The following is a 72,089-nucleotide window of genomic DNA, read 5'->3' on the forward strand; positions in this document are numbered from 1 at the left end:
ATAAAAGGAAAATTCCCCATGGATTTGGGACTTTGCTGCCTGTGTGTAACAACCTTTGAATAGACAGCATTTTCTTAGGAACACTATAAGCTCCCAGTATGCTCTAGAAACATAATATATTTTAACAATATTTATTATGATAGTTTTAATTTTCAGAGACCACATCCAGTTTTGCATGGTTGGAATTTATGGAGTAGAACTTTTCAAGGATTAATATTATTTAAAAAGAAATGTTTTCATTTTTCAGGCACAGAGGCCCTGTGAGGCTTCAGAATCCACACAGCTTTCAATTTAGGAGTATTCTTTCCTGTGTTTTCAGGAACATTTCACATTCCTGAATCTAGTTATAGGATTTCCCCCCCTAATTGAATCCAGGCTTAGATGCTGGAGTCATGCATTCTGTCAATTAGTGCAAATAAGTTCTCTGAACTCATTTAATGGGTGCAAATAGTATTTATTTAGCACTGTCTGGAGCACTGTGTCTCCAATGTATTTTGTCACATTTTTGTCTCCAGTGTGCTTTGTTACATTTGTATTTCCAGTTTATTTTATCACATTTGTGCAAAGGATGCTGGAATGTTCATATTTTTAAGCTTTCCAAAAGGGTCACAGGAGAAAAGCTATCCTTTGAGAAAGTGATTGGCACAGTACCAGTCACCAGTCATGCTCAGCTGGCGTTAAAGGTGCTTTTCTGATGGTGGTCGAGCAGCAGAATTAGCTACACAGCTTTTCTTTCTTGGGATCACATTATGGGGATCTCTCTAGTCAATGTAGTGCTGGTGGAGGCTGTGGTTGTATCAAGGCAGTCTCAGGTACTAGGTATAACATAACTTCGGGTCTGCTCGCAGACATCTGTGTCGCTTGGAAGGGCAGTGGAGCAGAGCAGTCATTTTCTTAGGGGGAGTTAAGTACAAGTGTATGGAGTCCTTTTCTCAAAAAATGGTGTGTTTCTTTCTTCTCTAAAAGTAGCAGAGCTACAAAGCTGGAGTCCTTGCTCATGTGCAGCCTGGGGAGCCCACAGTGTTCAGGCTGTTGGCATCACGAGCTTATGGAGGCTTCCTTGGCCAGGTTTCTGGGCCACCTTTGCATCCAGTGTTCTTTTTGTTTTTCTGTCCAGAAAACTGAACTTCAAACATACAGTCCCAAATGCAGGGATCTGGCTTGGTGAAAAGCTTGATCTCAGTGAGGGGAAAAAACAAGCAAATTTCTGCTATGTTGTGGAGGTTAGTACTGCACAACTGGGAAAAAAAAAAGTCCCCCAGGCTTCTTTTATTACTACCTTTACTGAAGGCTGCCTGCTAAGGATCTAGCAGTGGAAAAATGATGGTATAGGAAGACCACAAAGGGATGTCAGATTGGCCAGGCAGGCTTCCCACTCTGTGTGGAAAAGAGTTGACTGCAGCAACTCTGCAGCAGTTTTCTCCTGCTGCCTAGTTGTATTTCCTGTCATAACACCTTATGAAAACTGATGAAGTGCTTTTGCATTGAATTATTACCTCTAGCATGATGAAAGAATACAGAAGGTTAAAATCCACTGTGTTAAAATCCAAGTGTCTATTTCATGGGAGACAAAAGATCTCATAGCATTATAAGCAATCCATATTTAATGGCTTTCTGGATATACTGGTGAGTGTGGCTTTCAGTAATTTAATGTGAGGAATTGCTAACACAGTGGAAAAATCAATTATGTTTATTGTACTGAAGGTAACCTGGTCAGAATGCATCTGCAAGTGGCTTTCAAATTGGGTTGGTGTAGGAGTGCAGTTATAATGTCTCTGACGGGAGAGAGACCAGGTCAGCAGCTTATAGTGTGAAATGTTAATATTGCTTTAAATTTCAGACTTTTTTGTTCATTCCCTGCCAAAATTTGCCTCATGTTGTTACCTTTGTTTGGAAGTGTGTTTACATTGATCGGAAATACTGGGAACAGTGAATTGGCTCTGCTACATTTTTACCCATAAAGGTCACTGGGGATTCCTGTCTGAAGAAGAAACAGATTGAGATTCTGAATAGGAAATGTGAAGATCCAGAGTTGTTGCTTCTTTAACAACTTCATTTGTTTGCAGTTTTCACATGAGAAATTTGTAAATTTTTAGAGTGTAAGTTTGTCTTTTTATTTAATGCTTGTTTATCTTTTAAAGCAAGTTTGCAATATGGCAAGACGGGCTGTGCAGTAGACAAGGTGAAGAGTATTTGCTGAGAGCATGAGCTTATTGTGATAAGCCTCAGTTTACCCTGAAGGGTAATTAGTTTCTAAAAAGACATAAAATAACCTGGTTTTGAAGTGTTCAGATTACTGCAACCTCAGTGTGTGTGATTATGTCTAAAACTTGCCAAAAACCAACAAGGCAAAATCATGTGGATGAATGTTTGCTGGGCCACCTTAAAAATGCTGTATGAGGTTTAGCAGGAGACAATTACCTCCGTCTAGTGTAGGCACATCTGTAATTTTTTGACTTCTAAATATTTTAGAAAATACGACCTAAATCCTGATGGGCTATTGATTTCCTTTGCCTGTGGTGGATTTTCCATGAGATTAAGATTGAATAAATATTTCACCCTATTCTATCTCATTTCTTCAGTTTCTGCCACACTTTTTGTCTTGTTTACCTTAGACATTAGGACCTTTGACATACAGACCTGTGTTGCTGCCTGTTTGCCATGCATTGCATATCAAATGTCCACCCTCGACTGTGAATTTTTGCTTGATGCAGGTATACAATATTTTATGCAAATATAAATATGCATAAATATCAACACCTATTTATTAGGATAAATATATAATAATATAGTTGGCATTAAAATTCTTATGTGCCTTTCTGGCTCGAATGCTTACAGATGAAACTCCTTTATTCTGAACTTGAAGTCAAAAGTAGAAATAAAGAGTCCGTGTAGCAGACGTATAAGCAGTCAAGGGGGTGCTGAGATTTAAATAGAAAAGCTCTATTTAAGCTCATGGTTTCACTGAAAAAAAAAAAAAAAAGGCAGATCAAGCATGGAACCTGATTGCAGCTTCTGCTGATGTTTCCCGATATTTCTGTCCATAGTACAGAATTTGCATGCAAAACAGAGTGTATATAGACAAAAATACTTGAAGGTCTTGTTTCCCAGGGTAGGTTTGAACTGATCATTTACAGGTATTGGTAACTCCTCCCTGCCAGTTTCTTTTTTTGGTCCTAGTGCCTAGTTTATGTAAGAAACAAAGCTGAAAGAACAAAAGAGTAAAGATGTGATAAAAGTAGAGTGAAACCAAAATAAAATCCATACAGGTCCTGAATGCTCTGATATATTATCCATTTCCTCAGTGGACTTGAGGCAAAAGCAAAAGACAAACAAAATCTAAAAGCTGAAGGTCAGTTAGGCAGGTACCCTACCTCTTTGGGTGGGACACTTACTCCCTTTTAGCTCAAAAGATGTTCACAGTATCACAGTATCAGAGTATGTTAGAGATTGGAAGGGACCTCAAAAGATCATCTAGTTCAATCCCCCTGCCGGAGCAGGAACACCTAGATAAGGTTACACAGGAACGTGTCCAGGCGGGTTTTGAATGTCTCCAAAGAAGGAGATTCCACAACCTCCCTGGGCAGCCTGTTCCAGTGTTCCGTCACCCTCACTGAGAAGAAGTTTCTTCTCAGGTTTAAGTGGAACCTCTTGTGCTCCAATTTGTACCCATTACCCCTTGTCCTTTCATTGTTTGCCACTGAGAAGAGCCTGGCTCCATCCTCGTGACACTCCCCATTTATATATTTATATACACTAATAAGGTCACCCCTTAATCTCCTCTTCTCCAAACTATAGAGACCCAGCTCCCTCAGTCTTTCCTCATAAGGGAGATGCTCCACTCCCTTAATCATCTTAGTTGCCCTGCGCTGGACTCTCTCCAGCAGGTCCCTGTCCTTTTTAAACTGAGGGGCCCAGAACTGGACACAATATTCCAGATGAGGTCTCACCAGGGCAGAGTAGAGGGGAAGGAGGACCTCTCTCGACCTACTAACCACCCCCCTTCTAATACACCCCAGGATGCCATTGGCCTTCTTGGCCACAAGGGCACAGTGTCGGCTCATGGTCACCCTGTCGTCTACTAGGACCCCCAGGTCCCTCTCCCCTACACTGCTCTCTAACAGGTCGTTCCCCAGCCTATACTGGAACCTGAGGTTGTTCCTGCCCAGATGCAGGACTCTACACTTTCCCTTGTTATATTTCATCAAGTTATTCCCCGCCCAGCTCTCCAGCCTGTCCAGGTCTCTCTGGATGGCAGCACAGCCTTCTGGCGTGTCGGCCACTCCTCCCAGCTTAGTGTCATCAGCAAACTTGCTGATAGTACACTCAATTCCCTCATCTAAATCATTGATGAATATATTAAATAATACTGGTCCCAGAACCGACCCTTGAGGCACTCCACTAGATACAGGCCTCCAACTAGACTCCGCCCCATAGACTACAACTCTCTGGCTTCTCTCCTTCAGCCAGTTCACAGTCCACCTCACTACCCGATCATCCAGACCACACTTCCTCAATTTAGCCGCAAGGATGCTGTGGGAGACCGTGTCAAACGCTTTGCTGAAGTCAAGGTAGACCACATCCACTGCTCTACCATCATCCATCCACCGTGTTATTTCCTCATAAAAGGCTACGAGATTGGTCAAGCACGACTTCCCCTTGGTGAAGCCATGTTGACTGCCCCTCATAACCCTCTTATCCTTGATATGCCTTAAGATGGCACCAAGGATAAGGTGTTCCATCACTTTCCCAGGAATGGAGGTGAGGCTAACCGGTCTATAGTTACCCGGGTCCTCCTTCTTGCCCTTTTTGAAGACAGGAGTGACATTTGCTTTCCTCCAGTCCTCAGGCACCTTTCCCGTTTCCCAAGACTTGCTAAAGATGATGGAGAGCGGTCTAGCAATGACCTCAGCCAGTTCCCTCAGCACCCGTGGGTGCATCCCATCTGGACCCATGGATTTATGGATGTCCAGATTGCTCAACTGGTCTTTAACCCATTCCTCATCGACTAAGACAGACCGCTCCATTGACCTATCTTCATCCGGGGTCTCAGCGGTACAGGGCTCTTCAGGACTGCCTCCGGCAGAGTAGACAGAGACAAAGAAGTCATTCAGTAACTCTGCCATCTCTGTATCTTCTGTCACCAGGGCACCCGTCCCGTTCATCAGCGGGCCTACATTGCCTCTGGTGTTAGTTTTACCTGCCATGTATTTGAAAAAGCTCTTTCTGCTGTCCTTGACCCCTCTCGCCAGCTTTAATTCCAAGGAGGCCTTAGTCATCCTAGCAGCTTTCCTACATCCTCTAGCAGCAGCCTTATATTCTTCCCAAGTGGCCAGCCCTTCTTTCCATGACCTGTAAACTCTCCTCTTCCACTTGAGCATACCGAGCAATTCCCTATTTAGCCACGCAGGTCTCGTGACCCTCTTCCTTGGCTTCCTACGTGTCGGGATGCTCCGATCTTGAGTTCTTAGATTCAAAAATACTACATGAAAGTGAGAGGAACTGGAATTTACCTATTGTAGCATAGAATCAAGCCATAATCGTGCGTAATCAGTGATATAAATGACAGGATTGAGGACTGAGACAGTGCTACACAGTACTATGTAAGAAGGCATCTAAATACAAGAATGGATGAATAACTTTATTCACAAAGAAGAGAGTCCTACAAATGAGGATTTTAAAAGGGCATAAATAGAAGCTTCCTTGACCATGCAGGAAACAACAGAAAATGGATTTTACGGGTAGGTCCTCTTACTTCATTCTTTTAAGCTGTTGAACAAGAGAACTGTCAGTGGCCTTGAAAAGTACATGTTTCTTAATGGAAAAAAAGAAGCATGAAAATGCAAGAATGAAATGAGCCTTGCAAGACTTCAAATAATGAGAAATCATTCTCTCCTTTTAGAAGACTGGGTTCAACTGGGTTCAGTTAGAGCATTGACCACAGAAAGCAGACTGATTATCTTCCTTCTGCATGTAAGTCTTGCCCCTCAGTGAATTGCTTCAACTTGGTTTGCCTAATAGGGTAGTCAGCTGCCATCCCATGGCAGTGAGCTATGCTGTGGTGGGATTCCATGTAATTCAAATCAAAGGACTGGAAAAGGAGAGCAATGGAGAGAGACAGTAGCCAGAACTCTCTATTATAAGTGCAACCACAGAAGAAATGACGTCTCCATGGTTTAACTAACTGTATGATGTGACGCTGGATGGGAGACCTGTGGCTGAATTTCCTAATTCCTTGGCTAGTGATGATTAGAAACTTTGTGCAGCAGAGTTGTCTGGCTCCTAGCTGCAGAATGTGAAGCTGCTTTCTAGCTTCAGCCTTTTTGGCAGCAGTATTAGCGCTGCTGTAATAGGCAGAGGAAAGACAGACTAAAGCTATGAAGCAGTCCAAGGTTAAAGCAGTGGTTAAAGACACAAAAAACAAGCCCACTTGGATATTTAATATTGCCAGTTCCTAAAAGAGGAAGGGGAGACCACCTCCAAATAACTCTAGGGACAAATTGCCAGCCTCCAGCCTAATCTAAATTAAAACAATTATCCTCTTACAATTTTGAGTTTATTTTGGCAATGCTAGAAAATTCTTAACAGCGAAGTGAGTTAGTCATTCGGGAGTAGTTCTGAGAAGTCCCAGAGGAAAGCACTGGGCAGCAACAGCTGAAAGCTCAACGGTTTTCTGTTTGGTCACCCTCTGGCTCACTGTGCAGTTTGCAGCAGGGTTAGCAAGGGTAATGCAGACCTGTACTGACGCAAGGCCTTTCATTCTTACCTTCATTTTTCCGAGTGGCTTGTTGCTTGTAGAGTCTGAGCATGCACATGGTAAAGCTGGGTGAAGCTGAACTTTAGAAGTATACTGGGACTTTGGGAATTTGCAAGAGGAGGTGAAAGTGATCCAGATATTTTATCAGTGGGCAGTGTGGATACTGCCCTCCAGAGCCGGTTAGGCTAACCAGCCCAGTGATGTGAGTAGAAGCTGCTGTGACTTGTTGAATGGTCACTCAGTGTGTGGAGAAGTTGCTTATTGTCAAAGCAATAAAACTAATAAACTACTTATACTGTTATCTCCACTGGTGCTACCAAGGAACTACACCTGTGCAGATTGAATACTTGTACTTTTATCTTGCTGTATTGTCCTTTGATCAAAATGTGGTGTATTTTATGGAGAAGGGAAAACTGGTGTGATGTGCTAAGCAGGGTAAGGTTGATTAGTATTCAGGCAATTGGACTAGATGATTGTTGTAGATCACTTGAAACTGAAATACTCTAACAGTCATAGTAAATCCTTAATATTAAATAAGACAGTGTAATAAAACCAGGAATTACTTCTCTGTGTGTGTGTATGCGTGTACACATGCAGTCATATATTTAATACATAATGTTAAAAAGCTGTTGTATATACTTCTTAAAATTATATAAATTAATTTCATATCCTAAAGCAGCTCAAGGCTGGAAGAGGCCATTGGTTCGCTTAATCTAATTCCCACATGCTCCAGGCCAGATTATTTTTCTCAAATATGCTGTATTAACACCACAGATAGTACGTATGACTGAAAGATATCCTCCAAATAGGAATGGAGTCTTGATCTGAAGACATAAGAAACCCTAAAACAAACAAAACCACCAAAAGAAAAAAAACTGCCTCTTACTTATTTTGGTAGCATGGTACATAGGTTTATTGTTTTTACCACTAATAAAGGTGGTTTATTTTTTTTCAGATCCTGTTATTTTCTAGGCAATGATTCATGCTGTGTCTTTCTCTGTTAGATTAAAGAGTTCTGAGATAATAACAGGTTTCTTAATATTTGTCTTAATTAAGAGAAGACTAATCGGAGATCTTATTTAAAAACATTTTAAAATTAGAGGAACAGATGAATGTTTTTGAATTGTCTTGTTTGTATGGAGTATCACATACTTGGAAAATTTTATTTCTGTGGGTAAAGACTTGCTGTTGTAGTCAGGGTGGGGGAGGCCATGCACTCAGCTTCCTGGCTAGTTGTGTGTGAAATCATGGCTGTCTGTGTGCAAGTTTAAATCTTGCAACTGGACAATATACCTGAAGATGCCATTTTGTGACTGACAGGTTTGGTATGCAGAAACCTTGATGGGAGCTTTTGAGATACTTCCATTTCTGCCTGACAGTCTTGGAAATGTGGGTTCTGTTGTTTTGGAGGGTTTGTTCTGGTTTTATGGTTTTGTCCTTGCTACAGTTCCTTACATTGAAATACCTTAGTACTTATGAGCATTTTACATAACTGGTCTGGAACAAGTCTCTTTCCCCTTGCAGATGTAAATCTGTGCATTTGCAGTGATCCCATAGAGCCCAATTCCTCCTCATTTGTTGGCTTTATCTTTTCCAAAAGCAGCCTTTGCTGCTAAAAATGTGGATGTCTGAATTTGTAAATAGAAATTACTTGTCCCAAATGTGCCCAAAGGACCTACTTCCTCCTGATCTAAAGAGCAGCACAGTTACAGTCAATTGTTTGAATTTATGGGTAGCTGCTGCTTTGTAAATTCATGACAGAATAGCAGGAAGAAAATGTGTTTTTAACAAATACAGAGTGTTAGTGAGACACAAACTGTTAAGCATGATTCACAGTTCAGACTGCTGTGTCTATTAAGTATTTAAACTATGGCATTTCATTATAGCCTTGGCTGCCTTCTATGTATTGTGGCATAGAGGTTACTAAACCACTGCCCTTTACTCTGTTGGGTTGGAGCTGCCCTGCTGAGTGTATAGAGGCTGTCCTGCTCTGAACTGGTAGAAAATGTCCTTCCGCTCAAGGAGCAAGTGTATGAGGTCTATCCATGTTGCAACAAGCCCTTGTGCAACTCTACCCTGAACCCCAAAAGTCCCAAGTGAATCTGACTTAAATTTAATAAAACTGTAGAACAACTTAGGTAAAGACTTGATAGAGGTTTATGATGGGTTTTATATGGCTTTGAAATGAAGACTTACACTTTTGGCCTTTGTTTCTTCCTCTGTAGAGATGGTAGGTAAAAGTCTTGATTCACTTATGAAAATATCTTAGGAGAAGCATATTCCAAGCAGGAAAGGCAAGGGCAGTGGCCTTGCTGACCAGGTGCAGTTTCACTGTGCCCAAGAGAGGTGAAAAGAGCAGATGTGGGGAGAGTAATCTGCTTCAGCCGAGAGTCCAGGGGTCACCAGACAAGTCCACAGTGTTGAGGCAGGTTCAAAGTCAAACAGGGAAGCAAGTCAGTGGGACCAATTAGCATGGGACGTGGCCAGGTACAGGCAGAGCTGCAATGCTGCTCAGGGAAAGACCTTCCATCTTACGGTTAACTCATTGCAAACAGGAAAGAAGAGGTACGAAATAACTGAGAAAGTGTACAATTTCTTCAGTTTTGCCCATAGGAAAAAGAAAGGCATCCTTAACTGCAGAAGATGCATTGAAATAACTTCAAAGCTTCTCCTCAATTACCATGTTTAGCTGATATCCTGGAGATGGAGAGGGTTATTTCTATGTTCCAACAGTGAGATTTTAAGAGAGGGTATCAGCAAGTGGAATTAGAACCAAAGATCTTTTCAGGCTACATTTGTGTCTCCTGGCATTTCACAGGTCAAATGTGAAAGGCTACTGAGAAGGGTCAGTATTCTTCAGCTTGTCTGATATATGTGTGTAATAACCTGCAAGTGTTACAGTTCATGAGCATGAGCAGGTGTTTACAAATGGCCTATGATAAGTTTAAGGTTGCCAGTCTGAAACTGAACCCATGGAAGTGTGAGTTGGTTTAAGGATAGAAAATTTATTTCTGTTTTTCTGCCAGTGATGTAATCATTGGATTTACATGGGCAAGAACAAAACAAGAACCTGAGCAGAACTCCTTAAACCCACCAGATGTGCAGAGTTTTGTGGGATTACAGTCTTACTATGACAGAAAGTAAGCTGGTAGATTTGCCAGTGTTGCAAAACACATACATAAATTGTAGAAAAAAAGAAACTATTCCAGTCATTAGTAGAAATGTGATTTTGGGAGTTCAGAGCTGAAAAGGCCTATTGCAAATGTTCCTCCAGTATATCTGTTTTTGAAACCTCTTCCATATGAAATACAGATGCTAGACTGCATGGCTTGGGGCAGCATTGACTCAAGAACATAAAAAGTCTTCAGGGAATGGTTACTGAGGATGCTTAAAACAGAGCTTAAATTCTCTAGGGAGGAATTATTGCAAAACTCAAAAGGAACTCCTGACAGTCATTAAAGCTACAGAATATTTTCAACAGTAGCATAGGAAGATGTTTATGGTCAGGACAGACCATACGTCCTTGCAATGGCTCACTAGATCCTGCAATCCTGAGAAGGTTGCCAGTTTTATGTAGAAATTGCAGCAGTGACATTTTGCAATTACACCTACTTTGTTTTGTGCCTTGTTTTGTTGACACTGGTGCAGGACTAAGTGGAAAGGTGGTTAATGGTTTCTGTAGAGAATGAGCATGCTGAGAAGGAGATGAGCCACCTTTTCTTTTGGCATAGGTGAAAATAGGACTGTACATCTAGGTGAGAATTGTATGTAGTAATCAATAGCTTCCCAGAATGGCCACTGTGTCTGGATAGTGTGCAATGGAAAAATGGTTTGGCCATACAGCCACTTTAGAAGTGGTATCATTTCAGATACCATAGTAAAAACCACTGCTTAGAACAAGAAAGCACTTTATGTCAGCATGAAAAGAAACCAACTGATCACTGACTCAGGTATTAGTGGGTTACTAGCCAGTTCTATGAGTCATGGACTCATTGTAAGAGGTGTGTTAAGAAGGATCTGGTTTAACCATTTGGGTGATGTAGTGCAGTGTCTCACAAAGCATTTCATGTGCATGGAGCTGGATAAGATCCTTGGCCAAATGGTGTCTGATTACTTGGGCAGGGGTGAGGTTTTACATCTGTTTTTCTCAAGCTTACAATCTGCGTAGGATAAATATACCATGTCTATGTTGACGCTTCCTGGCTGAGTTGTGGTGAAGTAGCTGGCTGGTAAGGAGAAAGAGCATGGATAAGAAACAGGTGTGTAAATTGGTGTGAGAAGGCAGTGGGCTTTGTGGAGCATGGGACCATATCATCTGTTTAATGTAAATTGCTACAGTTACATCTTAGAATGGAGAAGACAAAGCAAAATAAATCCAGTAAGCAGTTATATACTGGAGTAATATTGTCTTTCCTTTGACAGGTATTTCACTGTAACGTGCTACTGAATTTCTAATTTGAAGTGCTACAAGGAAGCCTGGCCATTAGAAGTGTTGACAGTGTAATTTGACTTCATTTGTATCATTAGCACTTCATATGTGGGACATTCTTTTCTGGTTTATATTTTAATGAGAAACATTGCATTACATTGTGAAAAGAATATTTTCTGTTGCCCAGTGCATAAGCAGAAAACCTAACCAAACAATCCCCATTATAAAGAATAGAAACATAAAACAAGTTAAACAATAATACATGATTAGTACGTATAACACATTGACTTAAAAAATCTGAGTCATTCCATCCGTATAAACAAATTATATAGTAGTAACAAAGTGCATGAAGCAAATTGCTAAATTTAACTAAGATATTAAAATAAAAAGTACTTTAAAACAATACTTTTTACAGTTTCTTGCCATGATTCCATCATGCATCATCAACACAAATCAAATCCTAAGGCAACCTGTGCCTTTGACAGTCTTTCTGTATTATTATGTAAATAAATGGAAGTCATGATCAAACTCTCAAGAGGGTGAAAAACATCAAGACAAACCATCTATTTATAACAGAGTTGTATTAAAAAAAAATAATCAAAGTGCACTGCTGGTACATCTAATTTGAGCCTATATTGGGATATGTATAACACAGGGGCATGATCCAGTCTCCAATGGCTTCAGTGCTTTGTTTAAGCATCCAGGGAATAAAGAATGATTGATATTCTGTTACTAGCATTACTATGAATGAAAAATTGTACCAGAATATAGACGTAAACATCTTTTGTATACTGAGGAGGCAAATACTTCTGATGTGTACAGTACTGGTACTTAATGTTTAGGTGCCAGTACCAGACTGGTCCAGTATTTAGCATTCAGATCTATTTCTAATTACAGATAAGGCATATAACAAAAAAGTAAATAAAATGGTTATTAATAGCTCATACAGTTCAGCAACCCAACCAGTCAGAATTTATCTTGCCAATTTTAACAATCTTCAAACTCTTGTCTTCCATTTGTAGATAGTACTGATCTTTGAAAAAGTAGGTGTATCCTGTGAAGGTAAATGAAAAAGTATATTCAGATTATAGAGCACATAATTTTTGATCAAAGCCTTTTGTCTATTTGCCTTCATGAAGCTCAATGTACTGGAAAACTTATTTTCCAAAGTATTGGTACACAATAAAAAAGATTTATTTTAAAAACAAATAAAAGTTTCCACTCTGGAGAAGACAGGTCTTGTTCAATTGGAGCCTGAAGCCAGGTCACCATTTTGTGAGTCAGAATTTTATGGGAAGAAGTGTTTGCTGGCAAAATAAATGTTGAAAATGTAATTGAGTTGAGACTCGTGATATCAGTGGTGCTTCCAGACATTTATGCATATCTGTGCAGCATAGAAGGCCACTTAAAACCATGGGCCAGGATCTCAGCTGCAGTTGATAGGAGGGAAAAAAAAAAAAAAAGAGCAAAATACAACCCATTTATGATAATCAAGGAGATTATCATACTTGAGTTCTGGCTGTGCTAGAGCAGAAAGATCCTGAAATAGCGCTATGAGTGCATGCTGGTACTGAGCTGCCAGGAAATTTCCAAGCCATATGGACTGGTCTGATCATGCCTTCTGGTGTTAGGACATCCTGGGTGGCAGGAGTCACTTTACTCTCTGTTTCAAACTACATTAGAAAGAGAGTTCTCTACAGTGCTAATTGTCCCCATGCCCAGATTGGAAAGTCAGCACGAATCCAGGTCTGAGCCTTTGGAACATGTTGACATAAAAGTGACTGCATCAGGTTTTACTTTCCTGCATCATCAGCCTACATTTATGCAGCAGATTTCTAGATCGGTACAGCATAGCAAAGGAAAACAGTAAGATGCTTCAAAACATGTAAGACATACCTTTTTTTTTTTTTTTTAAGTCTAAGTGAGTAAATTATGAAGAGTAGTAGCAGATTGAAATCAAATGACCTTCCCTTAAATGAAAAAGGAAATTATCATATTTGCTTGATAAAAACATTCAAAAAAGGTCATACTCCCTTGTTGTGGTGCTAAACAGAACCAGCCAGCAGCTAAGTACCATGCAGCTGCTTGGTTACTGGTACTTACACACACACCCTCCCTAATGAAGTGGGGAGGAGAATTGGAAAAGGGTAAACACCCCCATGGGTTGAGAGAAGAACAGTTTGACAATTGAAATAAAGTATAATAATATCAATAGGTAAAAGGGGAGATGAATAAACCCTAAGACACCCAAGTGATGCACAGTACAACTGCACACCACCCACTGACCAATGCCCAGCCTGTCCCTGAGCAGCGATTGAATCCCTTCCAGCCAACACTCCCCACTTTCTATAGTAGGCATGGTGTGCTGTGGAATGGAATACCACTTTGGTCAGGCATCATGTCTCTGCTTTGTCACAGCTTTTCATGCCCTTCCTTACTGGCAGATCATGACAGACTAAGAGGTCCTTGATTAGGGTAGACACTACTGAGTAACATCTAAAACATCAGTGTCTTATCAGCATTATTCTCATACTAAATCCAAAGCACAGCACTGTACCAGCTACTATTACGAAAAAAACCCGAAACTCTATTCTAGCTGAACCAAAGACATCCCATAATGTTTCCCTTTTAAAAAGTCTAAACTGTGATTAGTAGGGTATTTATCAATTGGTGTTTAATAGGAAAATAGAGACAATAAAAGTTTATTTGAACCAATAGTTTGAAAAGCTGAATGGGAATTTGGCTCCATTTGGTTTCTGCTTAGTAAGAAATTGAATTCTCCAGTAAGTTTCACAGCAGATGAATAACAGCTTCTTAGTGACTTGAATCAGAATTACAGCTTACCACTGTCACCAAGACCCAGGACAGCATCAAGGTTATCTGGAATGCCATTCCAAGAGTCTGCAATGAATTTAGGGGATGCAAGCTCCATTTTCTTCTTTTCTTCATTGTACCTAAAGAAAATTATATCACTGCATTATGAGTCTGTAATTAATGTTAAATTTTAACATAATTTTTCAGGGAGTCCTCAGCAAATGTGACTATATATAACAATCAAATAGAAATATAATAACTAAGATTGTAACATTTTCTATTTCATTATAATTGCATTATAATTATTCCTAACTCCTTTGAAACACCATCAAATTTTAAGTTTTTCGTTTTGGAAATGCAATTCTTGCTGAATAGAAAACACATTTTCTAAGCAAAACCCTTTTCAGAAATGTGGCTTTAAAATTCCAGACATAATTCTAGGAAAGGTAACTTTTTTTCTGGCAGCTGCCAACATCTGAAGATAGCAGATTTTAATGTGAAATGGCTACCTTTTCAAAATTGTATTTGAAATATTCTTGTAGTCCATGTAATTGATGGAATGCTATTAAATTACTTATTGCTTTCCCTAACATCTCATTAAAAACCTGTATGATTTTCATACAGTCTCTGTCTCTGATGATGAACAGGTAAGTGCCAAGTTAAAAATAGTTGTTTTTCTGATTGAGGAGGAACCAAAAACCACAATGGCTTTCACACTCTATGCTTTCAAGAGGAAAACTCAGCTGACATAAATACACCTAACACGGAAGTTGGATCTAGTCTGCAGTGCCATTCAGGAGTGAGTCCTGATCTGCAGATCATGAGTTGTTTCATTTACTCATCTACTCCAGTGTGATTTCCACTGTAGAATGCAAACATAGATTTGTGCAAAAGCCAGTTTTGCACTCCCACATCCAAATAATCTTGGATCTCCCTTTCCATATATAGGAAATAAATGTCCCAGACATGCAACGTGCTTGAAAGGAAAGAAGGTGGAAGACTGTGGCCTGTTTTCCCCATTTATCTGATCCATAGATGGGAGTCAGTGCTGAACAGAAATGGAGATGTCCTGTGAAGCAGTGACATGGAATATAGTTTGAAACAGGCTTCCAATGCATATGAGGCCTCAGACACCCTAGCGGTACCTCTTCAGGAGCAATGGGCTTCAAAGAGGTCATCTTTCACTAGTACTGGAGGGAGGGTTTATGTTCTTTATTTCTATTTATCCATATCTGTATGTATCTTGGGTTACCTTTCCCTCATTTCTGTATAGACCTGGATTCTATCCAAAGTTACGTCAATACTAATGAGCAGTAGGTTGGCCAAAATAAATTCAAATGATTAATTTAAATTACTTGCTATTTTTCCTAGGATATTTAAAGAAAATCTAGTACCTTAGAATCATAGAATCACAGAATAGTTAGGGTTGGAAAGGACCTTAAGATCATCAAGTTTCAACCCCCCTGCCATGGGCAGGGACACCTCACACTAAACCATCTCACCTAAGGCTCTGTCCAATCTGACCTTGAACACCGCCAGGGATGGATCATTCACAGCCTCCCTGGACAACCCATTCCAGTGCCTCACCACCCTAACAGGAAAGAATTTCTTCCTTATATCCAGTGTAAACTTCCTCTGTTTAAGTTCTAACCTGTTACCCCTTGTCCTGTCACTACAGTCCCTAATGAAGAGTCCATCCCCAGCATCCCTATAGCCCCCCTTCAGATACTGGAAGGCTGCTATGAGGTCTCCACGCAGCCTTCTGTTCTCCAGGCTGAACAGCCCCAACTTTCTCAGCCTGTCTTCATACAGGAGGTGCTCCAGTCCCCTGATCATCCTCGTGGCCCTTCTCTGGACTTGTTCCAACAGTTCCATGACCTTTTTATGTTGAGGACACCAGAACTGTACCTTGCTGTGTAGCTTTAAAACTTCAGCTGTGGAATCTGAGCCAGCTTCTCTTCCTTTCTCTCACAAAACTTTGCTTAACTATCTAGTTATAATGACACTAAAATAGCTTGTGGCTGGAAGGAGAGAGAGAAGAAAGCTTCCAAAAAATCCATTTAAAACAAGTGTGATAATGGCACAGGAAGGACTATTGTATATAACTGTTTGCTCCCATGTGGCAGAGTCCTTGTATAAAACCTAACATACTTTAAGGTTACAGCATCTGTGTTAAACAGAGATGCACTTTTTTCTGAAATATTTGTCAACTGCTTTTTTTCTTTACACAGATAGGAATCATTTAAGCTTATTTTGGTTCCTTAAAAATATGTTTTCTGCAGTGACTGCAGTTGATAAGGTACTTTGATAGAATTACTGTCTGTGATTAGACTGATGAATTAGTTGGGGGCCCTGGAATACAGTTAATCAAAACAATAGTTGGTACAGAGGAGACCTGCAGCTTTGCTGACTCACAATCTGTAGGTTTTGATAGGAATATGAAGTATTACAAATGGCTGTGTTAGAACTACTTGCAAATGTGTAAAATGATCTCTCCATTATGACAGTAAAAAATGAATAATACTCTAGTTTTTTAAGTTTAGCCTTTTGGTTTTTTTCTCTTTAAATAATGGAGAAGTGTACTGTCCTCAAAGTAATTGAAAGTTATGAGGAAGTGGCAATTGTGAAAGGGATTTACTTACAGGAATCCACAGCCATTAGGATACAATAAAGACACTCATCCAGTTTGATCATAACGTGAAATTAATGTTCACATAAAATGGACTCAATTATACTGAGACCGCCTTTGATATTTTATATAGAGCATCTCTCAGGAGGAATCTTTATAGCTTGGCCAATCTTTTAGATTTCTGGTGGGTGTTTCTGATGCTATAATAATGAAATTCTGTTAAATACAATTAGTAGACTTTTCATCAGGTGTAGGGTAGGATATTTATTTCTTCCACAGTAATGGCATTAGACATTTTAAAGACATCTGTTGCTAATCTAAGAGCCCAAGATCTTTCCTGAATAGAGTATGGTAGCAGGTCACCTGAGTTTGGTTCCTTATGTTGTGTCATATTTTGTTTGTCATACAGTCTTTCAAACAGAAACCTTAATGCAAGTACAGTTACATGCATTTGTGGAATACCACATTTGTGATGTTCTTTGCAACAAAACTTCCCTGAGCATGTACTGTAAACACAAAAAATTGTAGAGACTCTCAAACTGAATAAAAGCTATGACTGGACTGAGCTAAGGGTGGATTTGGAGCAGCTTTGAGGAGAAAGATTTGGGGCTGTTTGTTTACTAGAAGCTCAGTGTGACCCAGCAGTCTATGCTTGCAGCCCAGAAACCCAACCATGTCCTGGGCTGCATCAAAAGGAGCATGACCAGCAAGTCAAGGGAGGTGATTCTCCTCCTTTACTCCACTATGAAGATGGTGAGACACTGGAACAGGTTGCCTGGAGAAGTTGTAGGTGCCCCATCCCTGTCAGTGTTCAAGGCCAGGTTGGATGAGGTTTGAAACAACCTGGTCTAGGGGAAGGCATGTAGCAGAGGGGGTTGGAACAAGATGGTCTTTAAGGTCTCTTCCAACCCAAACTATTATGTGATTTTCCCAGAGTGCTAACACTCGCTTCTTGTGGTTTGTTCAGATCTCCTCAGTGCCAACTCTGTTAGTACAGCAGATGTGTTAGTGACTGGTATATCAGGTGCTGAAGAGTTTTCAGTCATCCCCAGCATGCTCTGCTAGTCACACTGCTGTTTCTTTTACATCCAGTGCCTCCAAAGCTGATGGCTTACTGAAAGAATTTCTAAGGTAATCTGGTCAGTCTGGCTTGAAGTGATTTGGGGTCAGCCCATTTTTTAATTCCTGTCAGAATTTTCTCCCAGCAGCTGTAATCTGACAGTAGGCAAGCTTGCCCCTCTTAAGAGCCTGGCACTCACTAGGGGCAGTTTGCTGGTACATAGGGCTTGAGGCGTAGGTTGTTAGTGAGGAGCAGCCTGACAGGGTCTCCCAGATATCCTCTTCCATTGCAAGCTGTTTTCTCAAACACATGCTTCTTCTCTGCTGCTGTGTTAATGTTCTTTCCTAGCCATGCTCTGTGGTTAAGCATGCTCACTTGCCACTGCTCAGTTCTGCCCTGGCAGCCCTCATTTTGTATTCTTCAAGGATGCCCTCCCTTTGTTTGGTTCCTGTTTACTGAACCTTGGTGTGCACTTAGCCCTAGAGATGAGGCTTGGCTAACAGTGTACCACCACCATCACCACTTCAATGGGTCTTACTTCCAGTATCTGTCTCCAGCAAAAATGTATGTCCTCTTGTTTCTTCCCCAGTTGAAAGCTGCATCAACACGTTGCACATCTGGGGGCAGTCCCAGGTTGGTGAGTTTCTTTGGATAACCCCTATCCAAGTTACTGGCTGAATAAACCCAGTACTCGTTTCCTAAGCAGGAGAGAAAAGAAACCAAACACTGTTAAGTAGTTGGATACAGAGGAGCATTTCTTCTTTTATGCTTTGCTATGCAACTTTTTATTGCACTAACTGTACTACCAGCCTTTCTAGTATTTTACCACCTATGAAGCACTAGATTACAGGTGTACGGTGACTACAGTTTCTGCTTTTGCCTCTGAAATGTTGCATGCCTCTCAGAAAAAGACATCACCTCAGTGTGCTCTTGCTTTCTCCCTTCTTAGCTGCCTTATATTTGAGGCTGACACTGTCTTAATATGGCTGGGGTTATGTTAAAACAGATGGTTAATATTAGTATTTTTTGTATAATGAAGATGGTCTGAAACGAGGCATGGGCACCTGAAGGTTGAATGCAGATGTTCATTTTCACCCTCCATTTATTTGGTTGATTGTTTTTATTGAGCAAATTGTTTTTGCCCAGAATTCCTATTTCCGTTATCTCTTGTCATACAACATTTTCTCATGTCTGTCCAAATATGTATTAATGGAAGAAGTACTAGTATTCTGTTCTTTACATGGAATTACAGTTTACTTAGTATATACCCTTACTAGATTCACTGAAAACCACGGAGAGATTCATTAATGAAAGAACATTTCTTTGATTCTATGCTAGTGGGAAAGTAAGTAAACTGTTAATATGAGAAAAGTGTAACATGTAGGATTTGAGTTCCTGAGAAGTTACTAGCTCAGCATTCAGGAACAAAGGGTGGGTCTCAGTAGTCAGTGTTTTAAGTTAGTTGGGCTACATGTAGCTTTCAAAACAATCTTTAATAGTTCATATTTTTTAAAAGCAGGTTAGTTACATTTTCCTGGAAATTATAAAGAGAGGGAGAGAGATTTAGATGCAGCAGGATTATATATAGCTTATGCAATATTTCAAGAGTTATGTATGGCTCGCCTGAAATAAAACTTTAAGCTTCCTCTTCCCCCATGTAACCAAAGCAAGTGGCCTTTGAGACATGTGGACTAGATTATCATTACTTTTTTTCCATCCTGTACAGAAAATGTACAGCAGCATCAGCCATATGGTTTTTACATGATTGGAGGTGTTTAGTCATGTTTTTAGTAGATGTTGGAGCCCAGTTTTTGCTGGCTTGGTTCTTCATGTTGAAAACAGTTTCCTAGCTCCGCTAATTTGGCCAGTACAGGGGAACCATGTGTGGCTTATGATAGACAGAGCAATGCTTCCTGTTATCCTCTTCTCCCATGGAGGCAGCTAGCATGACTGCATGTATCCTCTGCGTGATGAGCCACCAAGGAAGACACTTGGAAGCCAGAGTGGAAGTTAGTCGTAGGCAAAAGAGAAGGATAGAAGGAAAGGCACGGGGGGAAGAGGGAGACCTGATCGTCTCAAGCAACATGTACAGACATAATAGCTTGAAATTAGAGGAAACTAATGAGCAGTAACTAATGAAGCAGAACTGCTGTGGTTGCTTTTCGGTTTAAATAATTACTCTTGTTTAGTCTTGCTTATTTTTTAATGTATCTTTTTTGATGCTTATAGGTTCCCTTTGTTGTAACGGAGGCTGAATGCTCTTCGGTCTTTCAGATGCAGCCCTTGTCCTAATATCCTCTGCATGGGATGTTTGACATCTGTCACCCATACCTGCTGGCTATACTTGCTGTTAGGCAGGCCATTTCCTGGCTCAGTTACAGCTGGGAGGAAACTGAGCTTGAATGCAACATTTATGCAAATGGCTGCTTACATTTTAAAACTTAAAACCAGTACCTGAAAAAAAGACAGCTTTTTCATCCTGAGGGGCCTCGTAGACAGCATCGATTTTCTCTGGCAGATCAGGCCAGAATGTAGCAACAAGAAGAGGACCTGTGGGTTTTCCTCGGGGATTTACAGTCCTCCACATGAATCTGAGCAGAACAGAACATTGTATGAGATTTACAACGAACTAATTCACCAGCACATCTGGTTTTCATCATTTCTGGCAAAGGCTGCGTAAGCGTGCATATACGCACACACACGTGCACACACACACATTAGCAGCAACACACATTTGTAACTGTTTTCCTACAGTGACTGAAAAGCAAATCATTCATTTGGAAGCCTGTTGCTAAACCAGCTGCACAATAAGCTGCATCCTGGACTGTGGGTGATATTGCTTGCACTGATTGCACTGGTTGCTTTGGAGTTTCTGTTGCTTTTTGCAGCAGGGCAGAATTTATTCTGTGTTTTGAGTATAAAACTAAACTCCTTTACAAGGCGTTTAAACTGTTAGAGCTCTCGTGCTGTTGTGTATGGAGCAGATGGATGAGTGAGAAAAGCAGAGATTTCTATTCCATGAATTGCTCTTGCAATTACTGTTGTAGTGACTAAAAGTTCAAATTTAATGACAGTATATCAAATTGCTTGGAAGTGAGCTTGGCTGTAAAGGAAACTGCTAGCACTAAAAAAGTTCATTAGAGAAATGCATAGGGTAATTTATTAGCTATTTTATGTGTAAGTAGAATCATCATTTGATTTAAGCTTTAAAAAGCTGTAATTATCTTTAAACGGCAGAGCTTTGTACTGAGGGCTTTTGGTTAAAAATGGTTCTGCTATTTCCTCCTCTGCAGAAGGAACAACTTTTTTCCTCAACAGAATGAAATTTTTTGCCATGGTGATAAAATGAAAAATCAGCAGCTCTTGCACCAAGCTATAGCTATTACATTCTCAGGTCAAACTGCTTTTACCATTACCGTGTTACAGAAGCTCAAGGTGCTACTGGCATCTTACTTTTTGCAAAATATAAATAGCCATTACCTATTCCCACCTAGAATAATTATACCTTGAGAAACACAGCATCTGAAACTGAATCTTGGTTTTGCCTAAAACTTGAAGGAGAGATTCTAAATTCATTTATTAAATTGCTGCATTTTTATCAGTGAAGTTTGATTGCAAACAGAGCTAGATAGGACAAATAAAACATCTTGAAACACATTCTGTCTTTTAATTAAAAATACGTATTTCTTTAATATGATTTATGATACTAATATTTAAGATAGTAACATGTTAACTTACTCTCATTTTGCATACATATATGTATTTTTAGCATACAAAAATATCTGAGCATAACTCACCGTAATTTTAATTTTTAAAAAGAGGCAAGGAATAAGGTGTTTAGTTACTCTTGCTTTTGACAGTATTTAGACACTGTAAAAGGTAACATTTTTATTCATGCATCTCTCTTTAGAGAGAAAAACAGATCCTGTATAGTATGAAATGGAAACCCCGATAACAAATCTTTCTAACACTGCACTTATGGAAGTATCTCCTTTGAAAGTCCAAGTTACAGAATTTCAATCAGATTTGGACTTGATTTATGGCTTAGTCAGCACTAATAATTACTATCCACATGCATTCTAAACTCTCCAGAGCCAATGGATACTTGAACATCAGGCTTTTGTTAAAGCACACATTTCAAGGGACTTATTAAAACGGTGAGATTTTCTTGTGGAAAGGGAAGCTTGGTCAAAGCTGAATTTTCTTTTGCTTTTGAATCGGGCAGGAGGTATTTTTATTGCTACTCATCTTATTGAGGAATGGTGAAATAAATTATTTGGCTTTCTCATTTCACTTCAAGCTTGTTGAAATGTTTTAAGTCATTCAGGTTAAATTTTAATACTATCTTTATAGACAGATTTAATACCTTTTTATAGTAAGTATTTTATATTTTAACATAATCAGGATTTGCCATTATTAGTATAATTATTATTAGCAGGTATCTAAAGGGACTCAATCAGTGGGTCTTTTTTAATGTCTTGGTAAGCTTCAGAAGTTTGAATTTAGTTCACATTCAGAACAAAGCCATCTGTGTAAATGCTATAGTTGGGCACTCTGGCTGCTTGGAGGATTCTGTGCCTGGTGGAAAAGCTCTGTAAATGGCCAACAGCAGCTCCAGTAATTTCCATTTATTTCCTTGCGTTGAAGAGGAAAGGAAAAATTTATTATTTTTTTTAGTTAATCTTATCTGACTTCCTTTTTGCTAATTGTTCCTTTTGCATGTGTAATATGACAGATGCTGCGGTCGTTTGCATGAATCATAAAAGTCACACAACATAAGATAGACGTTTGTTTTTAGAATTCCAAAAGTGAGTCATAATGCTGTGTGCCTGATGTTTGAAAAGCTGCAAGACTGACAGGCAAAGCCATTCCAGAGCAAAACAATTCAACAGTTGTCTGCTTTTGCTGCATGTTAGATAAACCATGAATTGGTTGGAACAGACTGTTTTGGTATTTGCATAGTTTTTTGACCAGCTGTATGTGAAATACTTCTGTTGGGATTATATAGAATACTGAATCACTTTGACACTATGGATGCTATGAAAATTGGAGTAGTTTCTACTGCTGTGAGGATATGTTTTACCCTTTGTTTTTACACAATGAGCTGAGGTTGATACTTCAGCTTTCTGATGACTATGTTAGCAAAAGTGGGTACCAGTTTTGGCAGACTTGTTAGACCAAAGTGGTGGGGCCAGCTCTGTGCAGCCTGTTGGTGGAAGAGTCCAGTGCTGGCATTCTGTAGTGCTGGTCTGTTGGTACTGTGGGACCATTCTGTGGCCAAGAAACAGCTGTTTCTTGCCACTAGGGATTACTAGATTGTGAGGGATTTTATCCTGCCATTGACAGGGGCCAAGAGGAATAGTACAAAAGGTATCACAGACAGGTTGAATGAACCGTTTGTGCCCCTCGCAGCTGTAATGGAATTATGTTCTTACAACTGGAAGTTTAAATCCCATTTCTGCATCGCTAAAGCACAAAGCCTGTGATAAAGGTTAAGTCAAACTTCAAACCCAAAGCACACAGGTGTGATTGGGTATCACTTAGAAGGAAATGCACGGAAGAAATTGCAGTCTACCATGGCCTGTAAAATTACCCAAAATACCATGATTTTTTGTTATGAAAAGCTGGTAAGTAGAGTTAAACTGTGCAGAATAGTAATAATTATTCATAGTTTCTAGCTGCAAATGTAAATCTGAAAAAGATGGCTGGACTTTTACAGCACCAGGAGATACAAATAACTGGTGTTTCATGAGGAGGACTTTGTTTATTGGTTTCTGCTCCCTTTTAAATTTCACCTGCCACCTGGGAAGAAGCAATGAACGGGTTGGTTGTAATACTTCCATCAGCTTCACATGTTTGTATATGTTTCTATATGATAGGAAACAGTGTTTGATTTACGCACAGAGTGCCTGCATGGGCTCAGATCTTCAGTGGCTTTGGGAAAACGTTTAGGGTAACTGAGGATAAATGATGTCAAATTGGGCATTGATTTAAGGCAGAAGAAAAAGAGGATTTAGTGTGTCTCACCATGGTATTGCCAAGTCCTGTACTTCTTAGGAGATGCTCTTCCTTGCTGAGCAGCTGGGTAATACAGACCCTGGCAAAGGCAGCAGGAGCTGCAGCTGTGCAGCTACCTCATTTTATCAGGAATATCTCTGCTCTTGCATCAAAACTGCCTTTTCTGTCTTCTGCCTAGGAGGCCTGGCACATGTAGAGACTATCCTAATCACCGGTGTCCTTACAGTACCATGAATCACATAATTTTGTTACTTAATGGACTCAACCTGGATTAAACCATTCAGGCACAAGACTTTTCTCATAGATTTCCATGTTTGTATCTTTATGAACATGGGGACCAGTCTATTATAATAAAAATAATGCTAGCACTGAAGATTTGCTAGAACAGTGCCTCCATGGCGAAAGAGACATTTGAGATTATAGCTACTAGATTTGGATGAACTGCTTATTTTTTTTTTTTTTTGTTCCTAGAAGTTAAGAAGGGGAGTTTTCCTACAATCAGATTTGAAGCTTTCCCCAGAGTGCAGACTATCTGAAATGAAATCAGGAATAAGAGTGGTCCCAGAGCTCTACTCCACTGAAAGTAATGGGATTTCCATTGCTGAATTACAATCCTTGTAGGTTTTGCTACAAAAAGCATCCGGAAATACTTTATAGGGAATGAATATTTATTTGGCAGGCAGTAGACTGGCTAATGTATCTCTTCCATTGCTAATTTTGTTATTAACATTACAGATGTGTAAATCTCTAAGGATCTGGGGGGTCATATCTGGGTTGCATAAATATTTAGAGGTTTGGATGCGTCTCCCAGCTACTTCACCCTTTTAAGCAACCCTTGTGTGACTCCACAGAAGCCAGCAGGGGCAACATCAGGGTTAATTTTTGCTCTCAAAATGTGAAGCTGGGTAGAAAATATAATGAGAACAGTCTTTTATGTGAGGTTTGTGACATTTCCTTGTCCTGATTTCAGCTAGAACTACCACCAGCCTGGCTGTTGTCATAACATCTTGGCATGTGTAATCCCAGTGTAGTGCAGAAACCAGAAGTCACAAAATACCACAAAACTGCCTAAAATGATCGCTGAAGCTGAAAATTCCACATTCTCGAAGAAGCTTGAGGGTAGCTCTAAGAAAAGGTGAATTTAGGCATAATCTTCTCATATACATCTGATTACAATCTTTTGGACATGAATGTGGTTGGGAGTAGTCAGCGTGGATTCTCAAATGGAAAGTCATGCTTGACCAACCTGATGACATTCTATGTGAAATGACTGGCTTGGCAGATAAGGGGAGAGCAGCTCAGAAAGGTTTTTGATCTCCTTTCCAATGAGATGCACTTAGAGATGCTACTGAAGTATGGGTGAGGTAAGCAGACAGTGAGGTGCACTGAAAACTGGCTGACTGTCTAGGTTTAGAGGGCACAGTCAGAGGTATGAAGGCCAGAAGGCCAGTAAGCCAGTAAGCAGCGGTGTAACTATCCCAGGCATCAGTACTGGATAGAAGACTGTTTAACGTCTTCAGTAATGATCTATCTGTATGGTGGGGCAGAGTGCACCTTCAGCAAGTTTGCTGATGACCCAGTAGTAGGAGTGGCTGATACACCAAGGGTTTGTGCTGCCAACCAGACAGACCTTGATCCCTGGAGAAATGGGATGTCAGGAACCTTACACAGACCAACAAGTGGCAATGCAAAGACCTACACCAGTACAGCAAAGTCCCAAACACCAGTACAGCCTGGGGGCCAACAGGCTGGAAAGCAGCTTTGTGAAAAAGAAACTAGGGGAACTGATGGAAACCAAGTTGACCATGAACCAGCAGTGTACACTTGTGGCATAGAAGGCCATATTATTTAACCATGAAATCAGACTTCACCATCTCTTTCCCTTAGGAGTTGACAGGACACTTTGCTGTTTCTGAACACACAAAAGAAAGGGCAGAGATTGTGCCTGGTCATAAATGTCTAGATTTTGATGAATAAGTCTGACAGGTTCTTCCACGTGTGAAGCCCCGCTGATAAGCAATTTATCTCACTTACCTATCTTTGAAGAAAAATGTTTCTCCTCTAATTTGTGCGACTCCATCAAATACAATGTCATGCTTGCAGAGCTCTGGAGTGACAGGTCCGAGGGTTGGACGTGGGCCAGGCCCTGGTCCTGGCCCTGGCCCAGGTTCTACATCAGTTGACACTTCTGTAATGGTGAACAGAGAAGTTCTGTTACACTGAAATACAGTGTGGCATAGGTTCCACATAGCATATGAGCTACCATCATTCCTAGAAGGGTAATAATTTGGAGGCAGTGCTTGAAGGAGCAAAAACTTACAACCTTTTCAGAGGAAGGGTGGTCAAGTATAGCTGAGAAGGCCATAGCTTTAAGTCCTGCATTAATCTACTCTGTGGCCTTATTCACATTGCCTGTGAATGTCTATCCATGCTGAGCCATCTGTTTAACTTGAAAGAGACTCAGAGGTGACTATACTGGGTATAAATGTTAACATTACAGATGTTTTTTCACTGGCTTCTAAAAAGATGAGAAACACATTTCAAAGTCCTTCTACTCAGAATTATCTGCAACTCCGCAGAGAGAGACATCAAAGTGAATTTCTGTTCTGCAAAGAAGTGCCAATATTTTGCGAGTTACCAAGATGCATTCTGAGCCATTTGTATGATCTTTTTGCCTTCATCAGCAATAAAAATGTGCTCTTAAGAATATGCACTTTGCCATTTGTTTTATTCTGGTTTGGTTTATTATTTGGTTGTGGCTGTATTGCCTTATGAAGCATTTGCCTTTTTTCTTAAATATCAGTTTGATTTACTGTATGAAACAAAGTAGAGTGTAGCTGGCGGAGATACTAATGGAAGAAAACAAAGTTTTTTTTAAATACTTGTTTTATATACAAAGCAGTTTGTAAAGGATTCTATCAGTTATAAAGAGGCAAGAAAGATAGTTTTCTCTCAAGTTTTGAAGTGTGCCTTGAGACAACCAAGTTAAATTCTGAACTCTATCAAAGATATGTTGTGTAAGCTTAGAAAATTCATGGAGCCTTGCCCATGTCTCAATTCCCAGTGTTAATTAAAGCAGCTAAGAACAAGGGGAAAATTGAAGATTCAAATCAGATTTTTAATAAAAAGGTGTCTCATGTGATAATCATTTTGGTATATTCCTATTATAATTTCTAAGGTGTTGAATACTGTAGAATATAGTGACTTACAATTAGGAAGATATCTCAGCAGAAAAGTGAAAAGCACAGAAAAATAAATGGCATAAATTTTCTCTGCTTAATTGACTGTAGCAGATTTGTGTCTCTACGAGGTAGAAAACATATACATGGAAGGAATTTTAATCATAATAATACTTGTGAATTTTACTAAGTGTATCTGTGGAGAAAATAATAAACTTTAAAGATGTACCCACAGAAGAATGCTTAAATCCACTTTTTCTCCCGGAGCTTGCCAAATACATTTATGTCAACAACCAGCTCCTGTACACTCCGCAAATGTTATTGTGATGGTGCAGTTTGGATTGTGAGCAGGCAATGTGAACTGTTTCCAAGCTGGGACAGGAAATAAGGTCATTCCCCTCCCAAACAGGGAGTTGCAATCTGGGAAGCTCAGAGTGTTGTAGACAGTAACACCCCAAACCACTCACATGAGTTATTCCAAGCTAGAGAAAAGCATAGCATTTCATTGTCCCAGTAAAGGCATTAGAAATTTTCATCTAAAGGTTTGGCCAGGGGAGTTTTGGGGCTTCTGTTAGTTTAGTAAATTTAGTGATCCCTCATCCTTAAAACATGATTTTCTAAGTAGGAGTCTCTTAATAACATAAAGCAGGGAGAAAGGCACAAGAGGGTGTTTCTGGCATTGCTGGTATTGTGCAGTATGCCATTTACTGCAAGTTCTGAGTTCCATATTTCCACCTGTGCTGCATGCTTTTCTGCTGCCAGGGGAGGACCTTACCATATAGCTCCTGTATCCCTTTAATGTCATCCTGAGAAAGTCGAAAGTTCTTGGTGTAGGTGTAGATAGGGGCCATCAGAGCTCCTGGGTCCTCAGAGTGCTCTAATCCCATGGCATGGCCAAATTCATGGGCAGCAACCAAGAACAGACTGTATCCTAAATAACACAGCAAGATAGTATTAGCTGCTTGCATCTAAATAGAAGTGTATCACACAGGTTATTCATAGTCTAACAATTTTATTTTCCTTGCTACCCATAAAAAATCTCCCAAAAATAAGTATCATCATTATTTATAGATGTCAATGGTGAACGTTACATATATATTGCCAGAAATGACATTTCAATAGAGAGATTCTGAGGTTTTAGAGGCTGATATTTGCTCTTGTCTCAAATAAAAGTGACTTTGACTGCAGTCTTCATACTTCTGTAAAAAAAAAAAGGAAGTGTAGCAGATAAAATCAGACAGGTTTTTTAAGCACAGAGAATTAAATTTGTACTCTAGACCTCAAATCCTTCTTTTAATCATGAAGTGACATGCAAGTGATAAATAGGTCTGTATACCTGTCTGTCCATGAACAGAGCCTGGATCACCAGTGTTGTACCAAATATTGCCAAGTTAAAAGTGTCTTTATCATAAGATGACATTTTATCAATTATGCCCATACAGTCTTTGAAATTTGGCAGTTATTTCCCTCTTAAAGGAAAAAAAACAAGCCTTGTATTTGTTTGTGCATGTGTAAAAAGCCTTTTGGTATATTTAATTTTATCCATGTTAAAAATGACAAATATTAACCAAAATAATTTTAAATATTCATCAGATAAAAATCATACCGTCTCTCTCACTTTTAAACATGTTTTTCATCTTCAGCAATATCAGTCACAAATTTTTTTTACATTTAGCATTTGTTCCTAATTTGACCAGTACCAGAGTATAATTATTATATATGTAATGTACTTGTGGGTTTTAGCATTGGAAAGAAAATGGCCGATGAGAAACCATTTATTTATTAAATTTATTTTTAAAATTGATTTCTTGTTTTTGTGATTTCAAAAGACACTTCGTGGTTATAAATTACAGAAAAATGTGAATGTTTCAGGCAGATGAGCTCTGGAATTGACTGTTGAAAGAGTCTCCAATTCAGATACAGAGATTTTGCTCAGATATCAGGCTGGGGAGATTTAAATTGTAACTATACACAAGTGCTAAGTATGAGGATGAAATCATCCTGAGTGTGATGTCATCAGTGAGGTCAGCATGCTGGTACCAGTGTATTGCTGTGACAATCTATTACCTTGATCAGGACAAAAGCCCCACTTGCGGTCATCATCATAGCTACTGGTAGAAGCGCACCACAGTTTGCCATCATTGCGACCTGCACTTGTACAGGACTCGTATTTATTCCCAAGGAAGATGAAGGGGAATACACAAGGGGCTCCCTCTGAATTTCCACCAACTGTTGACATGGCTGTGGAAAATGACAGGAAAATGCAGTGAGAAGGGAGTCCCTTTTGTGAGATTAAGCTGATGCACCTTCTCCTAAAACACACACTAAAATCAGAAAGCAAGCAGAAGAATTTGTAATCCTTTTAAGAACACGAGGAGTCAGATTGAAAGTAATATTTGAAAACAAGATTGTCTGTCACAGAGAAAATGGAAAAAGTCTAGGCATCACCACTGCAATTAACTTGCCAATAGTTTTGGTGAGAGTAAGAATGTGTTCGCTGCTCTGAGAAAGCAACAGTTAATAATGTTCTGTGGAAGATGATTATGGAGCAAGTATCTTTTGATAGTGCCCCCTGATGATTGCTTAAAATGCGTATTGAATATGCTGAAGGTGTAGAGTGTCAGTGTTTAGTGTTTGGTGTCAGAAAGGTATAAAGGGCTATTGAGTTAGTAGGTGCCCCACTAAAATATAAGTTTTGGAGTTGTCCTGGGGTCAGCAGTAGCAGTCATTTTTCTCCTTAGTAGCTGGTGCAGTGCTGTGGTTTTGACTTTCAGCCTGAGAACAGCGTTGATAACACCGACGTTTTTAGTTGTTGCTAAGCCATGTTTGGTCTGACCAAGGACTTTCTGAGTCTCATGATCTGCCAGGGAGGAGGGCAAGTGGGGAGGAAGCAGACAGGACACCTGACCCAAAATAGCCAAAGGGTAGTTGACCATACGATAGCACATCATGCCCAGTATATAAACTGGGGGAGTTACCTGGAAAGCCAGATTGCTGCTAGGGTTGGCTGGGTGTTGGTCGGTGGGTGGTGAGCAATTATATACTCTCCCTTTGTTATTTCCCTTATCACTATTATTATCGGTTGTAGCAGTAGTGGTTTGTGTTATACCTTAGCTGCTGGACTGTTCTTATCTCAGCCCATGGCACTTACATTCTTTCAGTTCTCCTCACCATTTCTCTGGGAGCTGGGGGGAGGAATAAGTTGGGGGAGAGTGAGCAAACAGCTGCCTGGTTCTGAGTTACTGGCTGGACGTAAACCACAACAGAAGTGAAGAAAGTATGATTTAAACATGTTCTGTAGAAAATGATATAAAATGTGGGTTACTTTTTTTTTTACCAATATTTTTTGCAAAAACTTGTAATTATTTCCTCTATGTTCTTGTCTATGTAGTGTATGGTGGTAGTATATTAGAAATAACATTTGTATATGAATGTGCAAGTATTTTCTGGAAGAATGAGGGTATAACTATATTTAAAATTACAGTTTAAAGCAGGTATCATAAACAGAATATGAAAAGAATATAAAACTAATTTAAATTAATTTACACTGCTATCTGGTAATTACAGTTCCTTTTAAACTGTGGTTTATTTTCTGGGAAGGTACAGGAGGCAAAGCTGATTGTGTCCCTTATTATTTACAAATATTTATTTCTCATTCATTATTATTAATTAATAAAACAGATTAAAATAAAAAGAAATCACAGCTTCCTCAAGCAATAACTTACTATGCTGAAAAAAAGCATAAAGTAAGTGTATTTCTTTTTCTAATAATAGAAACTGTGTTTCCTAGGACTTTGGATATATCAACTCTAGATATATTGGTTCTTATGTTTGCTGAACTGTCCTTTACATGTTTCTCTTCCTATATAATAACACTCAAGTTAAAAAGTATAAAAAATTGTGAAGGAAGCAGAAATCTACTTTTCCTGGCTAAACAGTTTCCCTTAGTTCTTCGGAACTGCTGAAAATATCTGATGACACATACTAAACAGGATATATTTTTTTTAAGTATAAATCGTAAATAGTAATCTAAAATATTGTTCATGCTTTCTTCTGTCACATAAGACTTCTCTTTCAGGGCCATTAGCAAATTTTAATCTACATGTCATTATCCTGCAGTGGTAGACATTTAGTCCTGTGGTTCAATCACATATGTGTGTCTTTCATAAACTTGGTGTGCTATGGCATAGCATATCCTTCACATAGACCCGTTCTTGTTACTTCCTTGGCCACCTATGCTGAAATGGTGCCTACTTCATCAACTTCTGTGTGCTCTGATGGAGATGTAAAAACGGAGACTTTTGTTAGTTAAAACAATGACAAATTAGATTGTTATGCAAGTAATGTTCCTCATACCAGTCTCTGGACAGAATCCGTATTTCTTATCTCTGTCATAGTCTTCAGTGGTTCCACACCATCGGTATCCATCTGTCCTGCCTTCAGTTGTGCACTGGTCATATGACTGTCCTTGAAATTTAAAAGGGAATTTGCATGGCTGCCCCTCACCATTGCCACCCATTGTGAAAAGTGCTGTAGGGAGAATGAGAGAAAGAAATGTCACAGGCAATGCTCAGTATAAACAAGGAGTCACTGTGTGACAGTAGTTTTGACAGAGATTAGACAGCTATTTTGTGTGGAGCAGCTCACATTTAGAACCTCTATTTTACACCAACAGTGAAATGTTTTGGCAAGATAGACAAGGGATGTTACAATCTCACAATTGTATAGAAAAGAATGAGTGATCTTTATAAATGAATTAGGAGTGAAGAAAATTCTACCAAGCTCTTTGAATGTGTCTTGAATTGTGTATATCCTTTATAGCCTGCTCATAAATGAAATTAATATTCCTTCTTGAAACAACGTTTAGAGGATTTTGAGAGTCACTCATGTTTCGTAGTGCTCTGCTGATTACCTTGCATCAAAAGTGTTAGGTAAAATGGCAAACTGCACAAAGCCATGGACAGGCCAGAATGATTTTTCCTGACAGCCATCTGCCATGTTTTCAGTTTCTTTAAGATGCTGACATACAGTAGAGTTAGATTCAGGTAATAATCTGTAGGCTTTTCCTCTAGGTGTTGCTTCTCATTCCTGAGAATCTTCACAGCTGGACTCAGGCACTCCACAGATATGCAAGAGATGGCAAATATGATTCCTCCAGCAAAGCTAGGCACTGGAGGCCTCTCCTGTCTTCTGCTTCATTAAATGTTCCTGGAGGTAATGTATCTTCCAGGGGTTGTTTATTGTCCAGCATACACAAAAAAGGCCCCATGGCTCAACCCTAAAAACCAGAAATCTCTCTTGTGGATGAAGAAGTACAGATTGAACTGAATTAAGAGTTCTGGGACCTGTTTTAGGTTTTTAGTAAACTTTCTGGAGTATCTAGAGGAAGACAGAAAAAATATTTCATGCTGATAGTTAAAAAAAATATGTCCAAATTGAATTATATGAAAATGCAGATGATTTGGAGCATCTGACATCTTTTTAATCTGCATGTGGGTATCCTCCATGGTAGAACAGTGTCTGGGAGTGCCATGTGTTTTGCGAGGAAACCAGGAGGGCAACAAACTGGTCTAGGCCTTGCACTGAAGCAGAGACAAATCTTTCATGCAGCCATACACTAATTCTCCTTGTATTTAAGAGCAGCACCTCAGAATGAAACACGTCTGTTTGAATTCCCAGTGCAAAGTACACAAGATTTGGCCTTTTTTAAGGTGACATGGGGGACACCTTTCTCCCTCTTGTTCCTCAGTTTAAAGCTAAAACCCAAACGTGTATGTAGGAAGGCTTGGCAGCTTATTTTGAAGTTTGCAATTGTCAGTTTTGATGACCAAAAAGCCATGACAGCCTCAGCGTCTTTGTGTAGGACTTGAAGGGTTTTGTCTTCACTTGGTCTGACATATCCAGGGGAAGAGATATTGTGAGTGTGCTTGACTTTTTAGAGTAGTAATAAATAAAAAGCCAACGTCTTTTCTGGCTGAAGGATGACTGGGAAGGGTTCTAATGATGGAGTATTGTGACACAGATGATTCATTTTGCCTTTTCCACTTAAATCAGTAATTGGCCACAGTATCAGGGTCATGAACCATTAAGTTACTGGACTAAGTTCCAGTTCACCAAGGAGAGGACTTAAAGCTTTGCAATCTGGCTCACACATGCAAGTTCACTGAACTTCTGATCTAGCCAAGGTCTCATCTGTATCCTTTTGCATCCTGGACATGGAAGGAGTCACACAGAGGGCCTATCTCTAGGCAAAAGTAACACACACTGTGCCTCCTCAGAAAAGCGAGTTGCAACTGTTTGGTTTTGTCTCACATGCTGTGGTAACTTAGGAAACATGCATTAACTGGGACTGGAGCTATCATGATTGGAGAGTTTATTTTTTATAAAGAAATGATAGATTTGGAAGGCAAAATTAAACTGAGTTGTTTAGATGACTCATTTACCACATGAGCAGCTTTCAGTTCTAGATCTGGCAAACTATTAGTCCTTTTTTTTTTTTTTTTTTTTTAAATTGTTTTAAATGTGGCTAAGTTGCAAAAACCTGATGGATAGTCAATCTCTTACTGCTTTGCGTGAAGTCTTCCTGAGTCACTGTCAGAATGCAGTTTTTCATTTTGCTTGAGGTAACATCATGTGATGGTGACAACAATGGTTTATTAACTTTTCAGATCCTTCCCTCTGGCTTAACTAGAAATTTCTTTGCTTTTATATAAATGAAAGTTAAAGACAGACTAGTTCAGTTTCCCCCAAAACAAACCAAAAGCTTTATTTACTTGCAAGGCATCTTAAAGTGCCTGTGTCATGGTAAGCTCAGCAATTTAAAAATGCAATCATCAGATATCCTGACGTGAGACCAGATTCAGGCTGAACATTAGTAACCTGTGAGAAACACAGCATGGTTAGCTCTTCCCGTAAGATCAGCCAGTTGTGGTGTAAGGATACCCATGGCTGGAAGGCTGCTGAAAGCCCTTCAGCACAGACCCAGGGTGGAGGTAGCTGCAGTTTCATGAGGGCTCTGCCTTGGAGAACATGACAGCAGCAGCCTACAACAGCTGTGACCAGTGTGAGGGAGGTACAGGCAAAGTACAGATCTCAGTAACATTAGACATCAGAGGGCAAAAGTTAGGAGCCTAAACTCCCTGTAGTGTCAGTGGAGTCTGGTAAAAAGAAAAGAGATTCAAGATCCCTTGATCCTATATGGCAAAGCAGAGTTTCAGCACACCTTCGTAAATTTGTGTAGTAGGTAGGCAACTTTTTGCTTTCCATTCTTCTGCTTTGCCAGATGATATTTAAAACCTACAAAATGAGGCTACAGATATGGAGTTGACTTTAGAAAAGCCTGGTGCAGTACTAGAGCTTTAAAAATATTTCCAAACTTGCAGCCTGGCTCTATAATGAAAGGAATTGAAGCTAACTTCAGTGAATTAAATGTGAGAGAAGCAAACACAACTTGGAATGCTGCTCCCAGTACAGCCTCTATGATGTAAATCTTCTCTTGTCTGAATTGATTAGCTGGGCTTTAACAAATGGTGTCTTGCAATAATGAGTGAATAGCACCACTCTGCATTTAATAAGAACCATGTGTGCATAACTGCTCAAGGGTCTTGTGAAACAATTACATCAGAAACAAAAGGCTGAAACCCTTCTGTTTGGTTTCAGAGACCTTGACGGAAGCATTTCAGGAACATCAGCTTCCAGAACCAGCTCTCCCTGAGAATGCTTCATTGCTCACATTTTCAGTCTTGTATGACTTTGGGATTTCACAAAGGTATCAGTTAGGGAATGTGGATCTCAATTTGTCCACTAGCTGTAATCCGAGCTTTGCTCTGACTATATCTGAGCATTTGGACTATTTTAAAGTAATAAATCCAATTTTGCTCTTTTCCAGCTGGAAGGATTAACCTGAGGAAGACGAGGACAGGAGATTTGGGGAAAGGTGCAGAATAAAGGAGATGGCAGAGTTTTAGGAAAAAATACATGATGGGCACACATACGATCTCCTGAAGTAAACATCAGGCTAAAGAAGCCAGTTCTGAAAGCCATGTGACTAAGCATAACTTCTGGGGCTTTATTAGCTCAAGTCTGTTATAAGTTCATGTTCCTGCTTCTTCATCCCTCATAGCTGTATAAATAGCTGTCATCATGGTAGGTCTCAGTTCTAGATGTGAACTATAATGGGCAATTAGGGTTTTGGAAATTAAAGAATATTTTTTATTGCATCAGGGCTAGAAGACCAATATGTTCTACAGCAGATTATCTTTGCAAACCATGAATGCCCTGATGCAAAAATATTATAATCTCATATTGGAAACCGTATGGTCATGCAAATGAACTTGAGAGATCCAGAAAAGGTGTCAAGCAGGAATCCATTTTGTGTTTGGCTAAATAGGATACCGGAGAAGATATGAAGACAGGGTTTCTGAACTTTCCCTATGTACATGTATTTGTGATCTGTTGAAAAATTATGTACTTAACTGACACATACATATTAACAAACATGCGTGTGTTTTTACAGTTCTCACGAGACTTATCTAGGACTATGGGGCTGCGCGTGCGCATTCTTGTTTTGGCAAACCCCTGAACATGTCTTGTTTTGTTAGGTGTGCATCTCAGGCATCACTAATTTTCTTTCAGCAGTCTGCATTCTCTTACCTTGTACTGACTGCATGTAGCCATGATATTTAAGTAAGTTTAGTACTATTATTCCAAGCAGGATTATCATGAGTCTGACAAAATCTCTGCTGTTTTCTGTTTCATTCTTAACTCTTTTATCATTTGTTATGACACGGCAGTAACAGGCAGGAGTTTTAGTAACCCTGTGGATCCATTGCTCAGGATGTAAGGTAACAAGAGTGATGAAACGCTCCCTGCTGCCAAAAGCTTATGGCAATCAGTTATGTACAAAGGGAAAAAAGAGGATGTGGGAAACTGCAGCACTGGGAATGTCTGTGAATACAGGTACCAGCACTGGAACTGGCAAACAGGAGATGGACCAAGTGGCTGAAAGCCCTTTGCCTTTTCAGCTTTACTTCCTGCTGATAAATTAGCACAGTAGGGTATAACCAGTTATACTTAATTGCTTCTTTAAAGATTTCCTGCTCAGGAGATCAGATTAACACTCATATAATAATAAATTGTCTGAAATTTTATATCTGGTATACCCATCCAGGTTTTCAAATGGATAAATAAGTTTCCTGATGTTTAAAAGGAAATATAGTGTCATAATTTCATTTGAAAGACAATAAACGTGTATATTTTTAAAGGGTTGTGGTTACATAGAAACATACACATTGTCTGATCAGAGCATGAGTGTTTCCAAATATGAAATAAATTGCTTATGAAACAGAAGATTATGTTCACATTCCAAAAAGTTAGAGATTAAGTAGGATCTCAGCTTTCCTAGACCCTCTAACAGTTTTGTACGGGTACCATTTCTGAAATACAGTGTCATTCTGGTACCTAAAGTGAGCTGTTGGCACTGCTTCGTGAGGAAGAATCGTAAGATGGGGTTAAAAATAAAAACCTAATATCTAAAAAAAGTCAATTCTCTCCTGGCTAGCAATTTCCAATGCACCAACATGTAAATAACTTTGCTCCAGCATAGATACTCACTTGAAATGCAGTCATATTATTTTGAAAAGCAGTATGAGGTCATTTAAAGGGTGATTTGTGACAACAATAGTGTCACATTGCAGTAGAAGGGTTGCTAGACTCAGAGGACCTGGACCACAGGTTGGTAAAATTGGTGTGCAAAGTTGCAGAGGTTTAGCTTAATGGGTTTTATCCTTAACTGCTTGTTTTTGTCACTCACTTCTCTTGATTGAGACACAACTTCAGTTGTTTGTGGAATGTGTGTAGAGAGAGATTTCTGTCATTTAGTGTGCTCCATCTCTGAATTTAGCTCTGTCCTTACTCTAAAAGGTAGTTGCCTTCCTGGGTTGTGAAACTCAACATGTAATATCTTCGATGCATATATGGGGCCAACATTGCTTCAAACCTGTCTTCAGTATGTCCTTGTTTTTAGAGAAAGGCCTTGGGCTGGGTCGTCATTAGTGTCCTGGGTTCAGCAGTAGCAGTCATTCTTCTCCTTAGTAGCTGGTACAGTGCTGTGCTTTTGACTTTCAGCCTGAGAACAGTGCTGGTAACACCGATATTTTTAGTTGTTGCTATGTAATATTTACTCTGACCAAGGACTTTCTGAGTCTTATGCTCTGCCAGGGAGGAGGGGTATGGGAAGCCAGGAGGAAGCAGAGACAGAACACATGACCCAAACTAGCCAAAGGGGTATTCCATACCACAGCACATCATGCCCAGTATATAAACTGGGGGCAGTTACCTGGAAGAGCTAGATTGCTGCTGAGGTTGGGCTGGGTACAGGTCAGCAGGTGGTGTTATTTCCCTTATCATTATTGTTATTGGTGGTAGCAGTAGTTGTTTTGTGTTATACCTTAGTTACTGGACGGTTCTTATCTCAATCTGTGGGACTTACATTCTTTTGATTCTCCTCCCCATCCCTCCAGGAGTGGGGAGGGGGGAGGAAGAAGGGGGGCAGTGAGCGAGTGGCTGTGTTTCTCGGTTACTGGCTGGGCTTAAACCATGACAGTAAGTTAACCCAAGGGAGTCTTCAGGGACCTTTGCCTGCTTAGATACTGAGATACTTAGATAAAGAGCAGTAAATCTAAATCTACCAGGCAGGAAGCAGAAAAAGTAGAGAAGTGGATGGGCAAATAGGTAGGAACAGTCTACTGAAAACAGCCTACCAGGAAATGTCAGAACAGTGATCTACTTACACTCATGGGGACAAAAGCCATATTTGCCATCTGTGTCAAAGTCTTTGGTTGTGGAACACCAGAGGAATCCATCATTACGTCCTGCATCTGTGCAGCTGTTATATTCCTTGCCATTGAACCAGAAGGGAAATTTGCAGTATTCACCATCTGCATTTCCATACTTCACTCTAACCACTGTAGAGAGAACAAACGCAGAAGTGAAATCAGCCACCAATTGGTATAAAAGATACAGTTTCTGTAAACCTTCCTTTCCTGGAGGACACTTGTATAGAAATGCAGTCTGAATTTGAAATTCAGTGTGCTCCTGCTCTCTCTATTAGCAAGATGATCGTAACTGAAATGATAACTGGTAGTTTTGAAAGAATTAAATGTGTATTGCTCATGGGGAAGTGTTAGAATGAACAATCCTTAAAAGCAATCAAACAAATACATATGTTGTTGATACTATGCCAAGTCAAACTTATAAACATGCTGAACACATTTACTAATTTAGTTTCTTTGGTAATATGGTCTAAAATGTTCAGTATAGTTTGAAAGGTTCCAGGCAGCAGCTAAGCATGAGCTGAACATGCCTTTTGCCTCTTAAAACATTTTATTATTTCTAATTTGCCTTGAATGAGATGTGCACTGCGGGATAGGGTGGTACTGCAGGCACACCCGAGCCAGGGGTGTATTTCAGTTTGTCACGTGGTATTGAGGCTACAGTACTGGTGTTGTAATGTCTGTTGATGTACAGATAATTCATGTATCCATAGCATTTTTTTAATGGCAGTAACTAACTGAATGCTTGTGCAGTATTTCCACTAACACAGAAAACAGCTTTCTCCTGTTTGTTGCTAGTCTGAGCCAGGGATCCAGTCCAAATAGTGCAGCTACTGGTCAGTGCTTCTGCTAAAGTTAAAAGAAAGCTAAACAGAAGGACACATACTGTTTTGGTATTAAGTTCAATTATTTTTTCAATGTGAGGACAGCTGAAGAAACCAGAATTTGAAATGAAAGGCAAATGAAATGGAAACATGAGCTTTGCATTCACCTAATGGAAAGTGTCCCTGCCCATGGCAGGAGGGTTGGAACTTGATGATATTTCAGGTCCCTTCCAACCCAAACCATTCTGTGATTCTGAGTTTTACAAATTATTTTACAGAAGAAGAACTCTAATCAGAACTATACGATTGTGGCAAAGTGTAAGCAGAAAAAAAAAGAGGCTCCAAACTACCATTACTTAGTCTTGTTTGTCTAGTTCAGGTGATATTATCTGTCCTGCAGTTTTTTTCTTCTAAAGGACATGGCAAACTGCCTGTTAAGATTCTTGGAAATGTTTGTAATCCACTGTTTGATGTCAGTTTTGTTTCAGTTATCACCATGAGGGACTTACATTCTGTTTGGTTTTGAGTATAAAAACTTATTCAGGTGGATAGTTCCGTTTTGAACAACTGGAGCCACAGCTTGAGTCGTCTTAAAAAGGGTATGTCAGCAGAAGAACCCTGGCCAGTCTGCCTCTTACACATGAACTTAAAGATATTGTAATTGGAGTCCTGAGAACTGAAGAATTCAAAATTGCAGTTGAGGCTTTGTACTTTTCCTACAATTCATGAAGGTTGTTCACCATCAGGGTCATTATTAATTCAGTTTTTCAGGGGGCAACAGTAGAGGAACAGAAAGGGATATCCTAGGTAACATTTATATAGGAATTATATAAATATCTTGTAGAGAACAATTTAAACTGTATAAATTAATTTTCACATATCTAACATTTCTTGACATGACAATGAAAGCATTTAGTGCGGTGCCTAAAATAGCATTAAAACAGCAGCCAGCAGGCCATATGTTCTGAAATATTAGAAAGTCTGCTACCTTGCCCCTCTCCAAGAGTCCACAGTTCATCATCATCAAAATGGGAGTCTCCTCCGATTCCTGGCCCCGGTGCAAAGGCATGAGCCAGGAGACCATCTTTGCCATCAAATGGATAGCCATCACCATGTTCTGCAGGAGGAAGCAGGCAAAAAATGACCTCAGCTGTGTCAGAGTCTATATATGAATGATAATCATCATCCCACCCAAGACAGCACCAGAATAGTCTAATAAATTTATTGGTGTGGGTTGTGCTGGCAAGACTGAACCAAGAGGGAAGAAGCAAGTTCTTACAAGGAACATTAAGTGTCAGTACTGCAGCATGTTATTTTGTATCTTACAAGTATTACGGAAAGGAATCAAAGAGAGTGAAGAATAGTGAAATATTGTCCATTAGATGTATGGCAGCAATACACACTGCTGTTTCTTAATGAGACAGGTAGGCAGCTGTAAAATAAACATTATAGATGAGGGGTATTTTCAGATAATTTGTATTGGTCTCTAATAGAGATATTTGGAAAGTAAAGGCAGATTTCTTTTGCAGGCTACTCTTTTTCTGCTGCACCTCAGACTGCTGTGATTTCTGTGCAGGATACTAACTAAGCTGGAAAGCAAATCAGCTAAGCGTTTCAGCAGTGGTGGTTTGGAAAGCTAGCTTTGAGTCCTGTGAATGAGCCTGTTCCTCCTCCACATCAACCACTCCAAGACTCTGGCAGCTCTCAGGGCAGCAGCAGGTTAAGTAGTGCCCCTGTTATTACACTGTAGACTTTTCTTGGAAGAACATCGCATGCGGGTAAGGCAGGCTGGCAAGGGCATAACTCTAGTATTCATAGTTTTCCCACCACACTGACCTGTGCATCAGAGCTGGCTGCCAGCATTTACAGTTGCATCATTTCAGGCCTTTTGGTCTGAGTCTTGCCATTTAAAAGAAGCCTTAAATACACAGGCCTGATTCTTTGCTCTGTTACACTGATTTCATCCTGGTGATACTCTCTTAATACTGGTTCAGTTGACTAATATCAGTAGTCTAGTGTGTCAGTTGCGAAGGACAACATTCTGACATATATTAAATGCTCTACTCCCATTTATTTCCAAGAAGATTCTTGCTTAAGAGAAAGCTTAAAAATGAAAAAACCCTGTGGACATCTCACTTCCTGTGAATCTGACATGCAATAAAGTGATAAGAATGAATGAATGTGGAGAAGCTCTTCTGAGATGACTGGAACTAAACCCAGCAGAAACACTTCTGCTCTTGTAAGACTTCTGTTTTTGCAAACCAGGCCAGCCTGGATGAGGATCTGAAGTTTTGAGCTCTGTACAGAATCTCTGAAGCTTTTGAGGTCAACTCATCAGTAGCTAAATCACAGAAAACCAGCTGTAAATAGAAGCCTTTACAAAGAGCTTATTCTTTGAAGTGTTCACTTCCAAAGTTCACCCCCACGTGACTGGCTGCACAAGTATCTTCATTAGTATTAAAAATTCCATGTCTGTGCATAAGAAGTTAAAATGCCCCAGGTTTGAAAAGCTGCAAACCTTCTTCCAGGGGAAAACAAAATTAATTGAGAAGTCATGTACAACAAAACGAATCAAATCACCTACCATCAGCTGGACTAAAACCATGATTCAGCTTATGATCCATATTTTTTAAGTTCCTCAGGACCAAAGAAGACATTAAAAGCCTGTATTCTGGTGTGCTAAAGAACTGAGGCTAGCTAAAGGGTCAAAATTGGAAGGCACAAATCCAGTTTTAAGCTCCAGTATGTTAGGACCTCCACCATTATCACTGGAAAACTGAGTATGTAGCTATAAGCAGTACAATGGCATTCCATTCTTTTCCATGGCAGGAAGCCAGCTCACATCATCTGGAGATTTGTAGCAGTATTTCCGAGTTCTATATCTGATTTATAAATTTAAAAATAAAATGTTGCCCTTAGCCATTCTCTTTTGGAAAGATAAATATAGTATAAGCATATTGAATAAATACGTCTCTCTCTTCCTCTCTGTCTCTTGTATAAGAAAGAAAAAAAATCTTAGTGAAATTAGATCTTAGCCTGAATAAGCCAAGTGCAAACTAGGACAAGGCTTGCCAGAAAGTCTCACAGGTACTATTTATTGAGGGTAGATCATTCCAGTACTTAGGATTAATCAAAGGAACAAAACCAAAAACATATGTAAAAATAGAAAAATATACCCCATCGGCCAAAATTAATCATTATGTCTGCTTCTCCATCGTTTATTCGGTTAAATCTCAGTGGTGTGACATCACTCCAGACTTGAAAGGCTCGAGCAAAGGCATCATCTACTGTCTCAGGATCCAAATCTGGGGTATAGCCTATAATCCTTAGAGGCAAAAGAAAGAGTTAAATAACACATAAACCCCCTCCCAGTATTTGTTGATTACTGACCAAAATGCTGAGTAAGCTCAGTAGTGAAACTGTTAAGAGGTCATACTGCTGCATGGGAGATGTGTGTTTAGATGTGGTGCTTAATATTTATTTTCCTTTGGAACTGGTGCAGTAGGATAAAAATTATTCAGCAAGGGACTGTAAGGCCTACATGGCAGTGGGCCCTGCACAAAATATCCAAGGCTTTGCATCAGTGCTGAGGTGCTGGCAAGTCATACTGTCACCTTGGACATGAACATACAAGGACATCTTGATATGTAAGATTTACTTGCCAGAAAAAGAGCTCAATAATGTTGTGAAAGTTTCAAGTGTGGATTGTTTTGCTCTTTATTACTAACCAGCCCTTCTTCCTCACCCTTATAGTTATCTGTATATCCCTGTTTCATCTGGGATGAAAGCTGTTACTGTTTCATCCCAGCTGAATGCTAATACTTTCCCGGTGTGTTGGTTACATTGGCAACAGTATATGTGGAGAAATAGTAAGTAAAGCATGTAAGATAGAGCCATAGGCCCAACATGGGAAAAGGGCAAACTCTTAAGTGCATTGCCTTCTGCTTCTTCGTAGGTTTTCATTGGACTTCTTAGTACCTTATATTATAACCTCCATGTAAAAGAAGTTTCCAATTGGCTGCTGTGCATAGTGAGGGAAACTACTGTGTGCCTAAGCAGAATGAGGAAGAACCAGAGGGTGCACATCAGCAAACAGGGGCTGTGAAAGCTGCCATGGCTTTTCAGTATTTATTAGTCTGGTCACAGCATGACGGATGCTTTGAGCCCTAACTTGTGAGGGAGCAGCAGGTCAAGCAGATAAGACAGATCTGCTGTTTTGTTCTCATTGGTGCAGAAAGTTTGTTCCTGGACTACCTAGGATAACAAGAGGATAACAGTTGTTATTACTGACTTAAGTGAGAGCTATATTGGTCCCTAACTCTTCAGAGTAAGAGTAAGAACTTAAAACGTGCCAAACCCTATTGCAATAGGTTTGCTTTAAATCATGTCTGTATTTATGCAAAATATGATTCTTTAATTTTAAAATTTATTTTATGACCTTCATTTTTATGACTGCTGAATACAGAGGAGTTAGTCCTCCTGCATGGCCTCTGCAGTTTATAAGTGCCTCCTGCTGAGCCTGTGGGCAAGTGAGATACTGCTACTGCAGTTCTTTTTGGATGCTAGCAGCAAAACAAAGAATAAAACCAACATCTCTTTAGTCCCAACTAGAACAATGAAGTTGATCTTTAGATGATTATTGCTGAAATTTTACAATGTGAAGTTTCAGAGGTGTTTGCTAAAGCATCTGGTAGTTATCCGAACACAGAGATATCCTAACTCAAGAAATCCTGTCTAGCCCTCTGAGCAGCTATTCCACTTCCTAGTGTCTGGTCTGATGGCTTCTTGCAAGTGCCATAGTTATAGGTGAGGAAAACCCAAAACCATCAGTCAGTACCTGTATGTTATATGATTCTTCTCCCATTTTGGCTTTCTTGGAAAGAAGTTGTAATTGGCTACATCAGGGTTACCACAGCGAGGTTTCTTCATTGTCTCAATAGTATTTTGATCCAGATCTCCTGTTTCAGGCAGCCCAAAAAATTTCTGCATTTTCTTCAAAGTGTCTTTAAGGACAAACAAGTTGCAATTGTCTTTTGGACACCCATAGTATTTATTCAGGTATTGCTTGGGAAAAAAGTACAGAACAAAGACTTTAAAAATCATAAAAGAAATAATTAATCATTGCAAATAAATACTGTAATTCCATGTTAGTTTTCCATTTGTAATTTGCATTTTTTCTTTTCAAAATTACTATTGTTAGTAACTGAGGGACCAGCAGAATCTCCTTAATTGACACAACCCAACCTTGATCACACAACATTGCTAATTAAGCAGTCATTTCTACTATTAGCTATCAGCTTTACTTAATGAATTGCCTTATTAGTAAGTAGAGCATAGAGCTTTAATGTAGAACTACAAAGTAAAAATGGGTTTCTCTTTCTGGGTTTCTTTATGATGTATAAATCTTCTTATAGTTTTAGATTTTGTGCATTTTTTTTTGTATTTTTGTGTATATTCTTGGAAGGCTCTGGAATACTGAGAAACTTGTCAAGGTATCAAAGCAACCACACAAGTGAGACCACATAAATTGCAAAGAAAAAAATCCACCATTGTTTAGTCAGACTGCACACAGGTATTTGAATCCTCTGTGTGTTTGCTTTTGAGTCAAACATAGCAAAGACCTGAGGAAGAAGGTTGTTGGTAACAATTCAATTGCCTGGACATTGCTGCCAATCAACACCTGCATACTTAAAACTCCATCGAACGCTCCAGCAAATTGTGGCCAAGCTGATCTTTGTGATACAGCCATTGTGGTGATTAGAAAATTCTCAGAAAACAGAGGTCATAAATGCCAAACAGGCAGCACAAATTCCAGCCCTCTTTAACAGAAACCTTGAAAAAAAAAAAAGAAAGAAAGTACTACTTGTTGCTTGCTGTGTTTTTATGGGTTTCCCATTCCTGAATCATAGCTGTCCTTCCTCCAGGGTAGACCACCAGCCCTGAAAGCACCTTTGCCTGCTGTGACTCCTCAGGCAATTGTTACAGGCTGGCTTTCTTCTGAGCCCTGTCAAGGGATTTATATAAACCTCCTTACACTACAAGTAGTTAGTATTTCATTTATAGTAAGCTGTTAAGAATAATGGTCTACTGCTTCAAAACAAAATGTAACCACGGAAGTGTGGCTGCACAAAGTTCTTGTGCAAGGATGTGTTCCTAAGGATCTAATTAATTGACTGAAGGTCACCAAGGAGACGGGGAATAAGACTGCTACATCAGCAAAATATAGCACAGGACATTTGATGACTGCAGTTGGTCAAGCCTGGATTTCACCACCCTTTTCATTAAGTCCTGGCATACCTCATCTGCCTTGCATTGGAAATGGTTCAGAGCTTGCTCAGAAGGATTGAATCAAGATGTTACACTATTTACTTCAGAGGATCTTCCATCCATCTACTGACTAAGCACAGACTACACCTAGTTTTTTTATGATTTTTATAACTTTTGATGTGGCATTTCTGCAGTGGACTGGCACTGGCAAATAACAGACACAGAATTGTTTCACCTTCCCTACAAATAAGCTTCTGTCTACTCTGTTACTAGGGCCTGGTGGAAATAATGTGAAATGCATTAAGAATGTAATCAGACAAGCCAGTCTGGATGTCCTGTTCTTATCCCAATTTCTACTGAAATGTAGTTTGATAGATAAAGCTTCTATGTGCATCTCCCAGTGAGCTACCATGATATAATATAGGCTGTACATCAGAACTGAAGTTTAGTGAAGAAGCATGATGCTGCTGTTGCCATTTTAGGTTTGGGAGTAAGATACACAACCAAAAATATAAAATAAGGCATGGTAAAGAATCTTACTTGGTAAGATTCTAAATAAAAGCTACCCCCTCTCATTTTTTCCTAAAATGGAGTTTTTACAGAAAATGAGAAATGAACATAACCAGCTGTTCTATGAGAAGAGAATCCTGAAGAAAATGTAGTGTCTGTGTAAACCACATCTTGGCCTAGGCTGCGCAATTCAGTTTCCCCAGAGTCAGCAGGGAGCTGTGGTGATCTGGAATTCTGATCCAACCCATTAATGAAACAGGGTCCAGCTGCAACACAGCAATTTGTGTTCTGATGCTGAGTGTTGGGGCTGTTCTGATGGAGAGTGTGAGGGAAAGGCAGCCAATCAGCATTACACTGGAATACTACAAGGAAGACAAAGAAGAGCTGCAGTTTTAAACCAGCTTGTAGTTTTCTTTTGAGTACACATAATATATAGGTTGTTCAAAAGAAGCAGAGATGAGGGGAGATGTGGATTGCTGTTATTGAATAAAAGCCTTCCCATATCTAAGAAAACAGATTATTTAAGAGTGGTTAAACTACTTTTCAGCATATGGGACCCCATTTTCCTCTCCCACATGCACTGGCCTCCCACCCCCTGGCTGCTGTGCTCCTAAGGCAAAAACTTGGGTGAATTTGTTAAAGGCAGAGGAGTGCCCTTTTGGGTTCCGTTTCTCTGTGTTTTTCCAACCTTTCCCCCACAGCTCCCATCTGGATATTCTCTCTCTACCCTCCCCCAGACCTTCTTTAACCTGGCAAGCTTTCCCAAGATGCACACCGATTTCCAAAGAAAAGTGATCAATTTTCAAACCTCTATGTCGTGAAATAAGAACAGTTTAGCTCAATCTTCCTTAAAACAGACTTACTGCTGAAGAAGAGAAATGTCTGTAATTTACATGCTAAAATAAGGATAATCCATCTCAATCTCCCTTTAAATGGACTTCTCCACAATGTCATTTTTGTGAAGGTCCACAGAGCTAACTAAGGTTAGAATAAAATGTTGTAGTTATAGCTATGATTTGCTAATGTCATAGAAATCCAAACTTTTTTTTTTTTTGCAGATTGAATTTGGAAAAAAATATTTCTTTAAGCCTCTGATGTGATTTTTTCTTTTGTCAAAGTCAGAACTAGTCACAATGGCTCCTGAGCCTCCAGCCAAGCCTTCAAGTGCAATTGTCCCTCAAAGCTATGTTTGTTCAGCCCATGGTAAACAATCTGGAAAATAAACTGCCAAGAGCTGCAATACATGTGTTAAATGAGTCTCCACAGCCCTCACTTCTGCTTAACTTAAGTAAAATATTAGATGGCTTTTAATTCCCCTTCTTCCCTTTTGCTGTTTCAATCTTCCAATTATAATTACGGTGATTTCGTGAAATCATTTTTATGTTCAGTCTTAAGGAACAAGAAGAAAAAAGACACTTTCTTTGCCGACTTTAAGCAATTTAAGAGAGGAAACATTACTTGGCACTAGTTTTAACTTCTGAAAGCTGATACCTTTGCTAGCTAGCTAGCACTTCCAGAGACTCTGGGGAGAGAGTGCTAAAGTCGTTCCTTTTCCTCAGCTGAAACAAGAAAGAAACATCTGCTTATGAAACAACAATAGAAATCTGAAGCAAAGATGAAACCAACACTTACCACGGCTAGTTCTTTGTCTGTTTTGGGAGTGCTGTCTCCAGGAAACTTAATAATTGGTGATGGTGCAGCTAAAGTTTTGTTAAAAAGATACGCTTGGATTAATAGTACTTTAAAAAGGAAGCCACAGACACTGTGAGTCTTCATTCTGCCTAAACTTGTGCTCTTCTGTTTGGAAAAAAGCTTTTCCCCTCCCGCTTGTCCCTTCCTTTAGCTGCACAGTACACCAGTGGCTTATCCGCACATCTTAACTCTCTGCAGTTTTCTCTTTTGCTTGCTCTAGCGATTCCCTTGTATGTTTAAAACATCCAGATGCACAGTCTCAAGCTACCACAAGAGGAAGTCTGAAAAGTAGTGGAAACATGAGAAAAGGGCAGTCACCAGATGTGATTGCCGTGATTTTAAGGTAGCAACAGGCAGATACTTATTACTGCTGAAAGAGGCCACCTTTTCTCCTCATTTGCATATGTGAAAGTGTTTAGTTACACCAGGGAGCAGAAAAAGGCAAGCTATGATCTTGAAGGTGAAGTGTCCAACATATATTTTAAATTAAAAATAAATAAATAAATTTATAAACATTATTTTCCCGGCTAAGTATTGTTTTTGTGCCACAGACATAATAATCTGCTTTAAGCATATGTGGTTGCATTCCTGCACAGTGCCTTGCAGTAGACATTTTGATGAGGGATTTTGAGGCAGAGCCTGTGCAGCCCAGGGAGGCTTCTTGTCCCGCTGTTGCTCAGGCTGCACAAACTGTAGGTCTGTGTACATAGCGTTCACCAGTACTTGGTGCCAGCGTCTCCCTCCCTGCTCTGTGCAGAGCTCTGAATAAGGTTCTTGTGGCTTGTTTGGGTCCAGAACCAGCTTGAGGCTTTCCCACCAACAGGCAGCATGTATCACCTTTATACATGATGAGAGATACAGGGTGGGAGATAATCGGGCAGATTCAGCAACAGAAATTATCCTCAGTGATTGACGTAATGAGAATTGTACAAAAATCAGGGTTTCCTCATGTTGGGATTTGGTCTGCTGATGCAGCTGCATTACTCTGAAATTTTGATGTAAACACAGCCATTGTCATGGACAATCTTTTATTGTGTCATTTATAGTATTCCCAGCTTTGAGATGTTTTTGCAAGTGGAATATTTTTGTAGCTGGATATCCCTAATCTAGGCACTTGGCTCATTACTTTTTAAGACAGGAGGCTGGCAATTCTGCATGAATGCAAACTGTGTTCTGGCCAGCCGAGTGTCTACAGTTTATAATAAACATGAGTCCAGCCATCCCTGTTTCTCTGAGCTGTATGTCATGTAAAGGTTGTCACAGTCTTTCACTGAATATTAAAAGAAAGTTTTTCAGATATGACTCTTGTGGTAATGAATAGGAAATACTTTGCTGGTGTTTGGTATTCGTATTATTTTGACATTTAGTTGTAAATAGTGAATATTGACAGGTTTTTGATTTATGCTAATATCAAGCTATTTCACTAACTGCACCCCACCACCCTTGAACTGACTAGTGTCATGGAAAGGGAAGGATTTCAAAGGGTGTGCTGAGTGATTTAGGGAGGAAGCATTAGCAGGAGGTTTTGCTGCCCATACAGTTCCACTGGCAACCCAGCATGGCAGCTGCATGCATGGCCACTGGGTGAATCAGCCATGGTAAGCAGCACTTAATGCTTAACAGAGAAAGAGGAGTTACAGGGACTTTGTACATGAATGGAGCTTTCTTTATAAGATTTGTATTCATGCCGTCTTATCCTTTCCTGATTCCAATGGCACTTAAGTTACAGTGAACAACTTTCCCCAATTGGTTTGGCTTTGAAATGACATCTTTTTTAGCTTTTCCTCATCAGCAAAAATCCTCAGTTATTTCTAAGACTTGCCTTGATAAACAGCAGTTCTGAAAATGTGATCCATATTTTTCACAGCCCTACACTTGATTGTGGGAAGTGACTCTCCTGCTATGTTTGTGGTGGTGGCTTATATTTGTGTCTGGCTGTGTGAAACTGTAAGAGAAGAAAGGCTAAGAAAGCCATCAGTAGATGTGCCAAGTTACTTTTAGCTTCTCCTTTATTAAGCAAGTGAAAATATTATACGTTTTGTTGCAATATTCTGCATTTATCTCTTTGCTCTCCATTAGGTCAAGAGCTGCTGTAACTCTTAAAGCATAAGAACTGTGTCATTTTCATAAGAATTTAAATGTAATTTATGATGGCTTAGTAGCTTTCATTTAGCAGGGTACTGCAGTGAAACCGTTTAAAGCCAAATGTGTCCTGGCACATTCCTGTTGCACTCATAAGCCTCACTGAAATCTAATGAATGCTCAGTTCTCATTGTGTCCTAATGAATACTGAAATGGATGAGGGAAATTCCGGACTCTGATGTCTGTGCAGTTTGAAAGTCTCCTATAGTTTGTTACCTATCTTTGCTGGCAGTGAGTAGATTGAGGTCACCTAAAGACATTTCCTCAAAGAAAACAGCAAAACAACAGAAATCATACAGACCTGCAGTAGGCCGTTGTTTCTTACCTTTGATTGCAGGTTTGCTGGTAAACTTCAGTTAGTGAGCAGTTAAACAAATTATGTTCAATTAGAAAACATAATACATAATGGAATATTGGATTTATGGGTTCTGGCTGAACCAGTCTATTGAGTTTCTGACCATTCAGTGGAAGGTGTTCTCTTGCATTAGCATGGGAGATCAGCAGCAGTTTATCAGATCCTGGCTGAGGTGCCCTCTTTCAGATAAGCCAAGCAAAATAAACTCTGGTGACACTTTGTGAGAGTGGAAGTCCTATCGTATTACAACGAATTATACTATCGTATTACTGTTTTCTGTTCTCGTACTAGATAAGCTAAAATAAGGGAGACTCTGAAACATTTGAACTGATGAGTTTTGACATTGATGGTTTAACTGCTATTAAGTTTTAGTGCATAAACATTTCTTGACATTCCATACTTCGGAGAGGCAATCTCTAAATTAATTAGTGACTTCTAAATAAGTTAATTCAAGTTAAAAATTAAGGAAAGAAACAATACAAAACAAAGAGAAAGGGAAAGAAGAGCCCCTGGGAAGGGAACTCTATGGAACAGCTGAAGCTGTAGCCTAAATCTTCTTTCTCTTACCTTAATAGTCACTCTATAAAATATTTTGTCTCTGTACATAGATGTTACCTCTGGATTAGCTACGGGAAATTAGCACAGTTATAATTGCAATGATAGTCTTTTTGCATTTGTGGAAAATATTCAGTTCAATGTTAGGTAGAACTTTTATTTTAGATAAAACATTTATTTGATATACATTCATTTATCTCTCCTGAGTCATAAAAATCTCCTCTCTAGTTACTGTGTGTGTTTCAGGTTAGAACCACTCCATAGTGAAAACTTTAAACCATCTACTTTGAGTAAGATGCCAGATTTGCTTTTTAAATGCCTACTTTCATACATTAGTAGGAACTGTATGGCAGAAACCACACAGTCTGAGATGGCAAATGCCTCTTTTAGGGACATACTTCAGTAATAACAGTAAAAAAGAAATCATGATGTCTTTTGAGCTGTAAGCTACATATCTCAGTAAATCTGACTGTGATAAGGGACACATTCATGTGTATTAACATGCTGTTTTTAGCAAAGGCTTTTTCTATTTCAGAAAATTATTTTTGAAATTATTCAGAAGCACTCAGCAGTTCAGGATTAGACTTCAGATGGTGCCCTGGGTCACTTGCTGTCAGAGTTGTCAACCCTTCAGAAATGCACTGTAGCAATTCCTACTATCACTAATTTCAGGGTTTTATCAAAAGCTGATGACTTCCTAGTGGTTCCAGAGGAACATGTTGGGCCACACAAGAATGATGGATTTATTGTAGTGGGGTTTCATGTTTTAAATTGAAACCTGTTGCTAGGCTGAAGAAATAAATAATCAGCAGGACAATTAAGACCTCAAGCAAGCAGCTGATCCTCTGGTTACTGAGTCAGCTGACTGTAACTGAGTACAGTGGCATGTGTGTCCCCAAGTAAACTATTGTGGAATATGTATGTAACCTCTTCTTGTACTTGTTGCTTCTAGGTTCTGTGCTGTCAGTTGACGGCTTCTAGCTTAGGAAGCAAAACAAAAGCTTGGTTAAGGTAGAGGAACCTGCGTTGATTTTAGCAGTGTTCATGAAAAACAAATAACCAATTAAAATTATCAGAGATAATTATATAAAGGGGGAGTGTCACGAGGATGGAGCCAGGCTCTTCTCAGTGGCAAACAATGAAAGGACAAGGGGTAATGGATATAAATTGGAGCACAAGAGGTTCCACTTAAACCTGAGAAGAAACTTCTTCTCAGTGAGGGTGACGGAACACTGGAACAGGCTGCCCAGGGAGGTTGTGGAATCTCCTGCTTTGGAGACATTCAAAACCCACCTGGACACGTTCCTGTGTAACATTATCTAGGTGTTCCTGCTCCGGCAGGGGGATTGGACTAGATGATCTTTTGAGGTCCCTTCCAATCTCTAACATACTGTGATACTGTGATAATGTGGTATTTTTAGAATGTTTCATGCAGAACCTCTAAGCAACTGGAAAACCTGAAGCTCAGATGATGGAGAAGCTTGACTGGGCATCACCTGGCAACTCATTCTCCTTCAGACGGATCCTGTTTTGTCATTTCTCCTGGATCATCATTTCAGTGCCATCTTTCTTCTTGTATGGGGAAGAGAAGTTTCTAAATACCAGGAAACCAAAGGGCTTGTAAAAGAAAGCATGTGACTGGACTAAGCTAGAGGAGGAATTTTGATGCATTCTGCCACGTCTGACTTGTAGGGCACTGTGGCAGAGGGCAGCAGGGCTACCAGTGTGAAGCCAGGCTTAAGCCCCACTGAACCTCAGGTGTATATGACTCATTTACCTACTCACTGCTTGCTCTTAGTGGTACCTCTGAGGCAGATGGACCATCTATACAAGTAGTAGTATTAATATACTAAGGGACTGCATTCTGTCTGATGTTTGGCACTTACAAGATACCCGTGTCTGTATAAGCTCTGAGTTCTTGTCACACAGTGCCTATAACAGAAATAGTGGATATCTGCTGCAGCTGACTGCTGGAGACACGTGTCTCTGTAGGAACATACAAAGACACAATATTAGCATTTTTTCTGTTTTAATAAAGCTGTCTCCAGGAAGCAGTGATTAGTCACAGCAATCCCTATTTGACTTTAAAAGGATTAATAACTTCAGTGAGAACTCATGTATACTGCAGGCAAGTGAGCTCATCAAAGACATGTACATTGAAGGCTTGCTCCTACGAGAGCATGAGCCTTAAACATCCACATCATTTGTTACCTCGAAATGCTCTCTGCCTGCTCTGTGTCTGGCTAACTCCAGTGATCTAATTCACCATATCTGACCACCACATGAGGGAGTCTTTAAACTGTTGCAAATCAGTGTGTGTGTGTGTGCACAGAGGGGTGAGAGCAGGACAACATACAAAGAGTCAACAGTTGGTACCAGATGTGATTTTTCAGCATTTAAGGTAGTAATTATATTTTTGCCTTTTTCAATCACCCCTTCTGTTTTGGGAAGTTAGGTCCTAAGGATGTGAAGTTCTCTTGACACATGGATTTCATTTGTTAGCTTGCAACTGAATTAGAAATGAATTTTAAGTAAATCTGCTGCTCTCAACAAAGCATTTTCCATTGCATTTGATCATTATGCTTCTGCTTAAACCAGAAATTCCTGCTTGTGCCCTCAGCTGGTGTTAACTCCATTGCAAAGCTTCTGTTGGGTGAATTAGTTCAGCAGAAATATGCTGAACTACTCTGGTCAAAACACACTGCCAAGTTTACATGTGTCTCCAGGGGAACTACTTTGTGCATTCTTAACTCTGATAGATGGTCCAGAGAAGGTTTAAAATGCAGACTTCTTTGATAAATTTATCTCTTGTTCCTACATGTTTTCCCAATAATATTACGTGCTTTAACTATTTGATTTCAAGTATCTAGTAGGATAAAGTGACATCTGATGAGTCCTTGTATCCTGAATTTGGAGTGCTCCAAGTACTTATTGCTGTTAAGCTTTCTACTAGATAGTTAGTTCAAAAATCATGAAGCCTTGTGAATTCAGCTAGAAATTCATTTCAAACACTTCTGCGTGCTGTTGATCATTGCCTGCTTGCCACCCCTGAATTTCATACAGAAAAAAAAATGTATTTTAGATATGCCCATTTGTAGTAAGTGGCATATGCCTGACCTGTTAATTATTAAGGTCACTAATTGAAATGTGACTTCAGTGAAAATCATGCCAGTAAAATGGAAAGTATAGTGCTTTCACTAAAAATGACATAGTTTAATAATGTGAGGGATGTGAATGGGGAAATATTCCTAAATTTCCATAAATGGAGCACACTATAAGGCAATTCCTTATGATGAAACTATGAAAAGACCCAGAGAAATAGTTTCTCTACAAGAACAATTAATAATAGAGATCACAAATTAGACTAGTGTGGAATATAGTGAAAGTGGATATTGATAATGTTATTTAGAATGAGTCCAAGAAACTCCTTTCTAGCTTAAAGGACTGAATGTAAAGAAAATCAGGTTTGTCTATGGTGAAGATGTTGAGGAAAGAAAAGCTTGAGTGAGGAGGTGGTTCTGACTTCTCATGGGCCTTGTGCCGGCAGAGCTGGCTGCCCAGACCACCTGTATGTTAGAGAGAGAAAGCAAAGTTCAAGCTGCTCCTCAGCAGTGAGGTGACAAAAAGGTGGTGACAAAAAGGTGTTAGGGTCAAGTTTTCGACTGCAAAAGTAAGAAGAAGCCTTTATTTTGGGAAGGAGTCAAGCTGATTTTGAGTAAGGATATTTTAGTTTTGTGTTACCAGCATTCTCTGATGCCAGTGTGTCTGTGAAGGGTACAGGAAAACTGAGTTGTGTCCAAAGTAACCCTGGGCACTCTGCTTAAAACATAAATGGCATCAATTTGTATTAATTCAAATAAAAGCATCATGACTAGTAGTATCTGATTGTATATTTCTCCTTTTTCTCCTTTTCTGTTGTTGATTCTTTCCCTTATTTTCCAGCATCCAGTTCCACAGTGATTTATTTACAAATGAGGTTGTCCCCATTAGAATTTGCTCAGTTGCTTGCAGTGTATGAAAACCACCTAGCTATTTTGTGTTTCTTTGCATTTCTCTTTATGAAGTGCCTAAAGAAAAAACAAAGTGGGGCTACTTGCACAGAAAGGGAGGGACATCTGGGCAATGGCTTCTCTATTTAAAAAGGAATGGGATCTTGTGGATATGATGTGCAGAACTAATTTGCCTTTAAAAGAAACTCTGCAGCACTGGTGGCTCAGCAGAAGAATGAAGTGTGGATGCTGCTGTATTTGCTTCGTAAGCTCAGCATGATCATTAGCACTGACGACAGGTCCTGCCATCCATGGTCATGTTGGCTTGTGTTATATTTTGTCGGTGAGCTTTCTGTTCTTAAGGAGGCACCTTGAAGTGAAAGATGTAAGAATAATGGGATCTAGCTCTTAGCTAGTAGGGTAGCCACTACTACACAGTAAGAGCTAAGTTGATATGATTGCATGGTCAGCACCTAAGCCTTACAGTACAGAGCTATGGAGTTTCTACTTTCAAATTTCAGAAGCAGACCTTAAGGAGTTCCTCACCAAGTAACCCATTTCTCAGGTTCTGGGAAGACGCGCTTTAGTTACAACCGCACCAAACTAAAGCTGACTACTCCCCACCATTGTCCTGCTTGCATTCATGGAAGATCTCTTACACAATAATAGGTAAAGTGCAACCCTGAACTTGTCAGAATAATAGTTCTGCTTGCTTTGCTGCTGCTTCTGTGCAGTTGCTGGTTGATAGGCCCTGTACACCTCACTTGTCATTACAGTCTTAGTATTCAGACACTGAGGGGCCTTAATTAATGACTTTGAAGATCTGGTCTTTTATAATTCATGACAGAACTTTAATTAAAATTAAATATATGGCAGTTGAACTAGCAAAGGATTTAAAATACACAATCTTTGATGGAGACAGTGATTCCCTCTGACCATTGGTGCCATACGCTGAATGCAAATTTTGCTTCATCACAGCAGATTCAGAGAACAGAATGGGCTTTTTTTGAAACAGAGGTCCCTGTTGTTACAGACTCTGGAAAAAAGGTAAGGCCAAGGGGCCTACAGTCATTTGATTCCCCCTCCTACCCTCTTTTTCTTTCTAACATCCTTATGTATTTTAAATGTCTTTATTGGTAGGAAAAAAAGGACACACATTTGTATGATGCTTATATACGCATTTATTCTTTGTAGAGAAGGTGTATTAACATGTTGTGTATGGATCAGGTACTCACTCTAGGACTCTTGGCAAGGCAGTAGGAGAATTCTTACCTTGTGTAAGGGGAAACTGAGCCAGTGCTTTCAGTCAGACAACACAGAGGAGAAATTCATGTACTTTTTAAGATTTCAGCTGGGTGCACTCATCAATTACATCGCTTTCTGGCCTACATTATGATAACTGGACTTAAGCAAATATGTAGCAGAATATATTGCTGTAGATTAAATGTGTTGTGACTGGGACCATGGTTTGCTTATGACAGTTGAATTTGTTTCAGTTTATTTGGTCTTGATTCACCTGAATTTCTCATCACATATGTTTTTTATCTAGGGGACTTGTATGGCTATCCTGTTACTGCAGTGACTTCCATGAAGTTCTTTGAATGGTTCTTCTTCATAATCTTGCTGTTTATGTTGCCTTCTCAGGGTAAAGATTTAGAGGATGTTTGCATCTCTGATTTTACAGTTGTGGGTTGTATCTTAAGTTTTGTCATCTGTTCTGGTCTATTAAGGGATAGATTTTCCTTTCTGTGGCATTAGTTGATTGTCTGGGGTTGCTAAGTTTCCCTATCCTGTGTATAGAGGCCAATCTGTGATATTTCCATCAGAAACAAACCCAACCAACAAGAATAACTACCTGCTAGGTATATAAAGCTAATAAATTAAACAAAATTTGAAATTTAATAGAGCTAAGCAGTATTGGTCAATAAGTCACATCAAGATCTTTAAAAAAAAAAATTCCTTGAGAGGGAGATGAATAATGGAAAAAAATGTGTTTGAATGAATTAGTCACAGTAAGCTGGCAAAAATTCAGAAATGTCTTATTTAGTAGCTATAGAAATGGTGTAACTGTAGGAAAGTACGGTTTGCTGAAAAACGTGTTTGATAAATCTTGAACATCATTCAACCATCTGTAGTTACCATCTTTACTTTTACAGGTACAATAATTTCTTAGTTACAAACATAAAATAAATATATTTTATAAATATAAAATAACTTCCCTGGAATGGAGGCATTACTTGATTTCTTGAGTTGTTGTTCTTTGTAATGTTGCAAAAAATTTCTTGGGTTTATGTTGCTAACTTTTCACATAGTACTTTAATCAACTGCTAAAACTACAATTTGTGAAGTGTTAACATTGAATTTCTGGGCACAGTCATGGGTGAGTTTTTTCTGGAGATTTTTTTTTAATCAGCAGTTTGCTACAGTAACCTGTTACTGATATTTGGTGGCAGGTATATTTGTATATGAGTTTTAATAGTTACTGCACACCCAGCTGTTGTCAGGGCAGCTGTGGCTGGGATTGTTTTCAGAGCCTTCAAACAAAGTGAATGTCATCTAATGGCAGTCTCCTCTGGCTGAGCAGTATTTTGTGGCATCATACTAGAAAAGCTTTTGATTATTTTCAAGTTCAGATGTGCAGAAGTACATTCAGTGCCTACAGCAGGAATATTCAGATGTGTGGCAGGAGCTGTTTAAGCAGGCTCTTAAGGAAATCTGGCTCATGACTTTTATTTAGTGACTGCCTGTCTTGCGTAATTAGGTGTCAAGGTCAGCTGCTTTTCCTTTAGTAAGATGTACTAGGTCATTGCTCCATCAAGATAATCTCAGGAACAGAAATACAACCTCAAAGATGCCAAAAAGGAGAAAAATCTAAGGGTACCTTGGGCATTCCAAAAGGGAGAAGTGAGGGAAGTCCACTTGCCCTCAGTGGTTAGGACAGAGGTATTGAGTTCAAAGGGAGACCTTCATCCAAGTGAAAACCTGAACCAGAGGTACCACCTGCCTGTCCTTAAGCATCTGCTTAGTGCATAATGGGAATGACTGAATAAAGGCAGCATTTTAATATTTCTAGAAAGGGATTAAATTCCAACTTTTGTCTTTCAGCATTTTTATTATTCTTTCTATGCCTTTTATGAGCCATTAATTTCTTCCATACTTGACCATTATCGATTCAAGGCAAATAAATGGCTAAACTACTTCCAGAGGCAACTTGATGGGCCATAGAGCTTGTCTACATTTTCCTGGATTAAATAGAATACAGGAAAATACTGTATTTTCTAGGGCCATTTGCACAAGTTTTACACTGTTTTTTATTCCTGATTTTCAGATTGTATGAAATAATAACCTACTACTGTGCACAAAATCCAGATCACATTTATTTTTCTCTTTCAAAGAATAAAGTATGTAAGGTTTTACTCTGAAACGTAAATGGAGGTTTACTTTGGCTTTATTTCTGGATTTCCTTCCCCAGCTTGCCCCTTACACCACCACCCCCCCCCCCCCCCCCGCTGTGATGTAGTAGACAAAGATCTGAATCAGGAATTATGATCATAAGCAAATCAATACATGTTTTCTGATGATAGTAAAATAATCAGTGGGAAGTTTTTCTGTACAGTGGAGTAAAAAGCCTTACTGAAAACTTGCCATCTTCCATGGTACAGCAGCACCTGTATACCATATTACTAACTTTCCCTTACTTCATTTTTTTTTTAGCATTACCATCTGTGATGGAGTCATCTTTTTATTCCAGGAGGGCATATACTGTAAATTGCAGCAAGTCTTCTTGCTTCCAGCTCTTCATATTGAGAGCCTCTGCAACCCAATAGTCATAGTTGATGATAATTTTCTGTTTGATCCCCTGAGTAGCTTTGAGAATGGCAGTCCACATCTCACCTGAGATGAGACATGATTTTTACACTGGTTGAATTTTGTATGCTGCTTTACTGAGCTTTTGTCCACTCCTGTGGTGCTCATACCTGCAGACTACAAATCTCTCTCAGGTAATTTGGAGATCAGAAATCTGTAACCTTAAAAAACCCAAATTTCTCTATTCCCAAGGGAGAGAAGGACATTAGGCTTCTTTAGAGAAGGAAATAAGGATTTACTGGTCTACAGAGATCTCATAAATTAGGACAAGAAGCTTTTTCACACTCCTGGTCCAAGACTCAGTCCTCCCTTTCCACCAACCCTTTCTGAACATACCGACACTCATCATTTGCTGTTGCCAATTGTATTTAAGTTAATATTAACCATATTTTACAAAACCCGATCCAATGTCTTTCCTCATGACAGAATTTACATTTTGCTTATCTTAATACTACCAGAGTTTGAGGGAACGAGGGCTCTTCAGGTGTCCCGAGCTACTCAAATACTTTATTAGGTTTTGCATTGCATGCCCACTGGAGGCTTCGACACATTACCTTTTCCAGTTTTCTGCTCTAGACAAAAAAGCCCTGGATTTTCCTCCCAGAATTCACCATTTCAAGAAATATTTGCATGTATTTTCCTCATTAATTCAGTCTTACTATGTGCTGGGCTTTTTCTCAGGTGCATTATCTCATATGCACAGAAACTTCCATTTTCATTTGGCCCATCAGGTCTGGCTTTTCAATAAAGCTGATGAGACCATTCCAAGAAGCTCTTTAGGACTCCCCAGTATCGTGTACAGAGCTGGGGCTATGATTGTTTGTCTCATCATATCTCAAGATTTCAAAGTTTTGATGCCAAAAGGGGGAAAGGGGAAGGAGAAAGATCATCATCTGCCTTCTGGATTTCATTTTGATTAAGGAAACCTGTTTATATTGCAGTCAGATGAAATCCTAATAATCCATAATACTGCAGATCACAAACCGCAGCCTTCATCACGGCGAGTCTCTGACCTAAACAACATCTTAGGAAAACCAGCCTAAGTGAGCACTGTTTGTATTACTTTGTGGCTATTGCAGATACCATGCGCGTTGATTCATAGCAGTCAGTCTTTATTATGTGAATATACAGATCTGAAATATGAAATGAAATATGAATTGATATAGCTCATTTCATGGCATGAAGGGGGGCTATATGGATGCTGGGAGGGGACTCTTCGTTAGGGAATGTAGGGATAGGACAAGGGGTAACGAGTTAAAACTTAAACAGAGGAAGTTTAGATTGGATATAAGGAAGAAGTTCTTTATTGTTAGGGTGGTGAGGCACTGGAAGGGGTTGCCCAAGGAAGCTGTGAATGCTCCATCCCTGGCGGTGTTCAGGGCCAGGTTGCACAGAGCCTTGGGTGAGATGGTTTAGTGTGTGGTGTCCTTGCCCATGGCAGGGTGGTTGGAACTAGATGATCTTAAGGTCCTTTCCAACCCTAACTATTCTATGATTCTATGTCCTCTAAAGGGATTCAAGAATTTATACCTCATAGGTTGCACAAACCTCCTTATATCCTGGATCAATTTTTGGATTGTGTAAAAAATATAACTCACTGATATGTGTCAAACAGGGAGAGAGCAGAAATGGTCACAGCCATTGTTGGTGTATCAGAGCTTTAGGAAATGCAACACACTTGATAAAATTGCAAAATAAAGCTATCATAAGGCTGCTGAAGGGGAGAATCTGCCTCTTCTCTTAAACTTCTTAGACTTCCCAATAATGCTCCAAAGTCAGAACAAGATGTTACAGGGGATTTTGCAGTTCCAGAGGGAGAGTTACGACTATGTTGGGAAAATTGTGTATTTTTTGTTTGCTTGTTTGTTTTTAGCCTGTGTGTACAGATACTACATCACCTCCACTTTGGTGGGATGGCAGGCAAATTATTGATAGTTTCCTCAAGATCTGGAAGAGAACTTTTATCAAATCACAGGGCTCAACTGCTGATTGCTGCTCATTCTTGCAAAAGCTCTTGTGGCCTCAGTTTGACAAAGCACTTGAGCACTTGGTTTTACTCAATAGCATGTGAAACAAAAGAGATTAGTCTTATACTTAAATGCTGGATTAGAATGTATTTGCTTGAGGAAAATTAAATGCATTTATCATTTCAGAGACTGTAAATTCTATACTGTCAAGTTCCAATGGGATGAAATTTAGTCAAAAGAATAGCACTACTCATGAACAGTATGAAGAGGAAAGCAAGCATAATGGCAAGAGGAATATTTAAGACTTTCAAGGTACCATTCACCCAATAAGTTCACACTGCCGTGTGCATAAAAATGATCAACATTTCAACACCTGTGTGAACTAAGCTGAATATCTCCTTTCTCAGATGGGAAAGTCAAAGCACAAAGACTTTGAATGATTTATCTGCATGAATTGGTAGCAGAGCTAAGAATCACGTCTTGGCTTGACTCAATCTGCCATGGTATTATTGCTCATCCCAACTATTCAGTCATTTATACTGCATAGAAGTGACAAGCTCTGTCATTCAACTGGATAAAAATAATTTAAAAATATGATTTCAGTACAGCTCTTGCCATTCTCCAAGTTTCTTTTGTAAGAAGCTAGCCTTTTTCTCTCCCATGACACCAAGCCTTGGATTTAAATTCTACTGCATTCATTCTGCTTTTCATTTCCACCAAACAGTAAGTGTGGGCTGGGCAAGTCAATTCCTCCAGTGTCAGTACACTGCTATAATGAAAGTGGGAAGAGAGAAGGCTGTGTGGAAAAATCGTTCTCCTCTTACTTACATATGATATTAGTTGTGAAGTCTGTTACTTGCTTCTCATTCTGAGAGCTATGCAGCAATGTAGATGTGTAATGTACTGCACTGAAGCATGGGCAGAACCTTTTATCGTACAACTCAGTGATACTTCTCTCTCTCCCACTCCTTGTGGGCTGAAGGTGCTACCCCTACTCTCTCCCCGTGTAAGTCATGGGAATGGATTTTTTTACAGTCCTTGTTGCATAGAATCTACTGCAGAAAATGATTTTGTTCTCATTATGTAGCAAACTGGAATTTCTAGATCCTAAGGAAATCTGCATAAGGAAGAACCTTAACATTATGAGGGTTTTACAACAAAAAGCCTTTGTGTTTTGACAAAGAGTGTTTCAAGTGCAGTAAAACAAATAGCTGGTGTTTTACTCCTGAAAGGTTTGATGGTGGACAGTTCCTGGTGCAGACCTTGGCAGATTCACCATTCAGTTTACTGGGGAACAGGAGATGGTCCCTTACTTTAAAGACCTTTAACTGCTTTAAGGTTTAAGATTTCTATTGTACAGAAGCCAGATGCTTTTCTTAGTCCAGTGTCTTTTGCAAAATGCCCCCATGCATGTCCTACTTCTAGTTTACATGCTGCAAGTAACTTTTTAAATGCCATTATAGTGAGTGAAATGACTACAAAGCAATGGCACTTGCCCCTGGACCTGCTCCTCATATGTCTGATGTATCTGCTTACTTAAATGGAAATTAAGTTTTATTATTGCTTAAAATTAAGAGACAGTATTGTTGTGGGAAAGAGAGCTGGTTTCTGCTCTCCCTGGCGCATTAACAACATCACTCTTTGGTAAATTTCTGGTACCTTATTTTTATTATTGGTGATGCTACTTGAGCCCTTAGGATCAGACTGCTGATTCCAGGTTACATTTGTAGAACTGGCAGCATGGGAAAAAGTTTAAAAGGAAAAGAGTAAATAACTTGATTTGTAAATTGAGTAGGCTTAGCCTGGAAGACATTGAGAGGTGCTAATGGTTCATTACAGCACATTTTCATCATTCTTAAGTTCAAACAAAGTTGGGGGATCCCGAGGAAGGAGTTGTTAATGGATTTGTAGAAAAAATATGTCAAGGTATGAGAGAGAAATCACAATGGATTATGGGTCTGTCTTTTTAAAAAAGTGTGACATGCTCTTGCTCCATTACCTGTTTTATGATGTGTTTCTCCTCCAGGATTTAAGCCTCACCCCATCATCTGGTTACACACACCTGCCTGTCCTCCTGCCCTCCAGCACATTCCCCACAGGCACGGATTGCACATGCTATTCCATATAAAACTCACAGCTGTTAAATTTCTGAGTACCATTGTGGCCATTCTGTTTCTACTTCTGGATACTTTACTACAGGAGTCTTATCTAAATAGTACTGTTAAAAAATCAGGGTTTTTTTTGTTGTTGTTGAAGTCATAGTATTAAATAATTCAGAGAGTAATTAGTTTTTCTGTGTAATTAGTTTCTGCAAACGCAGTCAGAATGTTTAGCACTGGCTGTAATAATGATATCCAAGCTGTGGTTTAACCACTGGGTTGCTGGTGATTTAAGACAAAGCCACTTGCCAAATGGTTGTTAAAGTGAGGCAAGGGGCTTCACCACATGATTTAGCCACATTAGACTTCTAAGCAGCATGCACCCCCTGTTTCATTCAGATGTGACATTTCTAGAACTACCTTTTTTCTTCAATCGTACATGTTCCTTGGAGGCTCCAGCCCATGGGAAGCAGACGCTGCTCCGTGCTTTGCAAAATACATATCCTAAGTCTGAAAACATGGAATCAAATTAACTTGGAGGGGAGCTGAGCTATTCCCAGATTCTGCACATGCCAGGAAATATCTGCTGTGTTTTTGCTCTTCAGCACAACTTGAGTATACACAGCCAGAGTTGGAACTTTAAGGCTTTGTTTTTTTTCTGCCTGGTAATGCAAAACAATTGTTAGGGCTGTTTAGTCAGCAAGTTCAGCTGAGGTGATGGTGGCAAAGAAGCCAAACCTGGTGAAATCTGTCCAATAATGTAACACTGGCACCCTAATTCATGCCTATAATCTCTGGAGTACAGACACAGTTGCATATATTGCTGGAGATGCTGCCTGCTCTTTCCTGCACTTTCAGTAGTTGTATGAGACATGAGGATGACAGGAATGTCAACAAAGGGAGGCTGGGAAGTGGGCCCAGCTATGTATGTGTAGATATGAACAAGAGAGAGTAGAATGTGAAACCCCACATTTTTTAACTTGTAACAATAACAAAGGAAAAAAAACCCCACAAACAATGGTGCTGGATGTTTCAAACCCAACCCAGTATGTTGAGGTGGGTTTGCACCAGGTGCCTTTTGTTTGGTTTTACTTGATATTTGAGAAAGAACTAAATAGTCAACAGGTCGATGAAGTACCTGTTGTACTCATGTTGACTTGTAAGAGGAAATCTCTTTTCCCTTCATAAATTGGGGAGCTACCAGCTCCAATATTGCTTTGTGAAGTGGGGAGTGTTAGTAATCCCTTAGGAGGTTGGTAGTCCCTCTCAAACTGGAAGGTGCACAGGTGCTGGGCTCCCTCTAAGATCACAATTTTATGCATTTTGTGGTTTGATTATGTTCTTGTGTCCTCACTGGGGTGGACAAAAAGCAGGTAAATAGGCAGGTCTTTATCCCTTTCATGTACGTCTCATGCAGTCTCAGAGCAATCTGACTCCTGGATCACTCACGATCAACAGCACAAAGCTTCATGTCCTGACTCTTACTGGGAGCCCCAGCACATCTCCTGTGGCTGATGTCTCTGTGCCTTTGGACCATGGCTGAGGGGTCCCACTGCCACCCTTCCAGTCCTTTGACACCACCTTTTTAAGACCTACTTTTTAGAAGTCCCCAAAATATTTATAACTGGAAAGATGTTTTGTGTCTGTCTGAGGATGCCTGTGGGAATGTAATTGGATCATTTAGGTTAGAAAAGGCCTTTAAGATCATCAAATCCAACAGTTATTAATCCTGTTACATCATTAATCCTGGGAAAGGTCTGAAATACAGCTTTGACTCCTGGTAAAGGCATGTGGGAATGAGTAGATTTAGGTTATATATTAGTGCAATAGGGAGCACAGCATAAAATCACTGATATGCAAAAAAAAAAAGTGGTTGCTCTTAGTGCTTTCGTTTCTGCACTAGGAAGTAGCTGTAGTACAGAAAGGGCTGTCCCATGCAGATTTGCCCGTTGAACAGTGTGTTCGGTTCCCTTTCAATGGACAGTGTTACAAGCAGGACGTGAACTCTTAGTGTCTTCTGTCTAATGCATGATATTCAGGAAAAAGTTGAGTAACCTACTAGTTAGCCTTGTGTCTGCAGCAGCTTCAGGGTAAAGCAGCTGACAGAATGTCAGTTGGTACAATAACAGGTAGTTTTCTGTGGACTACCAACTCTCTGCTAAGTATCAAAATTCCTCCTTTGATGAGACTTGATATTCCTGACTGTATGCCTTGTTTTGTTCTCAGTATTAGAATACTGCCGTGCTTCATTTATGAGTATTTGCATAAATCAACACATCCTCTTCTTTAATGGGATGTACAGTACTAAGATCTTAACTTAGGCTAGAGTTGCTTCTTCCCTCATATTTTATGGAGCACATGGACTTGATTTTTAAATTTTTAATTCAAACACATCTTATTAAACGTGCAGGCATAGAGAAGCACCATCAGTGAAAGACATCATTATTATATGCATGGAGGGTTATCTTCTGCCTTTCTACCCTCATCATTCATTAATGATGCACAGAGACTTGTCATTTGTCTTTTCAATTCTTTGACTTTATTTTATTGCTCATATTTTATGACACATGGAGAGCTCTGTAGCAAGCATTCATCATCAGCCTTACATATCTATGGAAATATCACCTCTGCTAGGCCAGAAAAAGTACCTTTTGTTCTCTTTGTATTTTGCTTATGAACTTGGTCTAACATCACTTTCTTTCAGTCTTCGACTTTCTAAGAAAACTACTGAGACAGCTGTGCTGTATGTTGGAAAAGCAGCTAATCCATTCAGCCTCACCTTTGTCTCGTTTCGTAGCTGTTCATATACCCCTCTGCACACCAGGTATCTTCATTTGAACCTCAGCTGTAACTCCAGTTTACCATTCAGATAGTGACCTTAGGTGCAATTAAGATGCTGCTTAGTCTTTGTAAAACTGCCAGATAGAAATCTCTTCTGCCAGCTCTGTTCGGTGAGTGTCTTTGCAAGGCAAGTTGTGGTCCTCTGGGAACAGTGAGGAGACTATTAAACCAGTCCTGACTTCTACATACCACTTTGGAACCCGCCCCCAAGATACTCTAATCAGAGTGTTTGGAGTGTTTTGAGTTTTTCAAGTTCAGTTTGAAGAGCTTAATCAAACTTTCTGACACAACTGGCACACATTAACATTTTTCAGCTATAAACTCATAAACTCAGGAATTTCTAATTGCCAGTAATTAAAGTGTGTGGTTAGTTTTGAAATGCTTTCCTATTTTGAAGAAGTCTGAAGTGGTACAGCTCCCCAGTGACATTCCCAAGGAGAAAGAGGCCTGCCTGAGGCTGTGTCTCAGAAGGTAACAGGGAAGAAACTGGGCTGTGTACTCATCTTGCATAAACATTTGAGCTGAGGCTACTGTTGTGCATATTCACAGCAAAAATTTGGTTGGATGACTCCTTTTAAAAAAATTAATTAGTTCATTAGTGCAAAATGAAATCACTTTTTGCACATTAGTGCAAAAAAAAATCACTTACTGCCTGATATGATGTTTAAAAGGATCCTGGTGTGCATCAGCTTTTTGCTGGAATGTTTCAAGAGCTGAGAAACACAAACCCACACTGTCCCAGCAGAATGTGGGTGGCTTCCATTGCTTTATTAAAAACATTTACAAATGAAATGTTCTTTGGACTAGAGCTAACCCTGAATTACTCTGAGAGGATCCAGAGACCTACCAGTTAGGAGCATTTCCTCTGAGCTCTGTTAAGTGCAGAGGGAGACAGTCCTCCGCTGGTGCTTCAGTGCTTTATCCAGATGCTGACTCTGGGAGACAGAGGGGTGGTCTCCTGGGGAATATCATACACTAGAACTGTCTCCTCCCCTGGAGCATCTGGTGCTAATGACTGCTAGGAGGAGCTTGATAGGGGGCATAGCCTAATCTAATATGGTAATTTCCAGATTTTCCTGATAGTTTGATACTTGACAAAAGCCACTGCTGCTTTTCCCTTCCTTTCTCCACTCACAGAAGATTCTTGCGTAACCTAGCTCAAAAAAAGAGGAGAGCTGCTGAGCCAGGGCTTGGCAGTCCATTCTCTGGGGATGCACTTGCAAGTTATTTTTGCTTCTGAGAGTGGTATTTCTAGTGGCCACATCACAATTCAGTTTTCAAGTGCTTGTCTTTTATTATCTCTCACAGGGTTTCTTCGTCTTCCTGTCTCTTCTAGTCAGTTAAAAAATACAGTAAGAGTAGCCTTTATTGTGGTATTCTGGCACTTCTGTTTTCAGTTTCAGCTGTAGTGAGGAAGCCCAGAAGGAAAAATGCCCCTTTTTTATTTTCCTTTTTTCTTGTAAGAGGTTAACCATTTGGAACCTGAATTGGTTCAGCAAGTGCAGGATGGGGTGATTCTTATATTGAAGGTTCTAATTTAAAGAATTAAACATAATCTAATGTTCCTGCACTTACACTGGCATGAAATTAATTAAACAGATTTAATATTTAGGTCATTAAAATGTGTTCTATTGCAGTGCTAGCAATCCACAAGAAGCACCTACTTTTACAGCTTGACCAGTTAGTAAGTACACATGCCTTTGAAATACTGTCATGCATGTGCAGGGAATCAGTGAGACCATGAGGAAATGTTAGGCAAGGGGCCATCTGAATTTGATTCCTATCTTCCATCTTTTATTGCTCCTTCTGCTTCAGGCCAAAGAATTATGATCCAGCAGAAGGGCTATAGTTAACGTGTACTAGGCCTAAGATTGCTTTTGCTGTAAATGTCATGTTTCTTGTGGATACATATGTGTGGCAATAAAATGAGTAAATATATTAAAAATGTATCTGACATCCTGACAAGCGGAAGAGAGAGTAGTTTACTGACAAAATTAGGTTTATAACTAAGTACTTAAAGAGAAAGTGTGTTGGAAGATTAAATGAAAAATCCTAAATTCTAGTCACTTCATTATTCTAAGGTGTTCAATAAGTCTGTGCTCTCCAGAGTGTCCGTTTCCTACTGGATGTGTACAAAGTTAGCTATCAAGAGGAAAGACATTTCCATGTCACACAGACTGGGAAAGAACAAGAATAAGCAGCTTAACAACGCATTTATTGCCTAGTAAGAAGAACTGATGTATAGCTTCTATTTTGTTGATTTGTATTTTATTTTGCATTCTTCAAAAGGGAGCATGGGGTTGGGGGTTTTGCCAGACTCAGCTCTGCTCAGCTAATGGAGGACATACATTCGGCAGTACTTTGGGTCACTGTGGTAAAATGACTCAGGTGTTAGCAATTCTGCTACTTCCTTTGAAGACTGTTTCACAGCTGAATAAACAGTACTACAGGAGTTCTTCCCTCTGTGCTTTCGTTCAGAGGAAAAGTAAAAAGAATCATGGCCCCCTCATTCTGTAGGGCAGAACCATACTGGGATCTTTGTGAAGCAACATGAAGGTGTTTGGAGCAGAAAAGAAGAAAGTATAAATGTGTGGGAGAGAAAATGTGTACTGAGGACTTATGCTTTTAAAGCTAAACCAGACAATGAATAAAAGTAAACCAGTATGAAACCAGAATGAAAGTAAAATATCCATTCTAATGAAGGCAGCTGCAGAATATCAGACAGATGGCAATTATGGGATAGTGATGTTTTAATTTATACTTAATGCTTCCAGGAGATCTCACTTGTAGGCAGAATCCATTGAGTGGCAACACTAACTACTCAGCTTGCTGTCAAGCAAATTGCTTTTTAAATATCAAAATCTTGGAACACCAGGATTCTAAATGTCCTGCTTAGAGCTTTTCCATGGCATTTTTCAAGTTCCAGCTCTGACTTTTGGAAGTCCAGACCAGAGCTCTGCCATTAGCCTTCTGAAAACTCACTGGGTAATTTTACAGGGATTTACTCAGGAACTGGTCATGCATCTGCCCCAGCCCTGTGCAGGGAGGTTCTAGCTTCAGGGCTAGAAGCAAGTCCCTAAGAGCCTGAGCAAATTGCTAGAAATATGGGATTATGTGCTCTTGGTAAAAGTTGCTTGCAACCAGGATCCAAGGGGTGTCTGCCTGCTTCTTTTGTATCCAGGGTAATGAAAATTTTTCCACCTAGTTTATTTTAATGATCATAATTACACACACTTGCTGTATGTAGTTTGTAATGCTCTGACTTCTCATCTCATGTTTGCAAACCACAAATCAGAATGCTATTTTTAGAGGAGACAGTGTCTTGGATTCATACTGAATATAAATATTTATGAGAGTATGGAGCCCAAATAATTCAAGAATGTTAAATTTATCTAAATACTTCCAACACATGGGTGAAGTTAGTTGGCAAGTAAAAAAGGTAAAAGTTAATTTCTCTGTGCTTTTACAGAATTTGCTGGAGTTATAGTTAATACATATTTTCCAGACTTGTATTTACTCAAAGATTATCTAGGCTAATGGTAGGAAAAGAGACATTAGAAAGATTTGGCATTAAAATCTGTTTTGTGTCCTCTGTGTCAACAAATGCAAGACTGTGTTCCTCTGCAGTCAGCAAGTGCTAATGGAGGGATCACAAGTGATAGTAAGATTTATCAAAGTTTGCTACAGCCATTTGTGGGTGACTTTCAGACACTTGTGCAGCACACATCACCTGGGATCATGTGTAACTGAAGAGCATTGCTGCTTCTACTCTGGAGGTATACAACTTTTCTTCTGAAAAGATTCCCTGCTGAAATGTCAGGAGAATGGAGCCATGCAAAGTGTTATCGGACTTGGTAAGTGTGCATAGGGTTGTGATGCAATGAAATAGGGTGAAAGAAGGAAACTGCAATTTATTCTCCTTGTTCTAAACTTAAAATTAGTCTGAGACAAACAAGACCTTTACTCCACTTACACTGACAGCAGGAGTACTTATGGGAGTCCCATACATATGCTGTACTTAATGAAGGGAACACATTTGGGGTGCAGCTAGTGCTACCCCTCAGTTTGAAAGCTCTCTTGTGACACAGATGTTTCATTGGTAACTGTGCATCCTTTGACTGTGTATAGTGAGTGTGCCAAATAACCACACCAATGAACCAACAGAAGATGTGAGAGTGGTAGCTGTTTATAGCTGCCAAGTAGACTGTTTTCTCAGGTGCTTCAGTTGCTCATTAAGAGCACATGTGGTGATGAAAACTCTTCTGCTACAGGTCTGTGAGCTCGTATGGGCAAGAAAGATTATGAGCTACCTCAAAATGAGGGTGTCCAGGTGAGCTGGCTAACTCTATTTCATTCACTTTCATTAAGCAGTGAAATACAGCCTCTGCAGTTGGTGTTCACAGCCTGCAGATGAGGTAGAAAGTGTTAATGTCAATTAATATACATACAGTCATGGTGAGTATTACCATGTGTGATCCTCAGTCTAGTACTAAACTTACCAAGTTCATACTAAGCTTCACGAGTTCACAGATCAATAAGCTGCTGTCAAAGTGGTGGTCTAAAGGCATCCTCCGGTTCTGGCAGCCCCTGAACCACTGATTTGTAGAAGCCTGTTAAATTTATCGAAGGAAAAATCATGCTATGTGCTTATTGTCTCTAGTGGTCTTCTGTAGACATTAACTCCTGATCAGCAGGGACAGCAAAGCTAGATGGGACTTTTTTGTTTGAATTACAGCCTTTCTTAAAGTCTTAAAGGCACCTACTAAACTTAACTTCAGGTCTAAGAAGGGTTGTGAATACAAGGGTTGAGAAATATGAAATGCTTCTTGGCATGAACTGGGGAACATTTTTGCGTGTGTCCCAGAGAATTTAATTAGGAGTGACATTATGCTGGGGAGAGATTCAGTTTCTCAGACATAGCAGAAACCCACCATATTAGTCATTTTAGATCAAGATCATTTTCTGTTGTACCAATCAGTATGTTGAAAGCAGACTGAAAGGAAAGGTATTCTGTACTATACTGGTTCAAGAGAAGCATTCGGCACTAACTATGCCCCTTCAGGCTGCCCAACAGGGTCAGCCTTATAGAAGGCACTGTGAGATTTCCAGACTGTAGAGCTTCCGCAGTCACTGTGGTAGGTCGTTGTATGATATTTGTACCCAGCCTTTTTGCATTCACTAGTGCCGGTCAGACGGGCAATAGTAGACATCAACTCTTAGTTTTTGGACATGCAAACCGTTGTTAAGAAGAATCTTTTTGTTGAAATGTAAAGGACCATCCAACATCTTTGTGAGCAGCTGGCCAGAATCTAATGTTTGGACTTTGAGCTCCTCAAAGCATGTGCTTTATGTCTGCATTTATCTGCAAAATGCCTTTCAGCACCCTATTAAAAAATGCAAACAGTTATAATCTCTAGCCGTTCCATTTGTGCTTGTCTAACCATGAACAAAACATTCCTTTCATCCCTCATTCTCATCCTGGTTTTTATCCTTTCTCAGCTTCTCACTCAGACATGCAGGAGCGAAGGTATTTTCAGGTTCTTTCTGACTCTTCTATTCTGCTATATTGCCCGGTGGAATTAATGGAAAGGGTTATGTAGCATGGCAAGAAGCGAATGAAACAAAGGCCTGCCTTGTGGCTTGTAGATGGCTAAGAGAGAAAGGCAAGGATGAACTCTGCTTATACAGGAGAATGATGATCCCACTTGGTATTCTGCTGTCAGCTACTATATGGGATGCAACATCAAAAAGGAAAAGGAGCAGTCACTACAAACATGATTATAAAGTTTTTTTTATAACTGCTTCGCATAGCTTTTAGTAAATTAGTGAGAGATCCCTTTCTTTAATGCTTGCTGACACATGCACAAAATCCCCAGCACATCTGATTTCTAAGGCTTCAGATGATGGCATGTATTTCTCTGCCATCCAAAACATAAATAAATATGAAAATGCCTCTTTATCTAATACTGATTATGGTCTCAGTTCTGAGCAATATGGAGGAGATTAAAGCCTGATGCTTCTGTGTACAGCCTAAGGCACTCTCACAGTGGGAGGATGGTGGTCCCCTTGTTCCATGTAATGTTCCAGATTCCGTAAATGTCTCTGTCACTGCTGTCACCTGCTACCATGTAAAAGATCAGTCTGGTTCTCTGCATCAACTTAGCTAAGTGCTTGTTCTTCTTAGGTTGAACAGTGCCAGTTTGTTATTTTGGTCTGCTCTGGGATATTTCTCTCTCCAGTAGTACATTGTTTGCCAACTCTACATGTTACTGCATTTGTCTGTGCAGTGCAGACTGCTTGATAATGCTAGGTTTTAAAGCTTCAACACTTTGTAGCCGTAGGCCAAATTCTGTTCTCTGTTACATCTGATCAGATCAAGGCTGGCTTTTAGTCATGTCATGCAAATACCTCCACTCTTTCGTTTACATCAGGATAATCGTCGGCAGGATTGATCACTCAGCTTTGGATGTCTTTGGTTTAGAAAATGTAACAAAATACCTTTTCTGTTAGTTTTATTTGTAGAGTTTCATATAAATATTAGAACCATCTAGGTGTTTTGAGGATCATTAAAGATGCTTAAGAAAACAGTGAAGTTATTTTTGGGTAAAGTATAGCAGGGCCGTTTGATGGAGCAAACCAAACACTTTTGAAATAACTTCTATGTTGGGAAGCTTAGGGTAGCTACATTCCTAGCAAGGAGTTAGATTCGTGAAACTGGATCAGCAAACCTCATAGAGGCATACAAAGACTTTATGTCTCCAGCAAACCTGTGGTGGTGATGTCTGCTGCACACCCTTAGCAATCAGTGTGGACTAAGACATACTTAAAATTTCTATGCCTTCTTTTGCAGCCTAGGTCTCTGGAGAAATAAAACAATTCTCTTTCAAGGCCACAAAACACTGATTTTTAGGCAAGCAAGAGGTTTGTAAACCAAACACGACCAAAAACTGAACTGCTCAAATTACTTTAGTTCCTGGCCATCCCTATGGTTACTGATCGACTTCTGACTTTGAGCTATGCTGTCCTTAGACAGGCACATCTTTACCTAAGAGATTTGCTGCATTAGGTCTCCATAAATACATCTACATGAATACATCTACAGGGATGTCTCAGCTGATGTAACTCATAATGAGTTCCATTAAAGTCAAAGGGAATTGAAATCACTTGAACTACCTAGATTTGCAGAAGCTGCAAATCTCATTGATAATCTGCATTGCAAGTGGACCCAATGTTTCTTTTCCCTCACTCCCCAAAAGTAGCTTT

General features: G+C 39.6%; 1 protein-coding gene across 1 annotated transcript; it reads right to left on the reverse strand.

Annotated features, from left to right (window-relative positions):
- Positions 1 to 11,247: 11,247 nt before the first annotated feature.
- MMP2 (matrix metallopeptidase 2) lies at positions 11,248 to 47,290 on the reverse strand. The gene is made up of 13 exons (XM_061344123.1): positions 46,952 to 47,290; positions 43,380 to 43,606; positions 41,719 to 41,867; positions 39,531 to 39,659; positions 37,677 to 37,850; positions 31,243 to 31,416; positions 28,954 to 29,127; positions 27,662 to 27,817; positions 25,742 to 25,895; positions 20,144 to 20,280; positions 18,228 to 18,387; positions 14,031 to 14,140; positions 11,248 to 12,240 (listed from the first exon to the last, which is right to left on the reverse strand). The coding sequence occupies exons 1-13, from the start codon at positions 47,093 to 47,095 to the stop codon at positions 12,137 to 12,139; spliced, it is 1,992 nt and encodes a 663-aa protein (XP_061200107.1). The 5' UTR covers positions 47,096 to 47,290; the 3' UTR covers positions 11,248 to 12,136.
- Between the last annotated feature and the right edge of the window lie 24,799 nt (positions 47,291 to 72,089).

Source organism: Neopsephotus bourkii, unplaced genomic scaffold, assembly GCF_033783945.1.
Source record: "Neopsephotus bourkii isolate Nb327-2 ecotype Australia unplaced genomic scaffold, CSIRO-AGI_Nbou_v1 NB_1863, whole genome shotgun sequence".
Lineage (NCBI taxonomy): Eukaryota > Metazoa > Chordata > Aves > Psittaciformes > Psittacidae > Neopsephotus > Neopsephotus bourkii.

Excerpts from the sequence above, each read along its gene's own strand:
- MMP2 (XM_061344123.1), bottom strand. The coding sequence starts at position 47,095 with ATGAAGACTCACAGTGTCTGTGGCTTCCTTTTTAAAGTACTATTAATC. Across the intron at positions 37,851-39,530 it reads GACTCTTGGAGAGGGGCAAG|TGGTTAGAGTGAAGTATGGA; the intron begins GTAGCAGACTTT and ends TTCTCTCTACAG. Across the intron at positions 29,128-31,242 it reads CGGATTCTGTCCAGAGACTG|CCATGTCAACAGTTGGTGGA; the intron begins GTATGAGGAACA and ends CATTTTCCACAG.